Source organism: Rhinoderma darwinii, chromosome 3, assembly GCF_050947455.1.
Source record: "Rhinoderma darwinii isolate aRhiDar2 chromosome 3, aRhiDar2.hap1, whole genome shotgun sequence".
Classification (NCBI taxonomy): Eukaryota; Metazoa; Chordata; class Amphibia; order Anura; family Rhinodermatidae; genus Rhinoderma; species Rhinoderma darwinii.
This window is the reverse complement of record NC_134689.1, coordinates 395,629,410-395,694,180: the sequence shown is the minus strand read 5'-3', so window position 1 is coordinate 395,694,180 and position 64,771 is coordinate 395,629,410. Positions and strand designations below refer to the sequence as shown.

The 64,771-nt window shown below is 43.6% G+C and overlaps 1 protein-coding gene across 1 annotated transcript; it reads right to left on the bottom strand.

The window, feature by feature from the left end:
* Positions 1 to 30,181: 30,181 nt before the first annotated feature.
* On the bottom strand, positions 30,182 to 53,848 carry ILF3 (interleukin enhancer binding factor 3). Its single transcript, XM_075858993.1, is given in 21 exon segments — positions 30,182 to 30,563; positions 31,441 to 31,560; positions 32,729 to 32,830; positions 32,832 to 33,157; positions 36,642 to 36,701; positions 36,889 to 37,024; positions 37,100 to 37,273; positions 39,529 to 39,666; positions 39,739 to 39,882; positions 39,972 to 40,171; positions 41,239 to 41,349; positions 41,547 to 41,658; positions 42,417 to 42,514; positions 42,658 to 42,769; positions 44,678 to 44,773; positions 45,176 to 45,267; positions 46,516 to 46,663; positions 46,748 to 46,934; positions 47,077 to 47,306; positions 47,393 to 47,460; positions 53,715 to 53,848. Coding segments are annotated over 20 exon segments (2,706 nt in total). The 5' UTR covers positions 47,396 to 47,460; positions 53,715 to 53,848; the 3' UTR covers positions 30,182 to 30,446.
* Between the last annotated feature and the right edge of the window lie 10,923 nt (positions 53,849 to 64,771).

Sequence of the window (64,771 nt, the reverse complement as noted above, 5' to 3'; positions counted from 1 at the left end):
TGATCGACGGAAAGAAATCTCAGCTTCATCCTTCTCAAAGGTTAACTTACCTAGGGTTTCTGATAGACACAAGGTCCTTTACCATTACTCTATCCAGAGAAAGAATTTTAAATATAAGACGAGGTGTCAACTTCCTTCTACATCATCAGGGGATATCTCGGAGATCTGCAATGAGAGTCCTGGCCCGCCTGACGTTGTCCATAGAAGCAGTACACTGGGCCGGGATACACTTTAGAAGTCTCCAGTCCAATATTCTGTCCCAATGGAACAGACATCATCAAGCTCTCGAGAATACCCTAAAGATCCTTCCACAAACCAAAATAGACTTGAGGTGGTGGCTCAAGAAGAAGATTCCCTCTTCAGGCAGATCTCTGATTCCCCTCGTCCAGTCAGTGGTAACCACAGATGCTTCAATGCTCGGCTGGGGAGCTCATTTCGGTGCCCTTTGGATAAAGAACAATTGGTCTCCTGTGGAGAGAGCACTCCCATCCAACTTGATAGAACTCAGGGCGGTAAAATTAGCCCTTCATCATTTCCAACCTCTCCTCAAAGGGAAAGCTGTTCTTGTTCAGTCAGACAACTCTCCCACAGTATTTTACATAAAGAAGCAAGGGGGGACCAGGAATCAGCTTTTGTTGAAGGAATGCAGGGCCATCATGACATGGGCAGAGAAAAATGTGACAGATCTCTCAGCCATACATATCAGAGGCATCCTCAACCAATGAGCAGACTGGTTGAGGAGGAATTCTCTCCTCCCAGGAGAATGGAATCTAAATCAAGAGGTTTACCACAGTATCATATCCCGGTGGGGGATTACCTCCATAGACATACTGGCCACGAGGAACAACAGGAAAACTTCCAGGTTTGCATCGCTGAACTGTCTGGACTTTCCAGCGTTTTTAGACGGCCTCTCAGTCCCCTGGAAAGCAGAGTTCATTTATGCTTTTCCTCCCAGTCCACTGGTGCCGAAAGTCCTCAAAAAGATCTGGCAGGGACAAATAGAAGCCATTCTAATAGTCCCATTTTGGCCCAGGAGGGCTTGGTTCCCTCTATTATTAGATCTTTCGAGGGTAGAATATTGGAGACTACCAGTCCAACAAGACCTTCTCACTCAGAACGGGTTTCACCATCAAGACATAAAGTTCCTTCGTCTTACAGCCTGGAGACTGAGAGGTCACTACTAGCAGATAAAGGGCTGTCAGAAGAGGTCATCCAGGAGACCTTCAACCATTAAAGCTTATGGCAGAATTTGGAAGGTTTTTAATGAATGGTGCCATCAAAGATCTATAGCCTCCATCTCTGTTCCCGCGATTTTACAGTTTCTCAAAGAGGGGTTCCCCCAAAGGTTTAAAGCTTAACACCTTAAAATCTCATTTTTCAGCCATTAATGCACTATCTGAAGGTCTGTTCTCCAATCAGTCCCTAGTCTGTAGATTTTTCCGTGCAGTTAAGAATTTGAGGCCTCCAGTTAGATCAGCTTTACCTTCCAGGGATTATCTATGGTCCTTAACCACCTTTGAACCTCTACCCGACGTCCATTTAAAATTCCTCTCCTGGAAGACCTTACTTTTAGTCGCCATCTCTTCAGCGAAGAGGGTGGCAGAACTTCAAGCCCTATCATGTAGAGAACCGTATTTGAGAATTCTACCTCATTGTCTCATTATCCGAACTATGCCATACTTCTTACCAAAGGTCTCTTCTGATAGTAACATCAATCAGGAAATTCAGTTACCCACCTTTTTTCCAGATCCACAAAGCGAAGAGCAGGAAAGATTACATCTTTTAGACATAAAGAGAGCTGTTACTACTTTCCTAGAAAGAACACAGGAATTCAGGGATTCCGATGCGTTATTTATTCAATTCCAAGGCAAAAATAGAGGCAAAAAGGCCAGTAAAACCTCACTGGCTAGATGGATTAAGGACACTATTTCCCAATGTTATTCCTCTGAAGGTCGCCCGCTTCCGGCAAACATCAGCGCTCACTCTACTCGTTCTACTGCTACCTCATGGGCAGAAAGGAATTATGTATATTTTGACCAGATTTGCAGAGCTGCAACATGGACCACTTCATCAACGTTTGCAAGCCACTATAGACTCTAGAGATGCAGCCTTTGGCAGACATGTGCTTGAAGCAGTTGTTTCATCTCCCCTAAGGCCTTGTGCACACTTCCTTAACCATTTTAGCAGCCGTTTTTGACGGATCCGTGTGTCCGTTTTAGCGGCCGTGTGGTTTCCGTGTGCACTCCGTGTTTCTGTTTCCGAGCGCCGAGCATGGTACTGTCCAGGGTGTTGAAAGAGCAGGGTTGTTCAGCGCTAGTCACTGTACAGGGTGCTGAAAGAGTTAATGGGCTGCACTGATCGGCGGTAACTCTTTCAGTACCCTGGACAGTGACTAGCGCTGAAGAATGACCATGCTCGGCGCTCGCAAAATAAAATTTTAATGGAATAAAAAATAAAAAAAATCAGTTCATACTTACCCAGAACTCCCTGCATTTTCCTCCTGTCCGGCCTCCTGGGATGACGTTTCATCCCATGTCACCGTTGCAGCCAATCACAGACTGTAGTGGCGGTCATGCCGGACTGGATGATGTCAGAAGGCCGGCCTCCAGGGATGACGCTTCATCCCACGTGACCGCCTCTGCAGCCAATCACAGGTTGCAGCGGCCACATGAACTGCCGCGTCGTACAGAAAATTCGGACTGGAGGAAGAAGAGGGACTCGTCACCAAGTCAACGACCGGGGTACGTATGAACTGCTTTTTATTTTATTTTGATCAGCAGCCTCTTCTCTCTATCAGTGATGGATAGAGATAAGTGGCTGCCGATTAGTGTAATATCTCTAATGTACTTCTACCCGCCCGGCTGTTGCTAGGCAATGGCTCCGTTACACACGGACGGCACACGGACGCCTGGGCCTCACGGTCACGGAATCTCGGCCCAAAGTAGGACATCCTCTACCTTTGTCGGAACGGAGCAACGGGACTGTCAAAAAAACTGAAGTGTGTATGGCCCCATTGAAATGAATGGGTCAGAAAAACGGCTAGCACCCTGAAGAAAAAGACTGAAGTGGGCATGAAGCCTTAATATTGCTTCTCAAATCCCATTTGTATTGTGCTACCGAGGATAAAGAAAGCTACAATTGTCTAATCCGTAATTTTCCTTTCCTTGAATCAGAAGGCAGCACAACCTTCCCACCCTTAACTTTATTGCTACATATTTACACAACCGGTTAGTGGCTCAGCCCTTCCTATATACCCTAGCTATGCTGGTTAAGTGTATTGATTAACCACTCATGTGTTTTTTCTTCTTCTGTCCTAGTAGCCAGGACTAACCCATGTGTATTGTGCTGCCTTCGGATTCAAGGAAAGGAATATTACGGGTAAGACCATTTTATCTATGCCTCCTGTTCGTCGACGTGCCACTTGTCACAAACTGAGAGGGACAGAATCCTTCAACATAGAAACCCTGGTTTATCAGTCCAGCAGATCACTAAGCACCTAGGTTGAGATGTCAGCACTGTTCAACATTGGGTGTCCCGGGGGTTAGGAGTACAACAAGGAACGGGAATGACAGCAAGAGTTGTGCGGAAGCACGGACAGATCGTCTGATTGGAAGAATGGCGCGTAGAGATCCATTCTGTACTATAAGTGAAATTGGACTTAAACAAAAGAGAAAAGACGGAGCATAGAAGCCATAAATGTATAAAAAAAATATAATTTTTTTTATTGATCACATAAATTTGGACAGACATATTTTAAAAAGGTACAAAAAGGACAAGAAGACTCTATAATATTCCAGTTTAAACATGAGAGGCAGACTCCCTATATCTATATGGAAATATATAATGTATCCTAAAAGTAGGAGTATAAGAAATGGGTGGTAGGAAAATCTGTGATCACTGCACCCCTGAGGAAGCACACACCGCGAAACGCGCGTTGGGGTCCTTTACATGGTATCCAGACTTCCATGAGTACTAACATGGGTAAGGTTTGTGGAAAACTCTTCTGCAACTAACTGTCCTTTTTATATAACTTTTTAAAAATCATTTGACTATCATGTCTATACTTAACCGATATTATATGAGGATTCAGTGATCACAGATTTTCCTACCACCCATTTTTTATACTCCTACTTTTAGTATGCATTATATATTTCCATATAGATATAGGGAGTCTGCCTCTCATGTTTAAACTGAAATATTATAGAGTCTTCTTGTCCTTTTTGTACCTTTTTAAAATATGTCTGTCCAAATTTGTGATCAATAAAAAAAATTATATTTTTTTTATACATTTATGGCTTCTATGCTCCGTCTTTTCTCTTTTGTTTAAATACATACTTAAGAGTGGCCTCTGCTTTAATCAAGGGAGAATGCTTTGTCTATAGCATTATCTAGCCCGTTATTTGAATTGCATTAGGGGCTTTATGCAAATATAAAAGTGAAATTGGACATCACATCCCAAGCGTAGGGCAGCAACCAGTGTCAACAAAAACCATCAGGAGGTGATTGCGCAACATTGGGCTACGAGCCAGACGTCTAACTATAGATGTTCCATTGACCGCATGCCACCGACCTCAAAGGCTATCATGGAGCACAGCAAAACGGCAATGGATGCTGGAATGGAGGTCTATGCTCTTCAGCTATGTGTGCCGCTTTTATCTTGGACTCAATGATAGCCGGAGATAGGTCTGGAGACCACATGAGCAATGCCATGAAGAGGCTTTCACAAGGGAACGTCACACCAGTCCTACTCCCGGGATTAAGGTGTGGGTTGGCATAATGTACAGTAGCCGTACCCCTCTTAGTCTTAATTTCAGGTACATTTCAATGTAGCTCAGCGTTACATTGATTCAGCCGTGGAACTAGTGGTATGGCCATTTCTCCATAGAAAGCCATTTTTCAGGAGGACAACGCCAGACCGCATGTTGCCCAAGCTACTTTGAGCAGCCTGCATGGCCTAAACATGCTACCATGGCCTGCAGCTTGTCCGGACTTGTCTCCCATCAAGCACATCTGGGACGCCATTGGTCAGCAATTGCGAAGGGACCTGCCAGCAGCCAATCTTGATGATTTGCGTGCCCAAGTGAATTCAGCGCGGCATAACAGTCCTCAGACAACCATTAACCCCTTCCCGCACCTTGGCGTAAATGCACGTCCAGGTGAGCAGTAACTTCGCGCACCTGAGCGTGCAGTTACGTCTGCGCTTTAACAGTTAACCGCCGCGCTGCGCTACACCGCAGCGGCGTTTAACTGTGCAGGGTGTCAGCCCTGCTCTCCCCGTTGCCGATCAGCGGCCTGTCGCCGCTGAAATCGGCAATTAACCCCTTCGATGCGGTGATCGATTGCGATCACCACATCGAAGAGGTTTACAGCGGATCGGCAGCCCCCCACATGTATTTGCGGGGGCTGGCGATCCTTATCATGGCAACCAGAGGCCAGACAATGACCTCCGGGTTGCCATGTACGGAAGCCTCGGAGGATCAGCCTCCGGCCGGTCCTCCGATGCTACCTGTCAGTGTGACTGTCATGTCACAATGACAGTTAGAACACATTACACTACGTGTGTAGTGTAATGTGTTCCAGCAGCGATCAGAGCTGTAGGTCTAAGTGTCCCCTAGTGGGACAAGTAAAAAAAGTAAAAAAAAGATAATAAAATTTTTTTAAAAAGTGTAAAAATAAAAGTTATAAGTGACATAAACAAAGAATGCTTTTTTTCCTATAATAAGTCTTTTATTATAGGAAAAAAATGAACACGTTAAAAAAAAGTACACATATTTGCTATCGGCGCGTTCGTAACGACCCCAACTATAAAACTGTAATATTATTTTTCCCGCACGGTGAACACCGCGAAAAAAATTAACGAAAAACAGTGCCCGAATCACAATTTTTTGGTTACCAACTCTCCCAAAATATACAATAAAAAGTGATCAAAAAGTCGCATGTACGCCAAAATGGTACCAATACAAACTACAACCCGTCCCGCAAAAAACAAGCCCTTACAGCGCTTTTTTCACTGAAAAATAAAAACGTTATGGCTCTAAGAATATGGTGACACAAAAAATAATTTATTTTATAAATAAGTGATTTTATTGCACAAACGCTGCAAAACATAAAATAATTATATACGTATGGTATCGCTGTAATCGTATCGACCCGCAGAATAAAAGTATAATAGTCATTTATAGCCTAGGGTGACGGCCATAAAAAAAAGAATAAAAAACATTGTCAGAATTGCTGGTTTTTGGTCACCTTGCTTGCCAAAAAATGGAATAAAACGTGATCAAAAAAATTTCTGGTACCCCAAAATGGTACCAATGAAAACCTACAGATTGTCCCGCAAAGAATAAACCCTCACACGGCTCCGGTGGTGAAAAAATAAAAAAGTTCTGGCTCCCAGAATATGGCAATGCAAAATGTGCAGTGTTCCAAAAGCAGATAAGATCGGACGCCTTTTATCAGTGCGACACCGGCCACATATCTGCGGATTATTATTTATTTACCAAATTATTATACCCTCTTATTATACCCTGATGTACCCCGCACAGATAACATATGCCCCCACAGTATAAACTGAAATACCAGCAAAACGTCAAACAGAAAAACTACCAAGCTACATCTGCGCCCCAAAAGCCAAATGGCGCTCCCTCCCTTATGAGCCCTGCAGCGTGCCTAAACACCTGTTTACGTCCACAGATATGGCATCGCCATACCGGGGAGAACCCGGTTAATATTTTATGAGGTATTTGTCTTCAGTGGCACAAACTGGGCATAACATATAGTGACTAAAATGGCATATGAGTGGAAAATTTTAATTTTCACTCCGCACCATGCGCTGCGCATTAATCCCTTCACACACCACAACATAGCATGTCGTAGTGTGGGGGGGTGATGTATGGAGCGTCTCACATGAAAAATAAAGAATTTAAAACGGCAAAATCACTGTTTTTTTGGTCACCTTGGCTCTAGCTAAAAATTTAATAAAAAGTGCTCAAAAAGTTGTATGTACCAAAAAATGGTACCAATAAAAACGACCGCTCGTCCCTCAATAAATAAGCCCTCACACCGCTCTATTGACTGAAAAATAAAAAAGTTGTGGCTCTTGGAACGCGGGGAGGAAAAAACTAAAAAGGAAAAGAAAAAAATGGATCAGTCCAGAAAGGATTAATTACTTTCTAATGAAAACCATTTATGCCCACACGTGGGGTATTGCCGTACTCGGGAGAAATTGCTTTACAAATGTTGGGGTGCATTTTCTCCTTTATCCTTTGTGAAATTGAAAAAATGCAACATTTTAGTGGAAGAAATGTTGATATTCATTTTCACGCCCTAATTCTAATAAATCCTGCAAAAGACTTGTGGGGTCTAAATGCCCACTATATCCCTAGATAGATTCTTTAAGTGGTGTCATTTCCACTTTTGGTGTCATTTCCCTTCTAAGCCTTGCTGTTGGTCCAAACAGAAGTTTATTACCACATATGGCATATTTCCGTAATCGGGAGAAATTGTTTTACAAATGTTGGGGTGCTTTTTCTCCTTTATTCCTTGTAAAAATTAAAAATGGCTACCTTTTTTCAGAAAAACAAACAGCAGTTTATTACCACATATGGGGTATTGCTATAATCAGGAGAAATTGTTTTACAAATGTTGGGGTGTTTTTTCTCTTTTATTCCTTGAAAAAATTAAAAATGTCTACGTTTATTCAGAAAAAAAGTAGATTTTCATCTTCACAAACTAATTCAAATAAATTTAGCAAAAAAGCTGTGGGTTCAAAATGCTAACTATTCCCCTAGATAAATTCCCTGAGGGGTGTAGTTTCCAAAATGGGGTCACTTTCCGGGGGTTTCCACTATTTTGTTCCCTCCTGTGCATTTCAAACGCGACACGGCACTGAAAACTATTCCAGCAAAATCAGAATTTCAAAATCCAAATGGCGCTCCTTCCCTTCTGAGCTTTGCTGTGGGTCCAAACAACAGTTTATTACCAAATATGGGGTATTGCTATAATCAGGAGAAATTGTTTTACTTATGTTGGGGTGCTTTTTCTCTTTTATTCCTTTAAAAAATTAAAAATGTCTAAGTTTTTTCAGAAAAAAAGTAGATTTTCATCTTCACAAACTAATTCAAATAAATTTTGCAAAAAACTGTGGGTTCAAAATGCTAACTAGACCCCTAGATAAATTCCCTGAGGGGTGTAGTTTCCAAAATGAGGTCACTTTTGGGGCTGTTTATTGTTTTGGCCCCACAAGACCTCTTCAAACCTGACATGGTACCTAAAATATATGCTAAAAAAAAAGGAGGCCCCAAAATCCACTAGGTGCTCCTTTGCTTCTGAGGCCGTTGTTTCAGTCCATGACCGCACTAGGGCCACATGTGGGGTATTTCTAAAAACTGCATAATCTGGGCAATAAATAATAAGTTACATTTCTTGGGTAAAACCTTCTGTGGTATAGAAAAAAATGTATTACAAATGAATTTTGTAAATAAAAAATGAAATTTGTAACTTTCACCTCTACTTTGCTTTAATTCCTGTGAAACGCCTAAAGGGTTAAGACACTTTCTGAATGCTGTTTTGAATACTTTGAGGGGTGCAGTTTTCAAAATGGGGTGATTTATAGGGACTTTCTAATATATAAGGCCCTCAAAGCCACTTCAGAACTGAACTGGTCCGTGAAAAAATAGGCTTTTGAAATTTTCTTGAAAATATGAGAAATCGCTGCTAAAGTTCTAAGCCTTGTAACGTCCTAGAAAAATAAAAGAATGTTCAAAATACAATGCAAATATAAAGTAGACATATGGGAAATGGTAACTAGTGACTATTGTGTGTGGTATAACTATCTGTCTTACAAGCAGATACATTTAAATTTAGAAAAATGCTAAGTTTTGCTAATTTTCTCCAAATCTTGGTGTTTTTTACAAATAAATATTGAATTTATCAACCAAATGTTTTCACTAACATAAAGTACAATATGTCATGAGAAAACAATCTCAGAATCGCTTGGATAGGTAAAAGCATTCCGGAGTTATTACCACATAAAGTGACACATGTCAGATTTGAAAAATCGGCTTCGTCCTGAAGGCCAAAACAGGCTCAGTCCTGAAGGGGTTAATAACCTCATCGATAACAGGCCAAGGCATGTAAATGCATGTATTTCTGCACATGGCGCTCATACTCTATACTGAATAAATCAAGATGTTTGGACTCTTTTGTTTCCATTTTTTTTTATCATTTGCATATCATTAACATGTGATTTCCAGCTCCAAAACTTTTCCTTCCTGGTGTTGCAATTTCAATGTTGAGGAGTGTATTTGGCTGTATCAGAGTGAAGTTTGTTACCCGAAGGGCTGGAGAGTGGTACATGGTGTCCTCAATGCTGAGAAATACAGGCAGATACTTTTCCATCATGCAATACCATCAGGGAGGCGTCTGATTGGCTCCAAATTTATTCTGCAGCAGGACAACGACTCCAACCATACAGCTAATGTCATTAAGAACTATCTTCAGCATTGCCTTCTCTTCGGGAACTACGTGAGCCTTTGGACCTACCTAGACTAAACTTTATGACGTACAATAAAATTTGAACTCAGTTGGGTCTATCATTAAACATCCAAACATGAATAGAACACCGACATGGTTTGAAACTTTAGCTCTAGTACGCAATACCCCTAGGAAAGTTGTGTCCGTTGCTTATAAATACTTACTGTCTGATGGATCAATAGACGCACATCTTTTACCTTGTATTAAGGCTAAGGGCTTGGGAGACTGACCTTGAACTAATGCGCACAGTCGCGCAAATGAAAACTATAAATGTTATATATGTATCATTTGGCATATACTGTATTTCATTCTTTCATGATAGAAAGTGAATGTACTGTTCTATTAATCTAATGTTAGAAAATATTTCTTATAAGATTGATTTGTTGTAACAAATTGTAATTGAACATTATATTTCTGGATTTGCTCTGTTTTTCTAGGAAAAATTTAATAAAAAGAGATTTGAAAATAAAAAGAACTATCTTCAGCGTAAAAAATAACAAGACACCCTGGAAGTGATGATATGGCACCCACAGAGCCCTGATCTCAACATTGAGTCTGTCTGGTATTACATGGCGAGGATTTGAGGAAACCTATGTCCACGGAAGATCGGTGGTTAGCGCTCCAAGATGTTTGGCACAATCTCCCTGCCGAGTTCCTTCAAAAACTGCGTGCAAGTGTACCTAAAAGAATTGATGCTGTTTTTAAGGCAAAGGGTGGTCACACCAAATATTGATTTGATTTAGATTTCTTCTGTTCATTCACTTTACATTTTGTTAATTGCAGAATTTTTTAACAACTGCCTAAAACTCACAGTACTGTGATTATATGTATGAGACAGCTTCTACAGGATTACTAAGCTTCTCAAATGTAATAGTGTGTAGCTGTATACTAGTTTATGTATTATTGTTTACATATACGCCATGACGACCTAAATAAATGTAATATTCAAAAATAGATGGGAAAATGGATGGCACTTAAAATTTAGACATGGCACTACACCTGCACAGAGTTTACTTTTGGGCAATATATTTATGAATGGAGTTGTAATTGCCCATGGGGAGCTCATCGACAAGAACAGCACAAAGGCTAGATTCACACAAGCATGTTCGGTCCGTAAAGGACGGAACGTATTTCGGCCGCAAGTCCGGGACCGAACACACTGCAGGTAGCCCGGGTCCTAGCATCATAGTTATGTACGACGCTAGGAGTCCCTGCCTCGCTGCAGGACAACTGTCCCGTACTGTAATAATGTTTTCAGTACGGGAAAGTAGTTCCATGGAGAGGCAGGGACTCCGAGCGTCGTACATAACTATGATGCTAGGAGCCCGGCTCCCTGCACTGTGTTCGGTCCGGGACTTGCGGCCGAAATACGTTCCGTCCTTTACGGACGTAACATGCTCGTGTGAACCCAGCCAAAGTCTTGAATCTTCAAAAAGGTAAAATATATAGAGGCACTCACCGAATTAGCAAAAACTTGTTTTATTCAACTATCATTGTCTTTTAGATGTGGAGCAAATAAATTTAGTCAGCAGTGTAAACAATGGAGGTTCATACAACCGCAAGCGCCATGTACCTTTGGATGCTGTATTATGAAGCTATCCCGCAAGATGAAGTCGAAACACAAGCCTAGAAGCCTGAGGCCAAGCAGAGATTACCACTCCGGAGACTGCCGACTAAAGAGACGGTAGCTGTTTGGTTAGTTTTCCAGTAGTATATTTTTATACAATCATTCATTAATTCAGAATATTTAAGAATCCAGCATGAATCAGACACCATGAACGCTGGAGTGTACTTGGTAATGTGAAATTTACCATTGTTGTGTGCATTTGTGTGAGAGATACTACATTAAAATAATAACATTTCAGTATTTTTTTGATTTTCTATAAATTAATGCAGATGTTAAATTGAATGTGTCGCGAATTAAAAAACTATTTTTTAAGTAAGTTACTTATTTCTATTATATATTTTAAGTTTTTTGCTGTATGTTTTATTTTCTTACACATGGTGGAAAGTATTACAAATTAAATAATAATTTTACATGTTTTCCTATGTTGGCCACCAGAGGGAGCACTTCCCAGAATTATAGCAAGGTGAATAAGGCAAAGCAACCCGACCCACAGCTGCCGTAAATGTGGGAAGGAAACTCAACCCCCCCCCCCCCCCCCTCCTACAAGCCAGGAAAAGGTGTCTTCAAATTGCTAAGCAGTGTCCGGCTGCCATTTTGGGTGTGATTGTACAAATGGCAGCTGGCAGAAGCTATAGGACACACCAAAAGGCTAAGGCCTCATGCACACGACCGTAGCCGTGTGCACGGCCGTGATTTTCGGGTCGGCCGGCTGCGGACTGTCAGCCGCAGGCCGCCTGCAAATCGCGGGACATGCACATGGCCGCGGCCATTGTTTTCAATTAGCCCGGACCGCAGAACCGGGCCGTAATAAGACATGCCCGTTCTTTCTGCGGTCCGGGCTCCCGGGCCGTGCACGGACCGCAAAAACTACGGTCGTGTGCACGGCCCCATAGAAAAGAATGGGGCCGAAATTCTCCCGTGGATTTTCGGGGGAATTGCGGCCGCAAAAACACGGTCGTGTGCAAGAGGCCTAAGGGTATGTTCACACGCTTACTAAACAAAGGGAAAACTGCTCCTGATTTTCAGGCATTTTTAATTAAACTTGCGTTTTTGGCCGCGTTTTTTACGGCCGTTTTTGGAGCTGTTTTTCTATAGTCAATTAAAAACGGCTCCAAAAACGGCCCGAGAAGTGACATGCGTCTTTTTACGTGCCGATTTTGGAAAACGGCCGCATAAGAAAACGCCCCGTCGGAACAAAACGCCGATTTTTCAGCCGTTTTTCGTGACGTTTACGGCCCGAAATATGGCTGAAAACACTATGTGTGAACATACTCTTAGAATGATGAAAGTGAAGTGAATGACTTTTCAGTTGACAGGTTCACACGGCGTGTATTTGACACATTTTTTTTGGCGCATTTTACGTCCAAAAACCGCATCAAAAAATGCTTGATAACGCTTGATTTTGCATGTTTGGGGGGATTTGTGTGTGTGTGTTCTTCAAAACATCTGATAAGCGGCTATGAAGGATCAGCGGTGCCCGTGCATACTCCGCTACACAAAAATGGGACAAAGCTCTGCTGCGCACACTACACACATCAAAAAATGCTTGAGTACGCTTTTTATTTACATAATTGGTAAAGTGCGCTGTTAGTACATACAACGTGCTTTTTTACACACGTGTTTTTAAAAAACGCGTTGTGTAAATAAAGAAATGTTGAGTCAATTCCTTTCCACACACACTCAGCTCTGCTACACACAGACACACATACACAACTCTGCTACACACAGACGCACATACACAACTCTGCTACACACAGACACACACTCAGCTCTGCTACACACAGGCACTCAGTTATGCTACACACAGACACACACACACTCAGCTCTGCTACACACAGACACAACTCTGCTACACACAGACGCACATACACAACTCTGCTACACACAGACGCACATACACAACTCTGCTACACACAGACACACACACTCAGCTCTGCTACACAGACACACACACTCAGCTCTACTAGACACAGACACACACAACTCTGCTACACACAGACACACACACAACTCTGCTACACACAGACACACACAACTCTGCTACACACAGACACAAACTCAGCTCTGCAACACACATACACAACTCTTCTATACACAGACACACATACACAGAAACACATACACAATTCTGCTACACAGAGACACACACACACAACTCTGCTACACAGACACACACACTCAGCTCTGCTACACAAAGACACACAACTCTGCTACACACAGACACACACAACTCTGCTGCATGCAGACATACACAACTCTGCTATACACAGACACACACTCAGCTCTGCTACACAGACACCCACTCAGCTCTGCTACACAGACACCCACTCAGCTCTGCTACACAGACACCCACTCAGCTCTGCTACACAGACACCCACTCAGCTCTGCTACACAGACACACCCACTCAGCTCTGCTACACAGACACACACACACTCAGCTCTGCTACACACAGACATACACTACCGTTCAACAGTTTAGGGTCACTTAGAAATGTCCTTATTTTTGCAAGAAAAGCACAGTTTTTTTCAATGAAGATAACATTAAATTAATCAGAAATACACTCTATACATTGTTAATGTGCTAAATGACTATTCTAGCTGCAAACGTCTGGTTTTTAATGCAATATCTACATAGGTGTATAGAGGCCCATTTCCAGCAACCATCACTCCAGTGTTCTAATGGTACATTGTGTTTGCTAACTGTGTTAGACGGCTAATGGATGATTAGAAAACACTTGAAAACCCTTGTGCAATTATGTTAGCACCGCTGTAAACAGTTTTGCTGTTTAGAGGAGCTATAAAACTGACTTTCCTTTGAGCTAGTTGAGAATCTGGAGCATTACATTTGTGGGTTCGATTAAACTCTCAAAATGGCTAGAAAAAGAGAGCTTTCATGTGAAACTTGATAATCTATTCTTGTTCTTAGAAACAAAGGCTATTCCATGCGAGAAATTGCAGAGAAACTGAAGATTTCCTACAACGGTGTGCACTACTCCTTTCAGAGGACAGCACAAACAGGCTATAACCAGAGTAGAAAGAGAAGTGGGAGGCCCCGCTGCACAACTGAGCAACAAGACAAGTACATTAGAGTCTCTAGTTTGAGAAACAGACGCCTCACAGGTCCTCAACTGGCAGCTTCATTAAATAGTACCCGCAAAACGCCAGTGTCAACGTCTACAGTGAAGAGGCGACTCCGGGATGCTGGCCTTCAGGGCAGAGTGGCAAAGAAAAAGCCATATCTGAGACTGGCTAATAAAAGGAAAAGATTAATATGGGCAAAAGCACACAGACATTGGACAGAGGAAGATTGGAAAAAAGTGTTATAGACAGACGAATCGAAGTTTGAGGTGTTTGGATCACACAGAAGAACATTTGTGAGACGCAGAACAACAGAAAAGATGCTGGAAGAGTGCCTGACGCCATCTGTCAAGCATGGTGGAGGTCATGTGATGGTCTGGGGTTGCTTTGGTGCTGGTAAAGTGGGAGATTTGTACAAGGTAAAAGGGATTTTGAATAAGGAAGGCTATCACTCCATTTTGCAACGCCATGCCATACCCTGTGGACAGCGCTTGATTGGAGCCAATTTCATCCTACAACAGGACAATGACCCAAAGCACACCTCCAAATTATGCAAGAACTATTTAGGGAAGAAGCCGGCAGCTGGTATTCTATCTGTAATGGAGTGGCCAGCGCAGTCACCAGATCTCAACCCCATAGAGCTGTTGTGGGAGCAGCTTGACCGTATGGTACGCAAGAAGTGCCCATCAAGCCAATCCAACTTGTGGGAGGGGCTTCTGGAAGCATGGGGTGAAATTTCTCCTGATTACCTCAGCAAATTAACAGCTAGAATGCCAAAGGTCTGCAATGCTGGAATTGCTGCAAATGGAGCATTCCAAGACGAAAGCAAAGTTTGAAGGAGAAAATTATTATTTCAAATAAAAATCATTATTTCTAACCTTGTCAATGTCTTGACTATATTTTCCCATCATTTTGCAACTCATTTGATAAATATAAGTGTGAGTTTTCATGGAAAACACAAAATTGTCTGGGTAACCCCAAACTTTTGAACGGTAGTGTACACAACTCTGCTATACACACACACACTCAGCTCTGCTACACACAAACACACACACAATGTTGCTACACACAGACACACAACTCTGCTACACAGACACACAACTCTGCTACACACACACAACTCTGCTACACACACACAACTATGCTACACACACTCAGCTCTCCTACACAGAGAAACACACTCAGCTCTACTACTACACATACACAACTCTACTATACCGAGACACACACACACAACTCTGTTACACAGACACACACACAGCTCTGCTACACAGACACACACAGCTCTTCTACACAAACACACACACAGCTCTGCTACAGACACACACACAGCTCTGCTACACACAGATACACACACAGCACTGCTACACAGACACACATGCACTCAGCTTTGCTACACAGACACACACACTCAGCTCTGCTACATACAGACACACACAACTTTGCTACACACAGACACACACTCAGTTCTACTACACACAGACACACATACACAACTCTGCTACACAGACACACACTCAGCTCTGCTACACACAGACATACACAACTCTGCTATACACAGACACACACTCAGCTCTGCTACACACAACTCTGCTACACACAGACACACACACAACTCTGCTACACACAAACACACACACAACTCTGCTACACACTCAGCTTTGCTACACACAGACACAACCTCAGCTTTGCTACACACAGACAAAGCTCTGCTACACAGACACCCACTCAGCTCTGCTACACACAGACACTCAGCTTTACTACATACAGACACATACACAACTTTGCTACACACAGACACACACGAGAGAGAGAGAGAGAGAGAGAGAGAGAGAGAGAGAGAGAGAGAGAGAGAGAGAGAGAGAGAGAGAGAGAGAGAGAGAGAGAGACTCCCGTTCATTGTGTCCTATGCACTCTGCTGCCGTATTCCATCTTCCATCTGTGTATGTGTCATTAAGAGGCACATACACAGATTAAATAAAACATGGCAGCCCCCAGTACAGTAAGAAATTGTTAATAAAAAAAAAAGTGTGTGTAAAATTAAATAAAGCCAGTAAATCTTATTAAATAAAAATACATAAATTAATTTTAAAAAAAAAATCATGACACTGTCCCTTTAACCCCTTAATGACCAGGCCATTTTGCACGTTAATGACCAAGGATTATTTTTTGTTTTTTCACGGTCGCATTCCAAGAGTCGTAACTTTATAAGTGCTTGTTTTTTGCGGGACGAGTTGTATTTTGTAATTATACCATTTTTAGATGCTTACAATATATTGATTAACTTTTATTAACTTTATTTTAGGAGAGAATTGAAAATAAGCAGCTATTCCAGCATTAATTTTCACGTTATAAATTTACGCCGTTTACTATGCAGCGTAAATAACATGTTAACTTTACTCTATGGGTCGGCATGATTACGGGGATACCAAATATGTAAAGGTTTTATATGTTTTCCTATGTTTGCACAATAAAAACCCTTTTAGAAAAAAATTACTTGTTTTTGCATCGCCGCATTCCAAAAGCCGTCATTTTTTTATTTTTCCGTCGATGTGGTCGTATTTGGGCTTGATTTTTGCGGGCCAAGGTGTAGTCTTCATTAGTACTATTTTGGGGTACATAGGACTTATAGATTAACTTTTATTTTATATTTTATGGGAGGAGAGGGAGAAAAGAGAGAATTTTGCCGTTGTTTTTTTTGGACGCCGTTCATCCGGCGGTTTAATTAATGTGTTCATTTTATTGGTCAAGTTGTTACGATCGCGGGGATACCATATATGTGTATGTGTGTTATTTGTTTTGACACTTTTACTAAATAAAACCAACTAGTTTTATTTGATTTTGACTGTAATTTTTTATTTATTTTTTTTCACAAACTTTATTTAACTGATTGACATTTTTTTTTAAGTCCCACTAGGGGACTTCACTATGCGATCTGCTGATCGCTTATATAATGCTTTGGTATACTTAGTATACCAAAGCATTATTGCCTGTCAGTGTAAATCTGACAGGCAATCTGTTAGATCATGCCTCCGGCATCGCCTAACAGGCATTTGCTGAAGACAGACCTGGGGGTCTTTGTTAGGCCCCCGGCTGTCATGGAAACCAAACGGCGACCCGCGATTTCTTTGCGGGGGCGCCGATGGGGTGACAGAGGCAGCTCCCTCCCTCTGTCAAACACATAAGATGCCGCTGTCACTATTGACAGCGGCATTTAACGGGTTAAACTAACGGGTTATACTGTGTATAACAGCCGTGCTCCTGCCGCTGATCGCGTGGGTACAGTGGCAGTACCCGCGCCATCACAGGACGGATATATCCGTCCTCCTGCGTGAACGAGCAGCTGCTGAGGACGGATATATCCGTCCTTTGGCGTTGAGGAGTTAACCCGCAGCTTTCAGAATATGCTGGGAGTTGCAAATTAGAGGTTGGGCCCTTTAGAAAAATCTTTGTTAGAAGAGTCCCGATTACAGGGTGTCCCAAAGTGTTCCCCCATCTGTAATTGGTTGTTGAAGTTTCCAGCAAGTGTTCAATTTCCCTGCAGTGCGTCCACAGGAGAAATAAAGAATTGCACATTAAAAATAATAGGCTGTCAATGTAATACACATAGATGTTGAGGCCTACAAAAAGACACCCCGGATCTGCTCTCTAGTCTGGCTATTGGAGGTACTGTACAGGGGACCCTACTATTATCTCAGGCCTCGCTAATAGAGTATTTGAAAATGTATTTTCTAAATCAGACAATGCTTTTAGGTAAATAAAATCTGTGGGTTTGACTTCTGGCACCTCCACCGATAAGCCAACTGACTTTTACACAGCCTGGCACCTGCCCGAACTTTCGTAATCGAAGCACTCTCCAATTCTGTCAGTTTAAGGCTGGATTCACATGAGCACATTACGTAATGGACGGAACGTATTTCGGCCGCAAGTCCCAGACCGAACACACTGAAGGGAGCCGGGCTCCTGGCATCATAGTTATGTACGACGCTAGGAGTCCCTGTCTCTCTGTGGAACTATTGTCCCGTACTGAAAACATGATTACAGTACGGGACAGTTGTCCGGCAGCGAGGCAGGGACTCCTAGCATCGTACATAACTATGATGCTAGGAGCCCGGCTCCCTGCAGTGTGTTCGGTCCGGGACTTGCGGCCGAAATACGTTCCGTCCATTACGGACGTAATGTGCTCGTGTGAATCCAGCCTAACCCTTTAGATGCCGCTGTCAATAGCAACAGCGGCATCTAATGTGTTTGACAGAGGGCGGGAGCTCCCTCTGTCACCCCCATCGGCAGCCTCGCAACGCTATCACGGGGCGCCGATTGGTTTCCATGGCAGCCGGGGGCCTAACAAAGGCCCCCAGGTCTCACTTCTGCAACTGCCTATTAGGCCATGACAGAGGAATTGCCTAATAGATCGCCTGTCAGTTTCACACTGACAGGCAATAATGCTTTGGTATACCAAAGCATTATATAAGCGATCATCAAATCGCATGGTGAAGTGAAGTCCCCTAGTGGGATAAAAAAAATAATAATATGCAAAACAGTTAAATAAAGTTTATATATATAAAAAAAAAAAAAAAAAAAAAAGAGATTACAGTAAAAATAAAATAAAACCACTTTTTTCCCCCAAAATGTGGTTTAATTCATTAAAAGTGTAAAAAAAAATAATAATAATAATACAAACATATATGTTAATGCCACGATCCAAACAACTCAAACAATAAAGTTAACGCATTCATAAAAACCGCTGGGTGAACGGCGTAAAAAAAAAAAAAAAGAGATGCAAAAAACAACAAAATTCCTTTTTTTTCTTTCTCCTGCCAAGGTGGGGACAGACACACGACACACGACACACGACACACGACACACCATAAATGGGAGTTAAAATATATATTCTTGTGGAATACATTGAGACCAAAGGGTCTTAATGTAGAATTTAACGTGGCTAGGATTGCTTCTTGATTTTTCATCGCCTCCGCTCCTCTCTTGACCCTCTCTGTGCCCTCTACGGATTAATTTAGTGATACATTTTTTTTAATATTACTCTACTTTGATTATAAGGATCCTATAGATTTAACATATTTGTATCTTCTCGTACTTTATTGAAGGCACTAATTTTGTCTTTGTATTTTTGAGGATCACTCTCCGATACGCTGCATTGATGTTCAGGAAATATTCATGTATTAATCCTGCGCCGTTTCCCTTTTTTTTTTTTTATGTGCTCTGGAACCGGTCCTTCTGTGTGAAACCTGAAATATGTATTTGCATTTATGCTGAATTTTTTCATTCATTCATGGCAGATGGAGTTCTGAGATATATACATTTTGCTTCTAAATAGCATTGTTTTCATTCTATGTATGAATTCAGCATTAGGTTACTCTGCAGCATGTGATGTAGGTCCGTTACACGGTTGGGGGTTTTAGTGGGAGGAGCCAGACTCACTTTCGTGGACTCTGGTGCTCCGCCAAACCCAGATTGTGTTTTTTTTTGACCACTTAAAGGGAAGGTGTCATGACATTTTTATTTATTTTTATCATATTGCTTTTAAGATATTAACATAAATTTTATCTATTTGTGTTCTCATGTTCTACTTTTTACTGTGACTTTACCTTTACTTCCCTATGGGGGCTGCCATTTTTTTTTTCATCTCTATGTGTCGATTAACGACACATACAGAGATGGAATACGGAACATACATCCCCATAGAGAATGCGAACGAGAGCCGTTCCATTCTCTGAAGCGTACGCCGTCTGTGTGGGAATGGCTTATGTGCCGCTCCCACACAGACCAAAACGAAGCTCTTTCGCAGAGCGAAATCCGGCGCCATTTTCATGTGGACCGGAAGCCGCTTCCGGACAGTAAGATGACTACTTCCGGCCGCGGCTTCTGGCCATATGTTCAAGGAAGCGAAGGCGCAAGGAATAGGAGCAGAGGCTGCAGCGGCAGGTAAGTCATGTTTGTGTATGTGATGTGTGTATTATGTTCGTGTAATACGGTCTTCTGAGCCCTGTATCTAATCCTCCTGCACTGTGCAGTCGCTCAGAAAATGGTGGCACACAGTGTAGGAGGTTTGAAGATTCAAACCCCTCCTTCTCCTGGCACTAGACCGAAGAAGGGAGGGGGAATTGTGTGAGGACACTCGAGCGAGTGTGTCTACCCCAAATTTGCCGCATAAAGCAATGAGGTTGCTTTACCACAGTGACCATGCTGCAATTTTGGGAACTGCTCCCTCTAGTGGCCAGCACATGGAAATGTTATAAATTAGAATCTAATTTAGAATATTTCCTGACTTGTGAAAAAATTAAAACAATGTGTAATCACTTAAATAATAATTAACTAAAAAAAAAAAATCCTAGCGACACATTCCCTTTAAGTGTGAACATAGTCCCTCGGATCCATGTCTTGCCCGTGTTTATATTTTGCTTAAATATCTAGTAAATCTAGACTTGCATCATGTCATTTTTGATATATCTCCACCACCTGCCTTGTCTGTGAATATATAGTTTGACGGGAAACTTTTCTCTTCATATCACCCCTTGGAGCGTCCCAGCACATCTTATGTAATAGCTGCGTTGAAAAGTATTATACATGGACTACCATTAGTTTTTCCTTATGTCCGGTGGTTGCCAGGCAACATGATGCCTTACCCAGCTTAATCATGTGCAGCCGAAATGACTATGACAGCACGCAACTTGCGGTGTGCTACTAACGCATGCGCACTGGCGATTCAGGAACGCCGGACACAGCAGGCGATGCTGTCAAAATTATGTCCCACAAATGAGCCTCAGTTATTATCCAGAGCATCAATGAACACCGATTGGTGAGTGTCCTCCTAGCTCCACCTTGGACACAACTGTGTCATTTATCATTAAACCTTAATCATATATGTGTCACATTATATATTTGTATGTTGATGTTTTTAGCATTATGCACTTGTCACTTTTGTATGGTGCTCTTTTCTTGCTTTCATCAATTTATTCGCCTTGCACGTTCTGCAGCACCCCCGTGATATACACATATTGTGGTGCCCGTAGTTTGCAGTTTTTCGGCATAAATTTATAACATGAAAAGCAAACAATGCTGGAATAAGCTGTTTATTTCAATTCTTTCCTAAAATAAAGTTTCATAAAAGTTAATCAATATAATATTTGGACACCCAAAAATAGTGAGGTTGCTTTACCACAGTGACCATGCTGCAATTTTGGGAACTGCTCCCTCTAGTGACCAGCACAGGGAAATGTTATAAATTAGAATCTAATTTATAATATTTCCTGACTTGTGAAAAAATTAAAACAATGTTTAATCACTTAAATAATAATTGTTTAACTGAAAAAAAAAAAAAAAATTTCTAGCGTCACATTCCCTTTAATAACCATTTTGCGTGTTCATGACCAAAGATATTTTTTTGTTTTTTCACTGTCGCATTCTAAGAGTCGTAACTTGTCCCGCAAGGAACAAGCCCTTATACCGCTGTCGACGGAATAAAAAAAAAAAAGTTACGACTCTTAGAATGCGACAGTGAAAAAACAAAAAATTATCTTTGGTCATGAACACGCAAAATGGTTATTAAAGGGAATGTGACGCTAGAAATTTTTTTTTTTTTTTTCAGTTAAACAATTATTATTTAAGTGATTACACATTGTTTTAATTTTTTCACAAGTCAGGAAATATTATAAATTAGATTCTAATTTATAACATTTCCCTGTGCTGGTCACTAGAGGGAGCAGTTCCCAAAATTGCAGCATGGTCAATGTGGTAAAGCAACCTCATTGATTTATGTTGCAAATTTGGGGTGGACACACTCGCTCTAGTGTCCTCACACAATCCCCCCTCCCTTATTGTGGCTAGTGCCAGGAGGAGGAGGGGGTTGAATCTTCAAACCTCCTACACTGTGTGCCGCAATTTTAGGAGGATTAGATACAGGGCTCAGCAGACAGTATAACACGGACATAATACACACATCACATACACAAACAAATAAACATAATACACACATCACACACACGAACATAAATTACCTGCAGCCGCCTCTGCTCCTATTCCTTGCGCCTTCGCTTCCTTGAACATATGGCCAGAAGCCGCGGCGGGAAGTCGTCATCTTACTGTCCGGCAGCGGCTTCCGATCCACATGAAAATGGCGCCGGATTTCGCTCTTCGAACGAGCTTCGTTTTGGTCTGTGTGGGAGCGGCACATGCGCAGTTCCCACACAGACAGCGTACACTATAGTGAATGGAACGCCTCCCGTTCGCTTTCTCTATGGGGTTGTATGTGCCGTATTCCATCTCTGTATGTGTCGTTAATCGACACAGATTAAATTAAAAAAAAATGGCAGCCCCCATAGAGAAGTAAAAGAACACAGTAAAAAGTAGAACATGAGAAGGCAAAAAAATAAAATTTCTGTTATCATATTAAAAGCAATAGGATTAAAAAAAAAAATCAAAAAAAAAAAATCATGATGCATTCCCGTTAAGGCGTTAAAGATTAGAAAAAATAAAAACCTCAATAAACCTTTAGGCCAAATGCACAAATTTGCCGCACGTATTGTCCTATAGAGGATGATCAAGAGGATTCAGAGTAAAATTTCCCTACTTGCTTGTTCTCTGCTGGCAACGAGATCCCTCCAAGGAAGACCCCCATCTGGAAAAACGATCTGCAGAAAAATATCCCTGGTCAAGCACCACTCGCCTTGCCTGATTCAGACTCTGCTAAGGAAGTCTGCAACATAATTGCCTGAATAAATGCTGCCACCCTGTCCCTGTAATACCGTGTTTCCCCGATAGTAAGACACCCCCGATTGTAAGACGTATCGGGGGTTTCAGGGGGGTCGGCTAATATAAGCCGTACCCCGAAAGTAAGACATATGTCTTACTTTCGGGGAAACACTGCCTCCTGCCCGCCTCCTGCCCACTTCCGCGCCGCCCCCCTCTCCATACGTCACCGCGCCGGATATATCCGTCCTCAGCAGCTGCTAGTTCGCGCAGAAGGACGGATATATCCGTCCTGTGATGGCGCGGGTACTGAGACTGTACCCACGCGATCAGCGGCAGGAGCACGGCTGTTATACACAGCCTGGCTCCTGCTGCAACTGCCGGAATCGAAGCGCGCGCCGATTCCGGCAGTTTAACCCATTAAATGCCGCTGTCAATAGTGACAGCGGCATTTAATGTGTTTGACAGAGGGAGGGAGCTCCCTCTGTCACCCGATCGGCGCCCCCGCAAACAAATCGCGGGTCGCCGTCGGGTTTCCATGACAGCCGGGGGTCTAACAAAGACCCCCAGGTCTGCCTTCAGCATCTGCCTGTTAGGCGATGCCGGAGGCATGACCTAATAGGTTGCCTGTCAGTTTTACACTGACAGGCAATAATGCTTCGGTATACTAAGTATACCAAAGCATTATATATGCGATCGGCACATCGCATAGTGAAGTCCCCTGGTGGGACTAAAAAAAAAAATGTAAAACAGTTAAATAAAGTTTGTGAAAAAATAAATAAATAATAATTCGACAATTTTTTCCCAATATAAGACATACCCCGAAAGTAAGACATAGTGGGGCTTTTGGGGATAAAAAGAAAGTAAGACACTGTCTTACTTTCGGGGAAACACGGTAGGAGACTTGCAGCTAGGAGACCCTTCTTTATGGCCATCAGTTCCTTGAGGTTTGAGGAGGACTAGCTGGTCAAAAGTTCCCATCTTCCCTGCCAGAGCCCCTCCCCCCCAAATGAGCCCCTCAACCCCACGGACTTGCATCTGTGGGGAGGCGGACAAGGCATGAACTGACCAGGGCATCCCAGACTGGAGATTCTCTACCTTTGTCCACCACAGAAGAGAAAGTCTCCCTTCTGAAGAAAGGTGAAAATTGGTGCCAAAAGGCCAAGATTCTCCCCCTGAAGTGGCCTTGAGTGATGCGGAGCCCACCTTATTGATGTGATAGCTGAGGTCATAAGGTCTAGAATGGACATTGCTTTCCGGAGGAAAATAGAGATCCATTACCCTGTTCTTTAGGGACTGGACTCTGAGGGTGGAGAAAGCACATCTGACAAGTGGAGTCTAGCTGAATACCCCAAATCAAACCTTGACTTTTGAGGGGCTAGAGCTGATTTTTCCCAGTTTATATTCCACCTCAGGCCCCAGAGGGTAGAGCAGAGGAGTTGACAGGGGTTGGTCAAAGATTGGCAACAGGACAAAATCCGTAGAAAGTAGTCTAGATAGGGTACTAGAAGTAACCCCTGGAGTCTGACAAAGGCCGTTATTTCGGAAATGCCCTTTGTGAAAAATGTTGGGGCCTGAGAGTCCCCAATGGGAAGGGCCTTGTACTGGAGATGAAGGCTTCCATTTATCCAGTACAAAAGGTGCGGCCCAGAAATGTACTCCCCAACGGGTGCTAGCTTAATCGGAAAAGGTGGGATAAGTCTGAGAGAATGTTCATACTACGTACACCTTCAAAAGTACTTCATGGACCAGAGGCTCAACTTTACGCACGGGAACACATTCAGCAGCCGCTAGTGTAAGGGTATGTGCACACACACTAATTACGTCCGTAATTGACGGACGTATTTTGGCTGCAAGTACCGGACCGAACACAGTGCAGGGAGCCGGGCTCCTAGCATCATAGTTATGTACGATGCTAGGAGTCCCTGCCTCTCCGTGGAACTACTGTCCCGTACTGAAAACATGATTACAGTATGGGACAGTTGTCCTGCAGCGAGGCAGGGACTCCTAGCGTCGTACATAACTATGATGCTAGGAGCCCGGCTCCCTGCACTGTGTTCGGTCCGGGACTTGCAGCCAAAATACGTCCGTCAATTACGGACGTAATTAGTGTGTGTGCACATACCCTAAGATTAATGTTACTTGGTGTTTAAATCTGGTTAGCTCCTGAATGAACAAGGGGCGGGGGGGGGGGGGGGGGAGATAAGAGGCTGGTAGATGTGGATTAATGTGTAATGCGTGTTGAGAGGCCTTAACTGGACGGGGACCTGTCAGACCATACACTTGGCATGTTACAAACAATAGTACATGCAATTATGGGGACAAGAGACATCCCATTGAGCAGAGAATGCTCCAGACAGGTGGAAATTCATCCCTGCGCTGCCGGGTCAATGATTGTAAACCACTTAAGGCCTTGGTGTTTGTTTTTAAACTCCTTTAGGACGCAGCCCGTTACGGCCTGGTGACAGATTGTTTCAAATCTGACAAGTCACTTTGTGGTAATAACTTGGGAATGCTTTTACCTATCCAAGCGATTTGGAGATTGTTTTCTTTGAGAGTGGAAAAATGGTCGATAAATTCAATATTTTCGTGAAACAAAATTGAGAAAATTCTAATTTTTCTAAATTTAAATCTGCTTGTAAAACAGATCGTAATACCACACAAAATAGTCTAGTTCACATTTCTCATGTCTACTTTATGTTTGCATCGTTTTGTTTTTTTTGAACGTCCTTTTATTTTTCTAGGACGTTACAAGGCTAGAACTTAAAGGGAAGGTATCACAGAATTTTTTTTTTTTTTATATATGCTACTGCTTTTATTATATTAGAAGACATTTTATTTATTTGCGTTTGTGTTCTACTTTTTTCTTCCCTATGGGGGCAGCCATTATTTTTTTTTCATCTCTATTTGTCGATTAACGACACATACAGACACGGAATACGGCACATACAACCCCATAGAGAATGCGAACGGGAGCCGTTCCATTCACTAGTGTACGGCGTCTGTGCCGCTCCCACACAGTTCAAAAGGGTCTTTGGCAGAGCGACATCCAGCGCCATTTTCATGTGGACCGAAAGCCGCGGCCGGACAGTAGGATGACTACTTCCGGTCGCAGCTTCCGTCCATATGTTCAGAAGCAAGGACTAGGAGCGGAGGAGTAGGTAAGTTATGTTTGTGTATGTGATGTGTGTGCATGTTTGTGTTATACTGTGTGATTACCACTGTATCTAATCCTCCTACACTGTGCATTCGCTCAAAAAAATGGCGGCACACAGTGTAGGAGGATTGAACATTCTACCCCCTCCTTTCTCCTGGCACTAGCCAGGATAAAGGAGGGGAGATTGTGTGACGACACTAGAGCAAGTGTGTCTTCTCCAATTTTGCAGCATAAAGCAATGAGGTTGCTTTGCCACATGCCAATGCTGCAATTTAGGGAATTGCTCCCTCTAGTGACCAGTGCTGGGAAATGTTATAAATTAGAATCAAAATGTATAATATTTCCTGACTCGTGAAATTCTAACAGTTTAACTTAAAAAAAAATAAAAAAATTTCAAAAGGCTATTTTTACAGGGGCCAGTTTAGTTCTGAGATGGTTTTGAGGGCCTTGTATTAGAATCCCCCAATTTAAAAACTGCACCCCTCAAAAGTGTTCAAAACAGCATTCAGAAAGTTTAACCCTTTAGGCGTTTCACAGGAAATAAAACAAAGTAGAGGGGAAATTTACAAATCTTTTTTTGCTAAATTCATTTGTAATACATTTTCTTTAACACAGAAGGTTTTACCAGAGAAACAACTCAATATTTATTGTCCAGGCTCCGCAGTTTTTGGAAACATCCCACATGTGGCTCTAGTGTCCTAACTGAAGCACCGGCCTCAGAAGCAAAAGTAGCACCTAGTGGATATTTGGGCCTTATGTTGTTTAGATTATATTTTAGGCACCATGTCCGGTTTGAAGAGGTCTTGTGGTGCCAAAACAGTGGAGACTCCCCAAAAGTGACCCCATTTTGGAAACTACACCCCTCAAGGAATTTATCTAGGGTGTAGTAAGCATTTTGACCCCGAAGGTATTTTGCTATATTTTATTTGGCATTAGTCTGAAAATGAGTCTTTTTTCCTGAAAAAACAGAAATTTGTAATATTTACAAGGAAGAAAATGCACCCCAACATTTGTAAAGCATCTTCTCCCGATTACGGAAATACCCCGTATGTGGTAATAAACTTCTGCTGGGACCCACGGCAGCGCTCAGAAGGGAGGGAGCGCCATTTGGATTGGAGCGCAGATTTTGCTGGATTGGTTTTTAGTGCCATGTCGCGATTGCAACGCCCCGGAGGGGCCAAACCAGTGGAAACACCCCAAATGTGACCCCATTTGGGAAACTACACCACAATGAATTTTTCTAGGGGGGTATAGTAAGCATTTATACCACACAGGTTTTTTGCAGAATTAGGCCGTGAAAACGAATATCAACATTTTTGTCCACTAAAATGTGGAATTTATTTTCACAAGGATAAAGGAGAAAAAGTCGCCCTAAATTTGTAAGGCAATCTCTCCCAACAATACCCCACATGTGGTAATTTAATTTTAAAAAAAATTACCCTTTGCAGGAGTGATCTTTTGCTTTTCCATTTTAGTTTTTCACTCCCCGTCCTTCCAAACGCCATAACTTTTTTCTTGTTCCATCAACAGAGCGGTGCGAGGGCTTATGTTTTGCGGGAAGAGTTGTAGCTTCTATTGACCCCATATAATGTACAGGGAAAATGAAAATTATTTGCAGGGTGAAATTTTAAAAACTGCAATCCCTCCATTGTTTTTTGGGGTTTTGTTTTTACCGCTTTCACCGTGTGGTAAAAACAACTTAACTTTATTCTGCGGGTGAATAAGATTACGGCAATACCAAATGTATGTTTTTTTTTATATTTTACTACTTTTCAAAAAAAAAAAAAAAAAAATTACAAAACTTTTATTTTTTAACTTTGATCCATAACTTATTTTTTGGTCGATTGAGCGGTGTGAGGGCTTATTTATTTTTTGGCGGGACGAGCTTTTTGATCACTTATTTCATTTAGCGCTAAAGTGACAAAAAGTGATTTTGGCAGCTTAAATTTTTGTTACGGCGTTCATTATGCACTATGAATTAGTTATACTTTATTCTGGGGGTCGGTACGATTACGGCGATACCATATGTATATAGTTTTGTTTTGCAGCGTTAGCGCAATAAAATCACTTGTTCATAAAAAAATTCATGTTCTGTGTCACCATATTCTGAGAGCCATGACTTTATATTTATTATTTCTTCTTAATTTATTATGAGGTATATGAGTTTTAGTTACCTAAATACACATGTATATGTTATCATTACATATTTATATTTTTTTATATTTATTTTTATCTATATTTATTTTCATTTATATTGTTGAAAGGCATGGGACGTTTGTGATAGTCATATATAGTATCGTCAACTGTTTGCACACTGTTAAAATACAATTTGTATCACATCGAGAAATATGTACATATATACATGTTTCTGGTAACATTTATATGCATCGGATAAATGCTGATGTATACTAAAATGGCACTGTATGGATTGGTATTAATATAACACTAATAAACCAATAACTTAAACATCTTCCCCCTTTATTAGGGCATTCGTTATACATGAATCAGGTCTGTGGTATGCGCGCGGCGCTCTCCTGCACTTACCGTCCTCGGACCTGAAGCTGTCTGGATTATGACGGGCATCTCTATTACGCTTCGCGTTCTGAGGTGCTCGTCATGACGCTGACGGGATGACGTCGGTGGGTGTGAGTGATGCGCAGCGCGCTATTGGCTACAGGGATCCCCTGACTGGGGATTTAAACAAAGCTGTCAGAGTAGCTATTACACCTCCTGGCGAAGGTTGCGAAACGCGCGTCGAGGTGCTCGGTGTCCAGGTGCCCTATATCTTATATTTACCATGTCCTCCTCAGGTATGTTCTACTACTGATTATGGTCATTTCTTTGAATTATCGTGCCATTGCTCGCACTGCCTTTAGCAGGGTTTCCAGCATGGTCATGTTGTTTGGAGCGATTAGCACATAAACTTACTGCACTGTGACTTAAATTGCCATGCTGATCGTGCTTTATGAATATATAAGTTTTATTCACTTCACTAGAGGCATAGCTTTGCACTTATTATACCATTTGTAGTACCAATTTTTTCATACTGCTTTTAGCACGATTACCAGCATGGTCATGTTGTGTGAGCTATATGGCTAGTAAACTTACTGTACTGTGATCTATATTGCTATGTTGATCGTGCTTTACGATAATATAAATGCCATTCACTTCATTTGAGGTGTATCCACATTTCATGAGGAGTCATTATTTATGACATCATAATTGAGATCTGGTTTTCTTTTAAAATAATTTTTATATGTCTATAGTATATACTTGGGAGGGGGGTTATTTTTGTATTTGATGTATATTGTAAAGTAATAAAATAAAAATGTAACTATTTTGATAAAATATTTGTACGATTTCAAGATCTTTTTTTAGTTTAATATATATTATGAAATCTTGAGTATAATAGATTGGCAAGAAATATATTTATATAGGTAATATATTCCATACATTGCAGACCAGGAGGCTGTTGTCTGGCCTCTGGATGTCATCACAAGCATCAACCAACCACAATTGCATGTGCTACAAACCCCATGAACGTGGCGATGACCCGCTGATCGGCAACAGTGGAGTGTCATGTTGGGAACAGCTGACGTCACCGACACAGTCACTTAGACTTCTTGTCAGAGTGACGATCAGGAGGCTGGTCCCGATTGGCAGAAACGGAGGCCATTTCTTTGCCTCCGGTCTCACTGCTAGCCATCTGCAAACCTCATGATTTCATTGTGAGGTCTGCCGATGTGCTGGAAACACCAAAAATGCAGCGATCACAAGCAGTTGCCTTATTTAAAGGGTTAATTGCAGAAAACAGCGGAAGTGAGCCGCTGACCGGCAACAGTGGAGTGTCAGCTGTCTGGGACAGTGTGCACCGGGAACCGCGCAGTAACTGTACGACCTCGTGCGCTAATACACTGGCCACCAGGACGTACAATTGCGTCGTGGTGCGCCTACGGGTTAAAGTTGGACAACCTTGTAGTCTTCAGCTGTTCAGCAACTACAATCCCAGGTCTAAAGTGCGCAGATAGAGGCAGCCATGTACAACTTCCCTAATGCAGTAAACAGAATCAGAGACTTGAAACTAGTTTAAATTTTTTTTTTTATTTTTTACCATGTTTCGGCTCACTTCAGATAACGCCTGAATGAAACGAGACATACCAAAAACCTTTTTTGACACATCCCACGGTCTTAAAATAAAATCTTCACTTATAAAACAGGAACAAAAACAAAATATGCAACATGAAGTTGAAAACACTAACGCATTAAAATACATAAAGCTTGTTAAGTCACTTCACAGAATATGGGGTAGGGGGCAGCTAAGAGGGAGAGTCTATCTGTACTGGTAATTCATGCTGTGATCTGCATTCCTGCCATAGTTGCCAGTGCCTCCTTGGGGTTGCTGATAAGAGCTGGGAGCGGTGTAGTTCTGCGCAGCACCCTGGTTGTAACTGGACTGTGTGTATCCTAATTGGAAAGAAATGCATTATTAGAGAGGACCTTCATATCGGTTACACTAAAGAGATCAATTAACATAGCGCTTTGTCCGTTTCAGAAATGGCCACATAATTGAAGATCACGCTGAGAAGGATTCAAGCAGTGCTGCCAAATTGTATAATTTCTGAAGGCAATGGGTGGCCTAGAAATCTTTCAAACATACAGATCCGTCGGCACCAAATTAGAAGATGCAGTTAGCCAAATGCCATGTGAAATAATGAAGCATGGATTTGTTCAGTGAGATAGTGAGGGCTTGCTGCATAAGGGTTGTACAGCTCAGTGGGGGTAACAAAACTAGATGCAGTAATCCCTCCAGCAGTGGCTGCAGACATATTTAGCAGTCAACCTTACGGCTATGTGAAAAGAATGGCCAGCCCTCTTAGAAAAGCTTTGCTGGTCAGGCATAATTTTTTTTTGGGGGGGGGGGGGGGGATAACCCAACCAGCAGCAGGGTAAATGTAGTATTAAGGTATGTACACACTGTTTTCATGCGTGTTGCGTGGAGTTTACACCTCTAAAAAAACGTAAGCAGAAAGCCTGCAAACATCTGCCCATGGATTTGTGGGAAATATGGCGTTATGTTCAGACAGGGTGTTTTTTTTACGCCTCATTTTCAAAAATCTGCACGTAAAAAGCCACCCACGAAAAAGCCGCTTCCCTTGAAAACCGCACCGTATTTTCAGAGGTTTTTGATTTTGCTTGTGCACATACCCTTACAGGTACTATTAGAGTCCATCAGACGAGACGCCCCACTACAACATCCATATGCTTTAGTAGTGACTACGAACAGATTGTTCATTGGTCAAAGATCATGATTAATCACTAGAGATTTATGAAAAATCCTTACCTTGGTATGAGGAGGCGTTGTTGGCACCACCATAGGTTGCTCCTGCGTTGTAGCCTCCAGTGCTTGGAGCAGTGTATGAATTGCCACCTCTACCCCCAGTGCCTTCACCACTGGCATAACCTGGGAAAGAAAAAAGGGTAGGTGTATAAATACAGCAAGGGTTTGTTCAGAATTACAGCCAAACAAGAAGATTTAGAGAACATACTGCTGCAGACTTGGCCCAATGCGGATATGAGCAGGATTCAACGTACTCAAAGCAAGAAGAAGTTACACTTTAGTGACAAACGTCGATTTGCTGATGTCCTATATTTTATATGTTGTACATCCAGTTGGTCAGTGTAATCAGTTTTATTTTTTGTGTATGTACTATAGATTATTGTAAAAATGTTTTAAAGCTGGCTATGGTCTCAGTCTATCTGGAATAGTCACCTAAATCCCACGACTAGTAGAAACTGCAGCCAGATTTAGAGGAAACCAGAATTCCCACAAGCCTTACATTGATCACTTAAGCAGATTAAAAATGAACAAAAAAAACAATTCTCACGGGTTGTGTCTGGTATTGCAGCACTGCACGACTTGCTTTTCCATTAGGGTATGTTCACACGGCCTATTTACGGACGTAAATCGGGCGTTTCTGCCCCGAATTACGCCCGAAAATAGCGCCTCAATAGCGCTGACAAACATCTGCCCATGGAAAGCAATGGGCAGACGTTTGTCTGTTCACACGAGGCGTATATTTACGCGCCGCTGTCAAGACAGCGCGTAAATAGACGCCCGCGTCAAAGAAGTGACCTGTCACTTCTTTGGCCGTAATTGGAGCCGTTATTCATTGACTCCAATGAATAGCAGCGCTAATTACGCCCGTAATGGACGCGGCGTTCAAGCGCCTGCACATGCCGGTACGGCTGAAATTACGGGGATGTTTTCAGGCTGAAACATCCCCGTAATTTCAGCCGTAACGGACGCCCTCGTGTGAACATACCCTTAAAAGGACACGGCTTAATTCTTTGGTTAGGAAGCATTCTAGCCATATTTATATGGGGACTATCACACTTCACTACATACCAAGATGCTGCCGTTTTGAGTTTCTGAATAGCCCATATAAGAGAAGCTGTTCAGATGGAGATTGCTTCTGCATTCTAAAGCCTTTCAACCCGTGCTTTGGCAATGCATATACTATCAACCCTGCCTGGTTTGTGGGTTTTTGTCCCCCCTTCTTTCTCTGTCAATGTCAAAACACACTGGCGTCTCATTCTCCAAGCTTAGACCTGTGCTCTGCAAGTCTTACCTGAGGCTGCGCCACCACTGTAGGAGTTGGAGTAGGAGGGATAAGAGCCACCGCTGGCTCCCTGAGAGGCTTGGTTGTAGCCTCCCTTTTGCTTCTGTGGTGGTCCATAGCTTCCATACTGGCTCTGGTTGTAGCCCTGCTGAGATTGTGTCTGTTGTGGCTGGTACCCTTGGTTATAAGTTTGCTTGGGCTGGACACTTGTATGCTGCTGTACTGGGGTCTGCTGCGGTGGTGGTGGTTGCTGGGGCGGTTGCTGCGGTGGCGGTTGCTGCTGCTGCTGTTGTTGGGCAGCTGGTTGTTTCTTCACAAAAGGTTTAGAGGGAGCTGGTGCAGAGTAACCTTCCCCTTGGTAATACGAGCTGTAGCCACCAGAGCCGGCACCTCCACCCCCGGCATTACCAGAGCCACCTCCGTTGCTGTAGAACTGACCTGCAAAAAGTAAAAATGTGTCTGGTTAAAATTTCTGCAACTAGGAGGTAATGCAAATATATGTAAGCAACCTGTGAATTACAAGACGACTGTTTCTCCTTTTGATTGAGCTAGTGCGTGCATAGTAAATAAAAATATACTTACAGGCAATATAGTCCCCCAATTTAAATAGGAGATGCCCCTTTTTGGCTGGATCGTGGCCCGATTGTGCTGGTACTACAATCAGCACTCAAAAGCAGGAGGACTGCAGGTAAAACCCATCTGGATTGATGGGTTGTCTAAGAGTCATTGAATTACACGTGGACTAGTTTTTATGGGATTTTCTCTAACAAAATAGGTAATTCGTAAATGATCGTGGGGGTCAGACGCCGATCTGCTGCACCATCTTGCCTCCAGGCACTGGATTTTATGCAGTGGCCAGAGTCTGAAGCAGACTTCTCTGTAGACTGTACAGCGGCCTTGCTGCAAATCTGCTCCTATTCACAGTACGGCTGCTATACTGTGAGCTGAGCATCTGCTTTCAGCACAGACATCCAGTGTCCAGGGACAGCTGATCAGTGCTGGGCCCGGGTGTCGGACCCCCACCGATCAAATACAGATGACCTACACGGTGGATAGATCAGTATAAAAACTGCCCTGTGCAAGTCCTTTAAGAGTTGGCAGAAGAAAGTCAGTCACAATTTGCAGAAGCTTCTGGAGTTGCAGTTGCATCGGCCATAATCATTTGCTTCGATTTGTCAGGGGATATTTCTAACTATAGGAATTGCCCAAAGTAATAAAGTCCTTAAACCATGATTTATGAAAGCACAGATCCCCCCAGTTATATCTCTGCTTCCTTAGTATGGTATACACAGACCAGTCAAGGAATCTTCGGTTCAAAATATTAAACAAGCAGATACTCTATGGACCCACAGATCCTTCTTCACCCCGAAAAACATTTAAAAAAAAAAACAAAAAAAAACAAAACACCTATATAGAAAGTCGAAAACAGCGATCCATAGGTTGCCAATAAACTCTATAAAGGCACTAACTCAATGGCTGTGTAATAACCTCCTATAACCTTACCTATTCTGGTTACCTAATATTTGGCTCTCCGCATACCCAGTACTTTAAGAATATTTCTGGAAACCAAGTCAGTGGCAGAAACAAGGTTCCTACTCCCCAATTGTCCCATATTTATAAACAATGTTTAGAGTTAAAACACATCAGAATCCAAGCACCTACTGAATTAAATACCTGGTTTAAAGAAAAAAAAAAAACCCTGACACTCAATGGATCTGTTGCCACTACAGTATGTAACTAATGAAATTGGATTTAAATTGTATTCTTTGCGTAGTGACACTCCAAGTGTCAAGCGTAAAGGCCATTCAGTACCAGAAATGTTAATGCATCACCCAATTGGAGATATCACACGGCACTCTATTGTAATGACAAAGGTGAATTTCCACAGTAGTTTATACAAGATTTATTAAAACATTATGAACACGCAAAATAAAATTTGCAAATTCCGGACAATAAAAACTACCAAGTAGTAGGGGGGACCAAAAAAATAAAAAAATTAATTTGCCCTGGGGGTTTTCCAGTAATTACAGGGCAACATCCGATCATGAAGATAGAGGAATGACTGGCCGAGTGACACTTCAGCCACCGACTTGAATAAAGTTCCACTTGTGAAAATAATTCAACGCTCAAAATCGCACAATTTTACAATGCTGCAGGCTATGGTCTGTAAGCTTCAAGAGAACAGTCCCCAAAAAAAAAAACAAAAAAAAAACAGGGATGTAGAAAAACAACAAACAGCAGAGCTTTCATCTGGTGGAGCTCAAGACAGTCGGGAGTAAAGAGCCGGTGTGTGGGCTTTGAGAGGGTGGGTGCAATACGCTATAGATGGTCTAAGCAGATGCAAAATCATGATAACCGTAGCAGTCTGTGAAAAAGTCACCTACAAAAAGGGGGAGACAGCAGAGAGAAATAAAATTAGAATCCTCTGTAGATCGGCCATTGTGCCATAGATAATTTATGTTCTAAAAATTATTTTAGATTTCTCTGCTCCTGTCTCCCCACAAGAAAAGAAAAAAAAATCTTATGTGGGGGCTCCTCCAGGTGGTGTCGGGATGGGAGGAAGGTTTTTTTTTTTTCTTTTCTATATTCAACTTGGGAGCGTGAGGTTTCACACTAACCAAAGCAGAGAAATGTAAAAAAAAGGTCGGACAGAATTAACGCACATTATTACTGAAGAAACTTCTGCTCAGTAAAGTATACTCCTCAACCTCAAACTGGAGAAGCAGTCATTAGGAGGGCTGCCCCGGTACTTACTAGGATGCAGCTTATTGTCATCAGAAACCAGCAAGATCAGATCACAAGCATGTGATAAGCCAGCAAGACTTGTGGTTTCTGGTGAAGCGATAAACTGAATACTGATTCAGCCGAAAAATACATGACTGCTTCCACGATATGAAGGCAAAGGGTAGACTTTAAATGCCAACCAACACATAAGCTGCTTCTTATAGGATTTTTGTAGCACTTGTAAGACATGGATACAGTAACAAAAGCTTTATATGTCAAGTTTTATGCGGTTTTATTTGCACCATGAAGTCACATTGTGCACTAGAGAAGACAATAGGGTTAAATACAGAAGTGTAAACACCGTACATGGCAACCACATGAAACGTCACATATTAAAGAGGTTCTGTCAAAGTATGTCAAACAGTAAAAGCAGCTTATTTTAGCCAGTTTACCTTTAAACCAGTTCACATTTGCATATTTGGGTGCACCAAAATTCTGCCTTCGATATGCAAAGGGAAACTGAAGTTTAAATAATGTAGAAATAAACATTTGATGTAATAAAGTGCAGTAACATGTCTACTTTCTGGACAAATGTTAGCTTTGGACTAAACGACATGACAGAAGTGGCCTTTCCAGAAGGATTCCTGCCCTCTTGCATCAGAGGTGTAAATATAGCTGGCCTCTAGTAGTTCGAAAAAAAAAAAAAAAAAAGGAAGTATAAGAAAACTATAGTAGTTAAGTGAAACTACAGGAGTGATGCATCCTTGTTCCAGCCAATCTCGCTCATATATTGGTAAGGTCACCTGTGTGTCCGACAAAATCATGTTACCAGGTGAAAGGCCTGCTTTTGCTACCGACACCAACATGTGTATTCCAAGAAAAAAAAAAAAAAGGAGAAAGCATTGATCATGTCATTGCCCAATACCAACTACAAGTAAATGCCCATTTACGGAATATGGCATACACTAAAGATGCCAGCCGTCACTCACTCTTCATAGGAGGCAAATACAAGAAAGCACTTGAGATAGATATGCAACCAACTTCTGACCTGTGCTTTTAATGGTTTGATATACACAGCCAAGAATCTTGCACTAGGCATCGAATCGAGGCCCTGGAAGTGGATGTGCCTCACCATCCTGTTCTGGCTATACAACTTTCACATTTATAAAGTTTTGCGTTCACAACCGACAACACTTACTGTATCCAGCTGTTGCAGAAGTTTGATAGTTATAGTTTCCTCCATAGCCACCATAACCACCTAAAAAACAAGCAGGATTTTAAAAAAAGTGGGAAAGACAGATTGAGGATGACCGCTGCACTTGTTTTGATCGGATTGTATAGACCAGATATTAATTTATCTAGTGTTCTGTGCCAATTCTCTGGACTGCTCTAGATCATGGGTGTTTTTCTGAACACGTGGGCCCTTGACCTTACAATTCAATTACCTGAATTCATGTAGCCGTGATTGCCTCCGTAACCACGCCCCCTTCCTCTGCCACGATTCATTCCTCCTCTGCCACGACCACGCATGCCTTGGGGTGGTGGAACTTCACTGTACATCATCCCAAAGCCCTGATTATGCTGTGGATAGTGGTGGATTTTTAGTAAGGAAAATAAAAATAACAGAACAGAGCTTTAATTGAGACCACATCTTACTTTTCCTCCTCTGGAGCCACCCCTAGACATCATTGGGGGTCGCTTCTTCTTGGGAGCTTCTGTGTATGTAGTATAATCAGGAAAAAGTTTATCTAAAGCAGCCAGAGCAGCGTAGGCCTTTGCAACCTTCTTATTGGAGCCAGAGCCTTGGAATTTCACATTATCTACTTCAACCTTTGGGGATAAAATAAAAATTTGTATAATAAACTGCACAAAAAAAATAGCCCCACACAATGTTTTAGGATAACACCCCAATACGGCACCTAATCGTGCAGGCCACAATATTATTTTCACTCAATATGGAGGTACAGTAGTGCGCCATAAAAGTATATGGATGCATGCACGACAGCCATGCGCACGAGGCTTAAAGTGGTTATACAGTTATTTTTTTTATTTGTAGTGTAGATCATAGTTGTCTAATATCCATGTATTAGATATGCAAGCAGAATTTTATAGTGCATGGGGCCTCTGCCACAGTACAATGTTCTAGTCTAGGTTAGTCCCTGTGTAATGCATCCACAGGCTAAATGAATATGACTAGACATGGCACCAGTCATGTGACGACCACACACTGTTGGGGCAACATGGGCCATGTAAACAGAACGAATGGTGAAATGAAAACTATTGATTCACTGCCTGTATTCACGCTCTAGATGTATAATAACTGCATGTCTCTAGGTGATGTTGCCTGAGAGCTGCTACTCCGACATTATGAGATGCTGCTGTAGGTAGAACTACTTTACAACTTCTGCTCCTCATTCTACCATTTACCTGTCAGATACCTGGACAGTGTTAACTGCAGTCATGTGACCCCTGGCAGGTATCCTAATAGGTGCATTCAGACAAATCTGTCAGCGTAACCATTTTTATTTTGACAGACAACTTCATTGATAAGAAAGGTGGGCAGAATTTTTAACACATGTATTAGAAACCTGTATGATTTCCTTTGATCAATAAAATGTGGACAACCCCTTTAAGTCTAATACAAGCTATGCCTCCATTAAACCGTACCTGCACTATCAGTGAAGGACTATTATAGTGCAGAAGTGTGCACTAAGCTTTCTAATCACTTGTATTACTGATTTGGCTTCTAGCGGCAGCATGGCGAGTGTAACGTTCGTGCTGTGTCCGCTGCTCAGTGTCCTGCTCATCTCCTGTATGCAGAAAATCTGCCAGTGAACCATGGAAACTAGCAGGAGACTTTCTCCCACCGACTAGTTAGTAGCAGCACAGACAATACAGTCCATGCTGCTGCTAGAAGCTAAATCAGTAATACAAGTCATTACTAAACATAGTGCGGAAGTGTGCACTATAATAGTTCTTCACTGAAAGTGAAGGTATGCTTTAACCTATAGTTGAGTAGCCCCTTATGATATGATGGTGTTTAACAGCACAATACATTTCTGAGATCGTTATAGGGATGCATGATGCATCGAAACTTTGATGCGGTTTCGATACCGTGCACCCCCAAACTGTTCGATACGGTTTCATATATTTCGATACTAAGCTGTGCGCGCTGTCAGGATGATGTGGCCAGCGCTGCACTAATGTTCGGTCTTCAGTGCCACTGCTCATGGCGGGCGCACTGCAAAACACCCATGTTGTGTTCGGTGCCTGGGCCACCGCTCATTAGTGCAGCGCCGGCCACATCACCTCATGCTGACCACATGCGCGCACTTAATGTCAGGATCGAGGCAATGCCTGTTATACACAGCCAAAGGCCCACTGTATAGCTGTGGCGATCAGAGAAACCGCTTATCGCCGCTATTTCGCGGAATGTTGCGATCAAAGCTGACTGCAGCATTCAGGAGAAAGGGGGGGGGGGGGATGCCCCTGGATCGAGTCACATGGAATTCCTGTGATGCGATAAGGGTCATACCCTATATTCATTGAAGGACCCCAGGGCTGTCTTACCTAAAGTATGCCCTAACAGGAAATATGGTATGTCCTAACAACTGCCTGTGCACTATACGTACACGGGCTAATGTACTGGCATATATCTGATACATGCCAGTACATTAAAGTTTAAGTAAGAACAGAGTATTAAATATAAAACAAAAAAAAATATTTTTTTTTACAACAAACATTAAAATGAGTCTCAATACACAAAACACATATTTCCGTATTGGCAGCCGTAATAATCTGCACAACAATTTTTTTGCATCATTTATGAGGTGTACGCTGTAAAAATTAATAAAAGGTTTCACATGTGAGGTACGATGATTCACATTAACCCATTATGACTGAGAAACATAATGGGGATAATTACTTTTAATGTGAGGCACGTGGAGGTTAAATTCACCACCACACCACATCACATCACGGAAGTGGTTTTTCTCTGTTGGAGTATCGTTTTGGTATCGAAATACTACACAAAGTATCGGTATCGAAGTCCAAATTCTGGTATCGGGAAATCCCTAGATAGTTACCTCCATTACAAATTTCTTGTCATGGCTTCCACCAGTCTCAGATATGAGCTCATATTTCAGTCCACGTCTCTTTTCGTTAAGCTCCATGACTGGATTCTTTCCATGCTTTGTGAGTATAGGTCCTTGCTGTTTGGCACCCTAAAAGTATATGCCACTTAGTGTCCAAAATTAACAGTATTTTAAGGAACAAGTAATGCAGAAGAACCATACCTCTGTTTGGTCTGTAGGGGAAGCATTGTCCGCCTGTGCAGTGTCATTCTGAGCTGGAGTCTGGACTACTGGCTTCTGCTCGGTTTCTTCAGAGCCTTCCTCTTTTTCTTCAATTCCAGTAGGAAGTCCCATGTCTTGCAAAACCTAAAAAAAAAAAAAGTTAACAGGATCAATTATTCTCCTCATTTAGAGCGGTAGAAACGGATAGCCGAGGCATCACACCGTGCACATACCTTAACAGCGACATGAAGTTTAGCAGTCTTTTTGGAAGGTCCTGAGGCCTCAAAGGTCTTGTCATCTACTTCCACAGACATTGTGAAGACGGGAGCATGGACCGGTCCAGTCTGGGACAACAATTTGTACTGGAGGCCTGGTTTCAGCTGGTTTAATCTCATCAGGGCGTTCATGGCTTGTGGAGGTTCACTCTTCTCATCTGTAGAGAATTAAATCTATTTCTCAAATTCTCACTACTAAAGGAATGACTGAAATCACATCTACATCCAGGATTGGCCTTCTGAAGTTTGTTTTTTGGGCACTTGGGTCTGCCTGACATTTAAACAAATACAGGCCTACAAGCAGCACTACTTTATTAAAGGGTAATCTGAATAAGCGCTGAAATTTAGGGAGCTCCAGCTAGAGCTAACACTTCAAAGTTTTGTTCAGGCACAGCACTGCTGTACTGGTTTTATTTAAAAAAAAAGGGGTGTCCATCGGTTTTATTTTATCTTTTATAACCATGAAAAGAAAAAGGCATAACAGTACGAGTGGTTTAAAACTAAGGTGGATAGTGATCGAGCTATTCTCTTCTACAAGCCCATCTACTCATGGTGGCATTCAGTCATGGACCCATTTCCAAACCTTGCACAGATTAGTGCCAATAAGGCAGCCATAAGCAGTTTCTGTAACCCACAAAAGCAGTTCGACAGTTTGCCAAACCAGCAATTAAAGGGGAGAAAGTCAGAAAAACGGAAACCTGCTGTAATAGTGACGAACGGAAACCAGTACCAATGTTTGTCACCATTGAGATCAATGATGACGGAAACGGAAGCTGTGATTTCAGTTTAACTTTCCGTTGCGGGGTTCATCCGACTGAACTGCGGAACGGAAAGCCAACGCTGATGTGAAAAGGCCCTTATCCTGCCTGTGAAGGAGACTACTGCTAAGCGATCTCTACAGAACAGGAAGTATCAGTTTATTGTGAGGCTTAGAGTTCAGTGTGAAAACTTCAAGTGTTCAGGTTTAAAAAAAATAGGGCAAATGTAAAAAAAATTAAATATGTTTAACACAAAAACTCAGATTTTAACAATGGGTCATTTTCTGACAAAGCATTCCATTTAAAAAAAGGTATTCATTTTAACACCAAATTCCCTGCCCAGCAATAAAGCTAGTGAAGTCTGAACTGTATAAGCACTTCCCGAATTCTTGTGTCAAATATTAGGCCTGAGAGGTATGACTTTTTTTAAAGCTCTAATAGCACCCTGCCTAACACCCCTCAAATACCTTTCTTCTGAATCTTCTTTTTCTTCTTACTTGGCGATTTGTCCTCTCCGTCCTCCTCCATGGGTCTTTTCAGGGCTGGTATAACATAGGTGGTGCTGGGAGGAATCTGGACTGTAAAGTGCAAAAAAAAAGTGTGTAATATTACTTTTTTTTAGGCTAGTCTTATAAACCAATATAAAAGGCTGGAATCACATGCAATTGGAGCCACAGCCAGTTGACTCCGAAGCCATTAGTTACTTCCTGTTGGATCCACACCTGGCTTTAGCTCAAAAACTGTACATGGGATTCAACTCTGAGGACGGTCATACCTGTGTAGTCAATAGTAGGCTCTGGTTTTAACTTTTTAGGCAACTTTGAGGGTAGAGAGTCCATCCCCAAAACTTTGTGTAACTGACCAAATGCTGCAAGTCTGAGAGCATGCTGTAGAGGAAGATAAGCCACAGGTTAATAAAAAAAACAAAAAACACATTAGATATTAACACATTCTTCTGAAACTCACATGAACTAGAACAATGCAGAAGTTAGAGAACCTTTTACCTGCCCATACATGTGCAGCATGTAATGGGCAGGGCTGCAAAAACCCTGGGGCACTTAACATTTTCTTTCTACCTCCTCTGTTATTTAGATATCGGTGCCGTTCTATTTGGCGCCTGATATTTAAAATAACCCCCTAAACGGTCAATGGGGTGTGTAATGGCAAGGGGGCGTATTACTATGACTGACTGCCCAATCAGCTACGGACAGTGTTACAGCAAGAGCGAGGATAGAGCGCGCGCACGCTCTTCAGCTCTTGCACGGTCCGTAGCAGTAACACGCTCCTTCGCCAGACAACGTACAAGACTGATCTCTCGCAAGAGATCAGTCTTGTCCTTGTCTGCCGAGAGCTGGAGTGAGAGCGTGCGCACTCTCCTCTATCCTTGCTGTAACACAGTCCGTAGCTGATTGGACAGTGTCACTGTCCTAGTAACATGCCCCCTTGCCAGTTCAGGGGGTTATTTAAATATCAGGTGCCAAATAGAACAGCACCGATATCTTAAATAATGGAGGGTAGGAAAAAAAAATGCCAAGTGCCCCAGGGTTTGTGCAGCCCTGCCCATTACATGCTGCACATGAACGGGGAGGTGAAAAGTTCTCTTTAAAGACCGATCGTTTACCCAAAGACAGACTTCGTCTCATACCTGAGCGCTGTGGGTGATATCCTCCCTTTGTTGTCTTTCCAGGTGTGCGAGTGCATCTGTAGCTTCTTTTTCACAGGGATCGTGTAAGCCAGGGCCATCTGTCGACAAATAGCATTTGTTACAGCGATGGTCTATGCAGTTTTATGTCCAAGTCCAACTCAAATTACTCCATCTATGCATACCACGCTTCTAATTCATTAAATCAACTTCGGTGAGTGGACTGGGGCCACAATTCACTAACCTGGCATTAAAATTCCAGAGCTAAGGCATTCAAGGACTCTCCTGAAAGCTTCACCTGCTGCCATAGGTCTGTTGGCCGTTCCAATAGCCTTTTCGCAGAGCAACTCAAGAGGCTGAAAAGGACAGAAAACCATTTTAGAGTTAATCTATATAGCCTCCTGCCCACTGGAGTTAAATAAATAAAAATTATTTATTGGAAGAGAAAGAATAAAAAAAAAATAAATAAAAGTACACAAGCGTGTTCGGTCCGTGATGTACAGTCCACACATCAGCTGCATTTCCTGACTGAACACACTGCAGGGAGCCGGGCTCCTAGCATCATAGTTATCTATGATGCTAGGTGTCACTGACTCTGTGGAATTACTGTCCCGTACTGAAAACATGATTACAGTACGGGCAGTTGTCCTGCAGCGAGGCAGTGACTCCTAGCGTCGTAGATAACTAGGATGCTAGGAGCCCGGCTCCCTGCACTGTGTTTGGTACAGGAAATGCGGCAGACATATGGACCGTATATCACGGATCAAACACGCTCGTGTGTGGGAGGTCTTATAGTTTGTCAAAGGAAATAATAAAGTCGAATACAAGTTCTGTAAGACCTATCCAATAAAAGAACAGGCACATAAACAAAATGTACACTAAGGATTCTGTCCACTAGAGTGGAGAATTTCAAGTGGTGGTTTCAGTTTGACTTTCAGTTGCGGGGTTTACCCAACGGAAACCTCAGACGGAACGGAAAGCCAACGCTGATGTGAACAGGCCCTCACTTCATTCTCAAAACTAAATCTACCAAGAGGCCAATATCATATTACAATTTCCCGAGATCTCCTATTGATTACATTATCCCCACAACTGGAGCACATTCTTGGTTACAACACTATTCCACAAAGATATTATGGACAGTTTATACAGCGCATCGAGACTTCTTCCATCAGCATCTTACTGGGATATGGCGATGAAGACTGTCCATAGGGCCTTCATATCCCCAATGAGAAAAACTTTTCAGTGGGCAGAATTCCTCCTACATAAGCCTGCCCAAAATGTTCAGAGCGGACCTCTCCCTGTTTTTGGGGCTGCCCCATTACCCCCCAGTTCTGGCAGAGAGTTGAAGCCTTTGCATTACAACACTTAGTTAATTTTGCACCGCTCTGCCTTATTTGGACAATCTTTGGCATTTTGGACACAAGACACTCGTGGAAAAAAATAATAAATAGCTTTTCATAATTTCTAGTACACCCCGTAACACCATCCTGCAGGAATGGCTTTCGCCTCAGGCACCACCCATGAAATAGCTTTTGGAAAAGCTCTCCCATATTTTTAGGATGGAATGGGTGGAAGCTACGCTGCACAAAGATACAAGAGTTAAAAAAATTTATTTATGGGAATCATTTATTGCCACGCTCACACCCAGGATAAAACATAAACCTAACACCTGCCTTCAATATACCACGTTATCTTGACTAGCCGGCGATCCACCAATTACCCTCTGGTGGTGTAATTGCCTTAACTATACTACACTAGATGATTGAGCCTCATCCCTCACCTATAGGAGACATGCGCACCTTCATCTATAACCAAGTCCAGTCACCCCCTCCCTCCCCTTACCTACCTTAATGATTCGCATAACTAATCTGTTGTATAAGTTGGGAACATTTGTGTGTGATTCTAACTATTGTACCTTTCATACCTGGGTTTTCCTATTCTGATACTCTTGCTGTATGAGATGTCTAATTACGTACCCGATATGTAGATGTTCAACACCAATGTTGATTTAGGTCTTCCCTCCCTCTACTCCCCTTCCCTTGTTATTGGACTTTGTCAAAACCAAAAAAACACTTAAAAAAAAAAAGTCATTCCATATATAAAAAATATATATAATAAAAACTCGCCACATGGCAACTGATGCACTGAAGCCACATAACCAATACAATTTTGTAAACGGAAAATAGTAGTCATTTTAGTGAAACCACTTTATATTTGCCATGTTCACATGCAGCCCAAAAGGCCATCCAGCAGATACATACCCATCCTCTTAAAGGTTCCCAGGTTGGAACACGGGTGCATAAGTCTCGCAGTACACGGATAACAATAACGCAGGATTTAAGCCCATTTGCCCTAGCCTGGGACAAGGAGAATTACGGTTAGTAATCAAAGTTACACCATCACAAGCCAGAAAAAATAAAAAATAAAAATAATTAAGACATAGTGCTACTTTGTCAAGGGTAAATGTAAGCTATGTTTAAGGATAAGCCTTATGTATGTTACATTAGCAATTACAGTGTAGCTATGGCAGAATTACTCTTCGAACAAAGCAGCAACTAATATCTAAGCATAATGTATCCTTGTGAAAGGTGTATTTTCACGGTGCTCTTCAACAGCTGCCTGTGAGGTGACAGGAGCCAGTTCAGCACAGCTACTGCTCTGGTGTTTGCTAGTATCTGCTAAAACATGTGAGTTGCTTTAAACTAAAGAACAAAAATTACAAGTTACTACTTTGAAGACAGAAATAATAAAATGCAAACCTGGAACCACTTGGCGTGTCGGAGTGACGCCAATGCAGCAAGGCATTTCTGCCTGTCCAGAACGTCCGGAGGATCGCTGATTGATAGCGTTTCTATTCATGGATAAGAAGACAAGGCACGGTTTGACCAAGGGGTTGTCTGTCAGGTGGACAGGGGATGAGGCAGCTTCCAGAGGGCAGTGGGGCTTCTCTGTACTACTGCTTACATAAATACCCTAGTAAACTGAACTAACACAAGATCGGGCATCCCAAAGTCTCCCAAACACCCTGCGGCATCTGTAGTTATTATACTCAAGTCTAAAGACGGACATGCCCAATGCAATAAAGCAGCAGTCTGCATAGAATACCAGCAAAGGCTAGAATAGAATTGATGAAAAGCAGTTGTGATCAAGACTTTTAGAAAATTAAATTTTGTTTCACAGGAACATCACTTGTTTAACATACAGAAAACTCAATGACAGAATGCTGCTTTAATGCAAAAAGAGTGAAAGACGAGAGGAAAAAACAAAAAACAAAAAGAGAGAAGAAAGAATTCAACTGATGGCTGGCTCTACAGGAACTACACTAAACCTTCCACCCAGCTCGACTGCCCTGGCCACAGCCCATGACAGAGAGAGTCCTGTTGGTCAAAGGTCCAGCGTCCCTAAAAATCGACAAACTAGAAGTCTTGATACGTGATCAAATGTCAGAACCATATAGCAATATATATCATCAGAAGAACAACATGTTGGAACCAGTCTGTGCTGCAGCAAGACCACGTCATAAGACCAGTGTTTTAGATAAGGCTAGCTCATTTATTGGGTAAGTCTCCACAGAGGATTGATACTATATTCTCCATGAACAGTTAGTCTGCAGAGCCAGTCTACCTTTATCCAAAACGCAATTACTTGCTGGAATTAAACATGGTGAGTAAGTAGTCCCTTTCAAATAAAGGAGAGCCTTCAGATATTCTTGCTGCAACACATACAGCCCAATTAATGATAAAAAATATAAAACATGCAAAAGCTAGAAATAAAACTACAATTGAATACAGTGTTAAAGAGGCTTACAAATGAAACCTTAAAGGCCCTATTCACACTGTATGCAAGAGACTAATGGCCACATAAGGGCACCACTAAGTTACAACACATTTGACAGCAAGGCATAAAAAGGGAGAGTATTACAGTATATACTTGTCAGCCAATGCTGTTAAAAGTTCTAAATCAAACATTCAAGTGCTCAAAACTGATTATGTGGAAGGGTACAACACATTACATGGGACTGGAAAGGCAAGAGGGGTGATGGGCTTGACAGGGAGAAGGGGTAAGTGTTTGGTTACAGCCATTCCTCTACAATCCGTACCTCCGGCACTCAACTTCTCCACCTCCTCACGGACAAGAGTGGATGTCAAGCGGATGTTAAGAGTCAGCTGTGGCTCTTTGGTGTTCTTAATGACAATTGAAGCTTCTCGAATGTTGGGTAGCACGTCATATTTCTCCTCAGATACAGACTACAAGTGAATAAAGCAAAGGTTAGTTTACCAGCCTTCAGCATAGATACAGGCCCTATGTATTTAAGAAAAAGAAAGTCTTACTGCAAACTGTACAACAAGGTTGTCGGACACTTTCTTCAGGAGAGAGATGGTGGGCTTGTCCTTGCATAGAAGAACCAACTCCAGATCCAGATCCCCCTTCAAGAGAAGTCCTTTGGCAACGAGTCCCACCCTCATCACGCCACGAAGAGTCCTTGTAGAGTTCTCGCTGGTTTTCGAATCAGTGTTTCTGGAGAAAATAAAAAAAATAGGATAAAGTTCAATATCTGCCATACAACAAATCTAAAGCTGCTTCGGTTTCCAGTTGCCCCAATCAGAGCAGAGGATGCAGAGCAATTCCTGAGTAGAAGCACAATAAGAATGATATTTACCCTTCCTTGACCTCTTCTGTGGTTTCCGCTACAACTTCAGCTTCTGGTTGGGCAGAGTCTCCAGGCGGAACCTTTTCTTGCTGGTCAATCCAGTCAGACACTGCTTTTAGTGCCCTCTCTGTGTGAGACACCATGTTCTGGACAGCCTCCAGCTCCTCTTGAGTTGGATACACCACGGCGTGCTTAGCCATAACATGGCGGTCATCATTCAGAAAGATGCGCATGGGACGCTGGAAGGTTTTAAATAAGAAAAAAAAATTAGGCCAGATAGACACAACATCCTTACAACAGAACCATTGTCCCATTCCCTACTTACCATTGTTGCAGTCTTTGTGGCTGGGAAATACACACGTTAACAGGATCTTATCCAGGTAGCAAACAGCTCTGAAAAGATTAAAATACTCAATGTGAAAAATTCTCATAATCCTAATTCCATCGTATTAACACCAATGCTTTCCATTCTGAGATTAGACATTTATTCAAGACACTTGGCACATTCTGTAGCTTGAAGCAACCAACTCACATAAAAATAAGTTTCCCTGTGGCTATGCTATAAATGTACAATAGATGTGGTTCCCACCTCTGGGACCTGCACCCATCTCTTGAACAGGGGCCCACTGTACCCCATCCTACCTTGTCAGACCCCTGCTGCTCCCAAGCCGAGCTACATTGTTTCTGTAACTCCCATAGTAGGGAATGGGAGTTACAGAAATAGCATAGCATGGCGAACAGCATAGTTATGTCTATATAGGCTATGTACACATGTGAAGACCTTTTTTTTTTTTATAAATAGATCAGTCTTTGTTATTAAATGGAATTTAAGTGATGTTAAATGTGCTAGTTTACAGGTGGATCCTGCGTGTCTGCAGGACTGACAGACTCCGTGTAAAGCAAACTATATAGCTGTTCTGTATAGAGAATACAACACAGAAGTATCTCCAGAAGTTAAAGCGAAGCCTTCCCCTGCCCATATATGTGTGCAGCATGTAATGGGCAGGGCTTCACAATCTCACGTTACATTTTTTTCCTTTCCTCCTTTTATTTACATATGTGCCTTTATATTTGGCACCCGATATGTAAATAAGCCCCTGAACTGTCAATGGGGCGTTTCTATCTAAATAGCAAGGGGGCGTGGTCTCCGCTCTGACACTGTCCAATCAGCTAGACAGTCAGGGCAGCTTGCGCTGTGTTCCCTCCCACGAGAACACAGCGTGCTCTCTGCAGAACCACCAATCTGTTCTCGTGGGAGGGAACACAGCGCAAGTCCCCCTGACTGTCTGTAGCGGATTGGACAGTCTCAGAGCGGAGACATCACACCCCCTTGCTATTTAGATAGAAACACCCCATTGACAGTTCAGGGGCTTATTTACATATCGGGCGCCAAATATAACTGCACCGATATGTAAATAACAGAGGAAGAGAGGGAAAAAAAAAAAAAAGGTAGAGTGAGAGTGTTTGTGAAGCCCTGCCTATTACATGCTGCACATGTATGGATAGGTGAAGGGTTCTCATTGTAGATAGTTGATTAAAAATTCCTTTAAAGTTACACTAAATTAAACAAACAAAAACAGGGCTTCGGAAATGCTATGCAGTTTGCGCAACTCCCAACCTCGTAAGACAGTGAGCAAGGGATCAGAGTGCCTAGGACCGGCCAGACATTTATGGAATAGCCTGTGGATGTACCATGAATGTCCAAAATGGGAAAACCCCTTAAACACTTGGGTTTTTTTTAAGACCAAATACAAATTTGCGAAAACCAGGGAATGTAGTACAAGTAATGTAATATCCCCACTCCAATGGTCCGCTGGTCTTTGTCAGCTGTCCTGCAGTGATGCTGCAGACAGAACACTGGATGACGGCGAACAAAACCCGGCAAGATCGCCGGTACTGCAGGGCATATACTAGGCAAGAAATGTATCTTTATTATCGTAGAACATTTCTTGCCTTTGGAAAAGGTTTGGTCTCAGAAAACATTTAATATGTATATAAAAAAAATATTATTTATTATAATATATATTTTTCTTTTCTCATAACTAAGTGACTCAATGCCAGTGTTAATTGGATCTATTTAACTCAGGGAAGTTACTACAGAGCACCAACATTAATTCTAGCAATCAGCTTAGACCCTAGCACTAAACTGTCACTTATACAGCCAGAATACCCCTCTAGGATTTAGGTGGCCTGTTAAAGGAAGTGTCACTAAAGGGAAAAAAAAATTTTACATCACTTTGATTTGTGTTTTATTAAAAAAACTTATATTTATTTGTGTGTTTGTTTTACTTATTTTTACACTTTTTCTTCACTAGGGGGCTGCCATTTTTTTTCCCATTTCTGTATGTGTCGATTAACGACACATACAGACATGGAATACGGCAGCCACAGTCCCATAGTGAATGCGAACGGGGCCCGTTCCATCCACTATGGTGTACGCCGTCTGTGTGGGAACAGCGCATGCGCCGCTCCCACACAGTCCAAGTTGAACTGTGCGCCGTCCGGCACCATTTTCCTGTAGACCGGAAGTCGCGGCCGGACAATAAGATTACTACTTCAGGTCGCAGCTCCCGGATTTGTGCACTTGGAGCGGCGGTAGCGGACGGACCGGAGGGAGCGGCGGCGACTGGAGCAGGTAAGTTATTTCTGTGTATGTTCGTGTTTCAGTGTGTGTTTACTAGTGTATGTAAACCTACTACACTGTGTGTTAGCTCAAAAAATGGCGACACATAGTGTAGGAGGTTTAACCGTTCAATCCCCTCGTTTCTCCCGGCACTAGCCAGGATAAAGGAGGGGGGGATGCTGAGAGCTCACTAGAGCGAGTGAGTTTTCTCAAATTTTACAGCATAAAGCAATGTGGTTGCTTTACCACATGCAATGCTGCAATTTTGGGAATTGCTCCATCTAGTGACCAGTGCTGGGAAATATTATAAATTAGAATCTAATTTAGAATATTTCTTGACTCGTGAAAAAAAATAGAATGTTTAATCACCTACACACTAATTGTTAAACTAAAAAAAAAACAAAAAACATTTTTTTCTAGCGTCACATTCCCTTTAAGCTCATTTTGGTTCAAGAAGATGTGAGCCTTGTCTTATCACAATGTACTGAAACTCTATAGAAATGAAGAGCCATGCCCCAGCAAACCAAGCTGACGTGACATATTACAACTCTGCTGTGACCTCCAATGTGAACGTAAACTGGAAATAATACCCTGCAATATAAGGTGATTACCAGGACCAGATGCATTTACGTGTAGGACAATGAAGGTGAAGAAATTAATCTCCCAACTGGGGAGCCGAGCAACCTCCAGAGCTAGAAACAAACAAAACCCTAGAGAAGAGCACTCACCATAACGGCTGCAGATTTTAATGTGGAGAATCTTATAGAACCGCAATCACATGGAGGACATACATCTGCAGCGTACACTATATATGGCTGAACATCAACCTTAATTGCAACGTAAACCAGAAAAACATGGCAAAGAAAACTTAAATGTCCCTCGTGGGGAAACCCTTATGACATATCCACAGGATGTCAGCTAGGTGTGGGTCCCACCTAGCTCTGGAACGAGGCCCCTAAACCCTGTTCTAGCTTATTGTACTCCCGCTGACTGACGGCTACTTCCCGATTACATGGTTGGGAGATCCGGAGACGCATAACTCGCTGGCCTATGCCGATTCCTTAAAGGGAATGTGTTGCCAGAAAAACATGTTTTTTTTTTAAAAATTAAACATTTAGTGTGTGGGTGATTAAACATGGTTCACATTTTTTTTATTTTTTTCACGAGTCAGGAAATAGTCAGGAAATATTATAAATTAATTCTAATTTATAATACTACCCATTTTTGGTCACTAGATGGAGCTAGTTCCCAAAATTGCAGCATTGCAATATTGGGTTAAAAGCCCTCGCTCTAGTGAGCTCTCAGCATCCCCCCCTCCTTTATCCTGGCTAGTGCCGGGATAAACGAGGGGTTTGAAAGGTTTAACCTCCTACACTGTGTGTCGCCATTTTTTGAGGTAACCCACAGTGTAGTAGGTTTACATACAGTAGTAAACACACACAAACACTAACATACATTGAAATCTCTTACCTGCTCCTGCCGCCGCGGCTCCCTCCGGCCCGTCCGCTCCCTTTGCTGCCGCTGTTCCATGTGCACAAGTCCGGAAGCCGCGACCGGAAGTAGTAATATTACTGTCCGGCCGCGACTTCCGGTCCACAGGAAAATGGCGCCGGACGGCGCCAATTTCGAATAGGACTGTGTGGGAGCGGCGCATGCGCAGTTCCCACACAGACGCCGTACACGGCAGTCAATGGGACGGGAGCCGTTCGCAGTCCCTATGGGACTGTGGCTGCCGTACTCCATGTCTGTGTGTGTCGTTAATCGACACACAGAAATGGAACAAAAAATGGCAGCCCCCATAGGGAAGAAAAAAGTGTAATAAGAAACAGTAAAACACAAACACACAAATGAAAATAAACGTTTTTATTAAAGCACTAACATCTTTAACATATAAAAAAATTATTTGTGATGACACTATTCCTTTAACTCCCATAGTAGTGAATGGCTGTTACGGAAGCAGCACAAGCACGCGAGCTACACTGTTTTCTCCTTCATGGTCGGTAGCGGACCTATCGTAATGGAGAATGACTGGCAAGGTGGCTGTGCACGTCTCTCCATGTAGTTCTATGGGAGTTTTGGAAAGACGCGCACCCTGACAGATATTTATGGCATATTTTGTGGAGATGCCACAAATATCTGATGGTAATACCCCTTTAAGGCAAGCTGCGGATTCTCTAATTCTAGGAGTGATACATTAGCGCAGAGGATGGTCTGCACTGGATACACAACAGTAGCGCACGTCTGTCCTGAACGCTGGTTACAGTTTATCTGCAGTGACATTAAAGCAGTCTGAAGGCCATAAAAGAACAACGAACGGGAGACTCGGGCCAATAGCACAACCTGTAAGTCACACAATGGAGTGCACATAAAAGATACAGCCAATCACAGCCACTAATCGGAGGTGGAGAACAGTCTTTAAAAACCACTTACATCACTCCAAGTGTGTACAGCACCTCTAAGGACATAACAGGGACCCTACACCCAGTCATCACAGCGGAGACCTGTCCAGCGCTGTGAACCGCCACATACTATAGGCTAGAACTAGAGACACTGGCTGCGATCGCAGAGTCGCAATGCCTGCACCATAAGTAGCGGAACGTGACCTGCAAGTTGTCAAGACACGACTTTAGAAAGAAATCCAAACCGGTTGGATTTCATGCAATTGTCTCGGAGCAACTGTCAGATGGCATCGCAACCACATCCCAGCAATCGCCAGCCATGCAGTGGGTGCTGTGGCCAAGGTCACCATGTAGCCGTAGCCCTATACACACATGACTGACCTAAAAGTACAGTGTTACATGACCAGCAGCTAATAGGTGAGGATCGGTAAGTGGAGCAGAGAACTCGATGAACATCCCAAAACAACCCCACTAGTAACAAATAATCCCAATCAGAAACCAAACAAAAACTCCATGTGGCAGGAAACCAGCCGATCAGGACATACACGTGTAATCTTGGCCCAAAATTTCCAGCCTGGCCAAATCACATCTCCAGTAGACATGAGTTTGCCATCAGCCATTGCAAACAATAGATGACCTGGAGTACAGATGTAGCCCCCCCCCCCCCATTACATTGTGTTCCTAGTCAGATAAACTTCTGATCAGTGATCGTTTGTTAATGCCTGGCTGTTCCTGCAGCTCCGATTCACTATAAGGAGGGGGTGACTACACGTGTGCCCTCACTGAACCCCCCCCCCCCCCTTTAGGAGAGTCATCCCGATTCTTGAGACTAGAGGGCCGCAACAGACATACATACAGTAACCATCACACGATTATCAGTTATCCAACATTAGGAGCCCGATCTCCGGGACCCCACTAATGCCTAGAACAGGGATTGAGCACCTTTGATCCATTCTCCTCAGTCATTGCTGTATAGAAGAAACGCAGTCAACTGTATGTGAATGAGGAGTCGCAGCTCCAACGCATTGCAGGGCACCATCTTATACATCAGTGGGAAAGCCTCGTGTCTGCTGCACAAACAGGACGACACAGCAGATAGACAAGAGCACTAGGACGACCATTTTACACCTGAATCTTATGAACAAAATAAGGGTGCATGTCCCTTTAAGTGTGTTAAGACTGCACAACTGCAGCACGTGTAGGTTACATATGGAAACACGACGTGAAAAAGGTAGAGAAACTATCCCAATATAAAACGCAGCATTACACTTTCATCGTGTACAAGAGCCCCTGCAGCCTGAGGTAGAGACCCCGTACTGCTCCCTTCATTGGCCGCAATTTTATACAAGCCATAATAGGAAACACAGATTGCGGGTTTACCACGACTAAAATAATGAATTAACACAATAAACCGCGACCGTGGACAACAATACAAGCGAAACAAAACAAAATGGCGCCGGTCCCTCACAAGAGAAAATGGCGGCAGACATTTTACCAGCGTCTTAGATACGCTCCGAATACACAGAAATCTCATTACCGTGTTATATACTTTACTTTAAGTCGGGAACGAGTGAATTACCGATATAAAATACCGAAACAAACGCTTAAATAAAGTCCAGACTTACCCGGAGGTGTGCGGCCTGACTGCGCAGCTAAACGGTCCGCGGGAGGAGCTGTCGTGTGATTGGCTAATCCCACTCACGTGATTCCAACGACTGGCGCGAAATGATGGAAGCGCCCGGCAATGTGGGATAGAAAGGAAGCGTACGAGTGCAAGAGTATATATAGTGGAGTTTATGTCCCGCCTCTCGACGGTGACGTTCACAGTTTGTATTGGTAGATCAAAAATCTCAGTCGAGGCTTGGAACGCACGGACGTTGTGATTGGATGAGAGGATTGGCGATGATGGTCCTAAAATGGCGGCGTAATCACGTTGTAGCTAGGAGAACAATGAAGGCTCCATTGAGAGTCAGTGATCATGGTAGATTTTCAGAATTTTAATTGGAAGTCTTTCTGTGTTCTGGAAAGTTGTGATACATAAGTCAACACAATCAATTATTGCACTCAAATAAGTGACTTTTGACTTGGTGAATTGTATCGAATAGATTATAAATACAATTAATTTACTAGTGGCTGCAGCACTACAACTCCCAACATGCTTTCTCATTAAATAGATCAGATAAGCCATCCAAAGCGGATTGGTGGTCGTCTAGCATCGTCACCGATGCCTTGAATGAAGGGTCTGAGGCGCTTGATAAAAAGTGACGCCGTATTGAAAAAAAGAGTCAGGCAGCAACTTATTACCCTCACCCAATCACACTCGGCCGAGCATGGGGGAATCGGGAGTAATGGCTGAGCAAGAGTTTCGCTATTATAGTGTATTACAAAGGCCATGGTTGCTTATGGTGAAAAACACCATTAATTTAAAAAATTTTACGATCCACCAGTCCTAGGGAGTAGAACATGGTGTCCGTGACAGGACGGGCCACTTCTATTCACAACACAAGACACTGGTAAATCACCACAGGAGTGAGGCGGTTATTTATCAGAGAGTCCAAAAGACCAACTAATGAATCATCACAAGGGGGTAACTTCATTTTTAATGGCGGTTACCCTATCCCTAAACATAACTGTAGATTTTCTCCTCAATTGTTGTTCTGGTAAATACGACCTATTGTTCCCTGTTATCAGCCATTTCAGGTAGGGTGAAGCTGACCAGAAAAATCCCTGCCCCCCAAGATCACTCCTTTACGTCACTTATTTCCGGCGCGGTTACATTTAAATAAATGGGTGTGAATACTAAAGGATGTTATATCAGAAAACAAAGGATTGAATGGGTTGAAATGAAACCCACCCGATCCTGAGAATGGGGGTGTTCAGGGTGGAGTGTGTGATCACTCTCCATTATGGTCTAGAGTAGATAGAGAGCGAGCGCGCGACTGTTTCTCCGACAGGAACCGGACCTGCACCCCTGTTCTCAGGATCAGCAGGGGCCACAGCTAGGGCCCGTTACAGATGGACCCCCTGTCTATACCAGCTTCGGCTTGGCCCCTTAAAGGAACAGTGTCATCACAAATTATTTTTTTATATGTTAAAGATGTTAGTGCTTTAATAAAAACGTTTATATTCATTTGTGTGTTTGTGTTTTACTTTTTCTTATTTTTACACTTTTTCTTCCCTATGGGGGCTGCCATTTTTTGTTCCATTTCTGTGTGTGTCGATTAACGACACACACAGACATGGAATACGGCGTTCACAGTCCCATAGGGACTGTGAACGGCTCCCGTCCCATTGACTGCCGTGTACGGCGTCTGTGTGGGAACTGCGCATGCGCCGCTCCCACACAGTCCTATTCGAAATTGGCGCCGTCCGGCGCCATTTTCCTGTGGACCGGAAGTCGCGGCCGGACAGTAATATTACTACTTCCGGTCGCGGCTTCCGGACTTGTGCACATGGAACAGCGGCAGCAAACGGAGCGGACGGGCCGGAGGGAGCCGCGGCGGCAGGAGCAGGTAAGAGATTTCAATGTATGTTAGTGTTTGTGTGTGTTTACTACTGTATGTAAACCTACTACACTGTGGGTTAGCTCAAAAAATGGCAACACACAGTGTAGGAGGTTAAACCTTTCAAACCCCTCGTTTATCCCGGCACTAGCCAGGATAAAGGAGGGGGGGATGCTGAGAGCTCACTAGAGCGAGGGCTTTTAACCCAATGTTGCAATGCTGCAATTTTGGGAACTAGCTCCATCTAGTGACCAAAAATGGGTAGTATTATAAATTAGAAAAAATTTATAATATTTCCTGACTCGCGAAAAAAATAAAAAAAATTTGAACAATGTTTAATCACCCACACACTAAATGTTTAATTTTTAAAAAAAAAACATGTTTTTCTGGCAACACATTCCCTTTAAGCCCAAAGGACCCTGATCTATTCAGGTTTGCTTGGTGCTGATGCCGGCCCTGGCTCCAGAATCTAGACCCTCACTAATGAAAGAAGAGAAAAAAAAGATGGAGTTGGGGGGCAAGGAACAAGAATGGGAGCGGTACAAAGAGTTCACTTATTCTATTCATTATAAATGATTGGGGTGCAACTCATCTTCAGTGCCAAAATTCATATGTGTATGAGGCAACCCTCCTGCCCCTCAATGTCGCCCCTCATGGGAAAGAGGGTCAACAGTAAGACACCTTTTTTTTTTTTCCTCTCCAGAGATAAGTGGCACCAGATTTGTGCTGCACCTGCTTCTCCCCTCCTTCTGAAATAGGCCAATGCGGCCGAGCTGACTGTGCTCGTTTATGGGGAAGACAGCTAATTGTTCCGCTATATTAAAAATAAAGCTCCATCATTGTACCGTGTAATACAAAGTTCTGCGGCTTTCTTTGTGTTTCAATGCTTTCCCAGTTTCAAAACCTCTGATTGCGGTCGCCGAATGAAACTTCTAGACCACAAACGTGTGTTTTTTGGGGGGGGTTGACATGTTTAGGTAGGGTCTTGGGTTGTGGGAGGTCGCTTAGCATTCATAAAGTCCCATACGTGATCCTGCGTGCGCACCCTAAGTTGTTTTTTACCGTCCACAGAACCATAGGACGTAGCTTGGGCTATATTGGTCCATGACAGGCAATCACCACAGGGTTAACAACCCTGTCCCGGCCCCCGAGATCCAAAAATATTGGGTATTTTAGGAACATAATGGCTCGTGATAGGAAATCGCCAAGAGTCCCTAGACCTTTACCTCAAATATGGAGTTTATATGCAGAGGCTGAAAACACATCCTAAGGCCTCGTGCACACCACCGTAATTTGTATCCGCAATTACGGATCCATAATTGTGGATAAAATACTGACCCAGTCATTTCTATTGGCCACGGATACCTTCCTGTATATTTACGGATGTGCGTCCGGGCCGTAGAAATGACCTGCAAGAAATAGGACACGTCCTATTTTTCGCATTTACGGACAGTGCTCCTATACTTTTTAATGTGAGCACGGTCCGCAAGGGCAAGTGACACTCCGTGGCCCGTCCGTGCAGTATTTACTGACCATAAATACTGCACAGACGTGTGCATGGGACCTAAATTAGTCCTGTTCACAGCTGAGAGTTGGTTACAGTGCATCAGTGCAGTGAGCCTGGAGTCTGGGATAGGACAGAGTTTTGTGCTGTTGTATTCAGACTAATACATTGTAACGAACCCTCAGCTGTGTGAGCAGGACTAAATCAGGATGACGTTTGTTTTTGGCCTTCGGGTGTAAACAAGAATGTTTCCATCCACTGACAGCATGCAGAGATGTTGGTGAATAATTGAAACGTAAAGTGTAATGGGAAGTAGCAGAAATTTTACAGTAATTCAGCCTTATTTACATTAGAGTGGAGAACCATATGTAAATTGAGAGTAAAGTGATCATTTATGATACTGCTGCAAAACAAAAGTGAAGACGTTGCCATAACAACCAGGCAGAGCATGTCATCTATTGTATGGGGCCGGCTGCTGCGGGCGACACTTCCGCTTTTGCATTGCACTTGTTTCCATAAATAGAGCCCATTGTCTGTTAATGTCGGGTGTTCCCCTGAGTATACTAGACCCGGTGTACCCGCTGTATTAATGCCCCCAGGCAGGCAGATCTTTGTTTTACAGCCAGTAAGGCAGGGCGTTGTTTTGTGGTGATGTGTATTCATGTCTGCCATCAAGAGACCGATCAGTGTCCCAAACGCCACCAATAGGATAATCATGTGGCTTAGTTTTTTATAGTGGCATCTTTCGGTGGCCCTTTTAGGGGCATTTGTAACTGGACATGTTATACAAGCACCTGTAGATGCTAGTTTTATGGGGCATCCATGGTTGGCACTTATAGAGGCATCTGTTACTGACAGTGTTATGAGGGCGTTTGTAGATGTACTTATGGGATGTCTGTTGCTGAGACACTGTTATGGAGGCATTTTAGGCTAGTAATGTCATGGGGCATCTGTGACTAGCACTTATAGGGGCTGACAGTTATGTTGAAGCATCGTAAGCTGGCACTTATGAGGGCATCTGTGGCTGCCAGAGTTATGAGGGCATTTGTAGCTGGTAGTTATGGGATATCTGAGGCTGAGACACTGTTAAGGGGTATCTGTGGCTGGCACTTATAGGGGCATCTGCGGCTGGCAGTGTAATCGGGGAAGGAGGGATTTGTGGCAGGAAATTATAGGGATATCAGTAAGTGACAGCGATGTAGGGGCAGGGCCGGCGTCAGAACACGGGCAAGTGCCGGGGCCCACTACCCTTGGGGGGCCCACTCGTCCACCGGCTGCTGACGCTGACGTCGTCAAGGCATCACTGTCCATATATGGACAGTGATGTCAGGAGGAGAGAAGGAGTCCCAGGCAGAGCGCTAGCGGCTCTGCTCCAGGACTCAGTTTTTGTGGAAGCCAATTACATCATTTTCCATATATGGACAGTGATGTCAGGATGAGAGAAGGAGTCTGAGGTAGAGTGCTAGAAGTGGCTCGGCTCCAGGACTCCGTCTCTGGGGAAGCCCCTGACATCACTGTCGATATATGGACAGTGTTGTCAGGAGCAGAGCAGTGTCCCAGGCAGAGTGCTAGTAGCGCTCTGCCTGGGACTTTGGCTATGGGGTTGCCCCTGACATCACTATCCCTATATGGACAGTGATGTCAGGGGCTCCCTCAGAGACGGAGTACTGGAGCAGAGCATTTACTAGCGCTCCACCCGGGACTTCAGTTCTGCTCCTGACATCACTGTCCATATATGGACAGTGATGTTAGGAACAGAGCAGGAGTCCCAGGCAGAGTGCTAGTAGTGCTCTGCCCAGGATTATGGCTCTGGGGTTGCCCCTGACATCACTGTCCATATCCCCGCCCACACACTCTCAGTTCAGCCCACACATGTATCATTCTTTTATAGTTCCACCACACAGAGTTTACAGCTGACGGCTTCCTGCTCCACCATAAGGTTCAACCTTATCTACATCCTAGGGACTCAGATACAGTTTAAATCCGGACTTATCACCGGCCACCCGGAAAGCAGGACACCACCTGGAATCCTGGACTGTCCTGCTGGATCCGTACGGTTGGAAGGTATGAGCACTATGACCTGATATAGGGGTTGATCGAGAAATTCAGACCTACTAGGCCGCAACTGGCTCTACTGCAGTTGCTGCACACTGTACACATGAGGATGCTCCGGCCCACACCCACCACTGCCCACACGACTCTCGCAAACCACTGGGATGCTCGTGCCCATCACCCGCAGCTAGATCCAGGACAACAAACTCAGGCTTAACGGCTGTGTCACTTCCACCGCTCACCCTCTATCAGCACTTCCTCTCCCTTAGCCAGGTTCCTCCTCTTCCACCCGAACAGCGAACAAGGCTTGGCGGGAGCACCGCCATTTTATAGAACAGGCGCCGGCCCCAGTGTCAGGACATGCCATAGCCACGCTGCAACGTCCTGGCGCTATTGTGGTGCAGCATAATTTAGTCAAGATGCCGTACATCCCACCACCAAACAATTTAGTCTGCCAGTGAGCCAACTATCATACCACCTGTACAGATAAACAGTCACAACATGAGTACACAGGCCACTTTTCCTGTAAAACTCCACCTAGGGGGTGAAAACAGCCAAAGACAGACAGTACGACAGCACACATTAAAGGCAGTGTATAAATAAATAGACCATATTTTGGCATATGTACAAATCCACAATATACCTCCCAACCGTCCAGGATTTAGTGGGACAGTCCCAGATTCCGGGCGGTGTCCCTCTGTCCCGGGCGGCCGGTGGTATGTCCCGTTGTCAACTGTATCTGCGTCCTCAGGAATCTGCATCCTCAGTTGAATCCAATGCTGAAGCAAGGAACCGTCAGCTCCCTGCTTCAGCATTTACTGTCCACTCGTCGAGGACTCTCAATTTTAAAGAGCTGAGCACGGGGAAGCCCTTGACGTCACTGTCCATGTATGGACAGTGACGTCAGGGGCTCCTCGAAGAGCAGAATCCCCGGCCAGAGCGTTGCTGGTGGAGGTGGAGTAATAGTAAGGGGAATGTTTTCTTGGCACACCCTGGGTCCTCTGATATTTGTGGATGGACATTTGAACAGTAGGGCTTACCTAAGCATTGTGGCCGACCAAGTTCATCCCTTCATGGCAGATATTAACCCTAGCAGAAGAACACTTGACTGGCCTAAGTAGAGTCATGTGCTAATTAACCATTTAACCTTTTATTCCCCTTTTTTCGCCCACCTCCCAATAAAGACACGTGACAACCGAGGTTGGATGTGAAATGGCCACAGCAGCCGTTTATTAATTTACATTATTTTGAAATGCAATTTAATCCGAAACATTCGGATAACTCCTTTAGGAATTCGACCAGAGAATTCCTACTATAATTCACATGACCCAACATGGGTCAGAATCATAAATAACAATCAACATTTTTTAACACTAAACAGAGCAGGGGAAGTCCTTGAAGCCATTTTTCCGATTTCCTTTAAATTAGCCATCTGCAAACCACCACCAACTATTTACCTCCAGCCGTATACCAGCTCAGAGGCACCGCTCACCCCTGCAGATGGCTCCAACCACCAGAAGACCACTTCAAAGGGATAACACCCTATGAAGTCTTCAAATGATCTACCTTTTTGGGGGACGCATACCCCCGATGCGACCCCCCCACCATTTTGTACAGACCAACCTCAAGGACTCCCCCCGCCACAGCGAAACAGGCCTTGACCACCTTAAGCCTGTGAGTCCCTCCAAACCACCACCGCCCTCTCAATTCCTTCTGCTAAAGCCAGGCTCCACAAATCAATTCCAACCTCGGTCAAATGTACTCCATCACTCCTCCAATAATTTCCGACTCCTGACTCCAAATCCCTGTGTCGAACACAAACACCCCCATTCTTGGCAACGAAACGTGACACCGCCCGGTTTACCTTAATGCAGGCTTTGTTAACCCTCTCGACTGATCTTGCTAAACACCAAAACTTCCTCGGAACTATGTCCGACCAAACAATAACTAGGCGTCCATAAGATGCCCATAAACACAATAAATCGTGTTTAATATCCCGCACTAACTCACAAAATGGGTGCACCCCCAGATCAATCCCCCCAACATGTAACACCAGAACCTCCGGAACCCTATCTAACTGAGAGTATGTTTGAAACTCGGTCAGTACCCGGCTCCATAACATACCTCGGAATCCCAGCCAGTGTAAAACCGCATCGTGCCGCGGAATGCGAAGCTGGCGGCCATCTGGGCGAACGGCCGCCCGCAATGCCCCCCAGTGCACAAAAGAGTGTCCTAAAAGCCACACTAAGCAAGGGCGATGATCTGAAAAGAAAGAACAAGCACCTCACATGTCAAACAATCAAAGCAAAATTACCCACTCACAACAAATGAGGGCGCACGTAAGTCCGAAACCTATTGGACTCCCACCGGCCAATGCGACGCACACCCTCATCCTCCAACCGCCAAAGCCCAGCTTCAGTAGCAGCGCCGATCCTGAACGAGTGAGACGAGTAATACCCATGCCCCACTCCAACCTCAGCCAAGCATTTTTTAAATACAGCACCAAATTGATGCCTGGACAAAAACGAGCCATTCTCATGACGGAGCAATGGCGACTCAGGCACCCCACCCCGTGGCTTAAAAGCAACCATACAAGCAACCGGACACATCGCCGACCCCGGGAGGGCAAACAACACTATCCGCTTACCCCGTCCCACTTGATCAGTCTTGGACTGCCGCAAAAACAACTCGAGTCTATCCCCATATAGACCCACATCCGCCTGTCGCAATCCCCCAGCCCTCGCCGCACTAGGAGAAACCAACTCCCCAATTCTGAGTGCTCCAAAAAACGCGAGGGAAAAAGCCAAACGAAACAACTCTACCTCATAAGGCGAATTACAAACAGCCCCCAGCGATGCGCCCAAAGAACCAAGATGGGGAAATGACACGGGTCGCCTCTGATATGCTTCAGCCCTGCCACGATGCAAACCTTTCAAAGCTTGCCTTACTAAAAAATGCTTGGACACATCCTGAAAACCCCGTAATTTAAATCCAAACACCAAACCAGCAACAAAACGATTCACTTTAGCCAGGGAAAACCCCGCCTCCCAAGCATCCCCCAACCAGTACAACAATGCCACCAACCTGTCTTGCTCCGTGCTGACGTTACCCAACACTCTTACCCACTCCTCCCACTGCTGCCAACAAGCCGAATAAGTGCTCCAAGTCGCACTAGCCAACGACCATTCAATCAACCGTTCCACGGGACCGAAACCAGATCCCAGAGATGTTCCGAGCAAGCCAAACCGAACAGCTCCGCTCCCGGTGCCAATTGACGAAATCGATCCCACTGCAAGCGAGAAAGAGCATTAGCAATACAATTGGAAACCCCTGGTACATGCACCGCAACTACCCACGTGTTTAAAGACAAGCACACCAAAACTAGGTGACGCAATAACTGAACCACAGGTGGAGAAGATGCTGATAAGTTGTTAATTGCTAACACCACCCCCATGTTATCACAGTGGACACAAACCTTTTTATCCCTGAGCCTGTCCCCCCAAATGGTCACCGCAACCACGATGTGGAACAGCTCGAGCAGGGCCAGATTCCGCGTAAGACCACTGATACCTAGCTACCAGTTCCCCGCACACCATTGACCTCCTGCATACGCGCCAAAACCACCGGACCCTGCCGCGTCAGTAAACAGCTCCAACTCGCCCATATCCTGTACCGGTGACATCCACAACGATCTACCATTATATTGCCCGAGGAACGCATCCCAGACCTGCAGATCCGCCCTGTGATGCAACCAAATCCTCACAAAATGATGGGATGCCCGGATACCCGCCGTCGCTGCCGCCAATCGCCTACTAAAAATTCTACCCATTGGCATAATCCTACAGGAAAAGTTCAACTTCCCCAGCAGCGACTGGAGATCGCGCAAAGTGATCTTCTTCAATCGGCAAGCCCGCCTCACCTCCTGCCGCAATGGCAGTAATTTATCCTCAGGAAGCCTGCACTCCATTGCAACTGAATCAATTTCGATCCCTAAAAAACAAATGGTAGAGACCGGGCCCTCAGTTTTACCAGGCGCCAGAGGGATTCCAAAATCCATCGCAACCTTCTGCAAGGAATACAATAAGTTACCGCAAACAGGGGAACCGCTAGGGCCGACGCACAAAAAATCATCAAGATAGTGTATTAATGAATCCACCCAAGCTACGCCCTTCGTCACCCATTCCACGAAACTACTAAATGCCTCGAAGTATGCGCAAGAAAGAGAGCACCCCATTGGAAGACACCAATCGACATAAAACCCCCCGTTCCAGAAGCAACCCAACAGCCGTTGGCTCTCTGGATGTACCGGCAGCAAGCGAAAGCCGCCTCAATGTCAGTCTTTGCCAACAACGCCCCGGGCCCCGCCTCTCGCACTAACGCCACCGCTTTGTCAAATTACGTGTAAACAACCGAGCATAAGTCGTGATCTATCCCATCATTCACCGACGATCCCCTTGGAAAAGACAAATGCTGAATCAAACGGAATTTATGAGGCTCCCACTTTGGCACAACTCCCAAGGGGGATACCTCTAGATTCTCTATCGGCGGCTCGACAAAAGGCCCGGCCATGCGACCCAACGAAACTTCTTTCAAAAGTTTTTCCGAAACGACCACCGAGTGCAGATAAGCCGACTTAAGGTTGCGCCATGTCACCAGAACCTCATATGGAGGAGGGGGGATAACAAAACCAAACAAAAACCCCTCATAGAGGGGCGCATGCGCGCAGCTGAACATGGTGGACGCGTTCTAACCAGGCTCCGCACCTCGTGAAGGCAATCCAGCATATATATCGCTAACAGCAGACATCGAGACCCATAAAAGAAAGGAGAGGTACCTTAGAGGTTCGGGCATCCACCTATGGCCAGAGGGAGTGGAAGAAGGGGTAAGCAAACCCAGGCTCAGAGGTCCGTGGCAGATATGCTGATGGCGGCGCCGAACATGGCGGAGCAAGGCCTGCTGCAGCAGCAGCAGGGGACACAGATAGAATCCAGTTCGGCGGTGTTATCACAGGATTATCCTGTGCTCCTGCGGGAAAATAGCAGCACATCACTATTGCAGGCACAGGAGGATTTACAAGAAGAGGGCCCGATCCCAGACCTGGGACTGCCGCAATTAGCGCCCGTTCACGTCTCACAGCACTCGCCCATGCAGCCGGCCATTACTTCCGGGTTGACAGAGGACGCCATCTTTTCCTGCATATCAAGAGCCATGCAAGCTCAGATGGGGGAAATAAGCTCCAAGATAGCCGCGGTACATCAAGATTTACACAAAGTGGGGGCGCATATGCAGGCTATTGAGACCAAAATGACCTCAGTCACTGCAAGAGTTAACCAGAATACTAGATTTATGGAGGATCTGCAGGAGCAATTGGAGGAAGCGAACACCAGAATTGAGGACCTGGAAAATCGTTCTCGACGCTATAACTTCAGGATCAGAGGGGTCCCGGAATCTCAGACGGAGGTACCGGGGGTGGTTCGCCTGCTACTCACTACCTTGATACCTGATATATCGGAATCACATATGGAAATTGACCGGGCCCATAGAGCTTTGACGGCCATGAGGAGGGATGGACTTCCCAGAGATATTATAGTGAAACTCCACTATTATTCGATTAAGGAGAAGG